General features: G+C 57.0%; 2 protein-coding genes and 1 non-coding gene across 3 annotated transcripts; 1 reads left to right on the top strand and 2 right to left on the bottom strand.

The window, feature by feature from the left end:
* Positions 1 to 6685: 6685 nt before the first annotated feature.
* Positions 6686 to 6816, top strand: LOC143380830 (small nucleolar RNA SNORA42/SNORA80 family). Its single transcript, XR_013088705.2, has one exon. It is a non-coding gene; the product is annotated as a small nucleolar RNA SNORA42/SNORA80 family (small nucleolar RNA).
* Positions 6817 to 37981: 31165 nt separating this feature from the next.
* Adra2b (adrenoceptor alpha 2B) lies at positions 37982 to 41540 on the bottom strand. Its single transcript, XM_076832921.2, has one exon. The coding sequence runs from the start codon at positions 41130 to 41132 to the stop codon at positions 39774 to 39776; it is 1359 nt and encodes a 452-aa protein (XP_076689036.1). The 5' UTR covers positions 41133 to 41540; the 3' UTR covers positions 37982 to 39773.
* Positions 41541 to 48558: 7018 nt separating this feature from the next.
* Positions 48559 to 60731, bottom strand: Astl (astacin like metalloendopeptidase). The gene is made up of 9 exons (XM_076832795.2): positions 60686 to 60731; positions 59932 to 60057; positions 58222 to 58283; positions 56818 to 56911; positions 56369 to 56486; positions 55551 to 55732; positions 53887 to 53968; positions 53645 to 53799; positions 48559 to 48971 (listed from the first exon to the last, which is right to left on the bottom strand). The coding sequence occupies exons 1-9, from the start codon at positions 60729 to 60731 to the stop codon at positions 48559 to 48561; spliced, it is 1278 nt and encodes a 425-aa protein (XP_076688910.2).
* Between the last annotated feature and the right edge of the window lie 3079 nt (positions 60732 to 63810).

Raw genomic sequence — 63810 nt, forward strand, 5'->3', positions numbered from 1 at the left:
TTTCTGCCAACCTGCGAGGTAGGGGCCAGAGAGTGACTGCTTCTGAGGGCTGGAGGTCTACCCTGCCCAGCAAGGCCAGATCTGCAGGGGGAGACATCCTACGGTGGGCTGGAGACAGAGGTGGCAGTGTGACTGCTGGCCCGCATCCTGCCCACTCCATGAGGTCCATAATACAAGAGGCAGCCACTGGGAAGCAGTGCCCTCCCCAGCTTGGTCCTGGCAGGAGGCTCTCTGGAGGCCCATCCATGGTCCCAGAGCCTAGAGGAGCATCCTGGGGAGGGGGACACAGAGGGAGCGTCCTGGGGTTGGGGCACTGCAGGAGGCCCCATGTGCAAATCCTGAGGAAGCCAGGCTGTGGCCAGTGCAGGGAGCAGGGAGGCGCTCTGCCCAGGTAGCTAAGAGACTCCCAGCTCCCGGCCGTGGGAGGCACCAGGCAAACACAGGAGCCGGGAGCTAAACAGCCATTAGCAGCGATGGAGAAGCCGATTATCTGCTCGGCTGTCAGGAGCATCTCCCACCCCCTCACCCCACAGCTGGGGGGGCCCAGCTCACATGCCTTCCCAAGAGTCACTGCCTGCCCAGGGACGCCCCAACCGGGAAAGGAAGCAACAGGCTGGACATCTGGGCTGCTCTGTCCAGCTTTAGCCTTGAGGACCTGGCTCTCCACCTAGGACAGGGACCCGGAGGCCTAGAGGCAAGGCCACCTCTGCACCTCCCCCGGCCCCCCGAGCTGGGGGTGAAAGTACAACCAGCATGCAGGGACATTGGAGGGGGTCCCATGAGGCAGTTTGTCTGAAAGCACTTGGCAAGTGATAAGGGAGGACGGGACACTGCAGTGAGGATCCTTCTGTCACAAATCCAGCCCTTGGGGACTTGGCTATCTTCTCCTCACACAGGAAGGCGGAGGGGCGGCTCAGGAGGTTCTGCCCACCTGACCCCGCACACAGCTGCCCACAGACGTGGTTCCCGCCGCAGGAGCCGGAAGGAAGGTCAGAGGGCCCCAGCTCTGCCGTGACAGGGGTCTCCAGGCCTGGGGACCGCACTGCAGACCAGCTCTGCGGCTCTGAAGGCTCACGCCCTGGCCGCTGGGGACCTGGTCCTGTCCCCGGCTGGGGCTGCTGTCCGAGCAGCCTGAGAAACGAAGGTCTCCAGGCAAAGTCGGCCTCTTCACCTCTGGGGGCTGCACCCCCTGGCGAGGAAATGGGGGGCCGTAGCCAGGTAACAGGGGTGTGCCTACGGAGGGGGAAGGCACGTGGCAGGCCACCCCTCCTGTTCTGTCCGAGGCCCTCGGAACCTGGCACCTCCCATCATGCTCTGAACTTGGCACCCACAGAGGTCACTGGGGAGGTGGGACAAAAATCACACCCCGTGGGGACCAGGGAGGCCACTCACAGGACAGTGAGGGAGAGGAAGCTTCTCTGGAGCTCCCTGGCAAAGTGAAGGACGGGTGCTGGTGACGCAGGGACAGTTGGGGAGGACATAGGGGAGGGAGCTCACCCCTTGAAGCCACCATGGTCTGCACCAGGCACGGTGCCTGAGGGGTGGCCTGCCACGGGCCTAGCTCTGGCTGCTGGGCTTCTCCTCTGCTACCGGGGTGGTGGAGAGGCACGGTCTCCCCTGCCACTGCCAGGCTGTGGCAAGCAGGGACACAGGACTGAGCAGCAGGATGCTGAGCCCAGAATCTCACTTCCAGCTCTGCAGAGAGGACAGAGAGGATGGGTGGCCCTCCTGCAGGGCGGGCCCAGCTCCCCGCAGGCTCCCGCTGGGGACTCGCTGAGGGGACCCAGGGCTGCCGTGAGCCACCCAACCTGCCACCCAGTGTGCAAAGCCCTGGCGGAGCAGGGGGAACAGCACAGCTCGAGCAGGGGACCTCTTTGCCCAAAGAGGGGTGGCATGGCTGCGCCTGTCCTCTGTTCCCCCGGCAACCTGCCCACCCCTGCAGCCTCCGCCCAGCCCTCTTCCCCCGACATCCATCCTGTCCATCACCAAGTCTCACCAGCTGCTGCTCCCGTCCCTCCTCCACTCACTGGCCCAAGAGAGGCTCTGGAGGCTCCATGGCGTCAGCTCCACAAGCAGAACTGCCGCTGGGCTTGTTCCCCATGGTCTGGCTGTCACAAAGCTGGGGCCATCTGGCTCTGAATGTCAAGTGAAAGGACAGGTCAATGCTTCACCTGGAGAAGGGCGCGCCCATCAGCCCCATGTCTACCACTGTCCCCACCCAGGCCACCGCCCTGGCCAAGCAGAGGCGGAGGCCCAGGTCCAGGGAAGGGCACTCTTGACCCTGGCCACCTAGTGAGGGAGGGGCAGGGCCAGGCCCCCTGCCTGGGGTCTTCTCCCCACTCACTACTGAGAGTCCAGAGGCCAGAGAGAAGCCAGGAGCCCAGCCAGTCTGCCCAGGGCCACACAGGAGCCCTGCCTTAGCAGGGTGTGGAGGTGACAGCATGAGGAGAAGGCAGGCCAGTGGCTTTCTAGGGAGTCATGGCCCTGGCCACAGGGCAGGACAGGCAGACTCTGCCCTTTAGTACATCATCTGCGCTGCTCTCCAAACCAGCCACGACCCCAGGCCCTCACAGCAGCCTCCTCCAGCCCTGGGACGTGCCCAGGAGCAAATTCCCACTCTGGCTCCAGCCAGCATGGTCGGGGAACCAGGCCAACCTCAGCTCTGATCTGGCTCCAGCCGGCTGTGTGACCTTCAGTAAGTCACTTTCCCTCTCTGTGTCAGGCTAGCTCTGGTCTTCAGAATCACCTGGGACTGAAGAAAACGCATGTTCTTGGCACGTCCGGAGCGGTTCTGGGTCGATGTGTGTGTTTACCAACGCCTGCTGCTCGCCCTCTGGGGACATGGCCATGAAGGATTGTGTGTGGCTGGAAGCACCCTGTGGGGTCCCTGGATGGACCATATCACTGCTCTGGACCTCGGTTTTCTTCCCTGTGAAGAACCCTCAGAGAGTCCCGTGGGCGTTGACAGGTCCCATGGGGTGACATGGTGACGGTGCCTGGTCACATGGCCAAGGACTCCAAAGGGACAGGGCTCAGGGGTTCAGCTCTGCCATGAGCAACAGCTGGACAAGACGGAGGTCCGCTTTCCCCTGGTCTGCCGGCGGGCAGCCTGGGGCACTGGGTGCCCTGCCCCTGGATATACGAAGGTATGCTGTTCAGTGCAGTGGCAGCCCTCTTGTGACCTTGAGGAGGCAAGCCTAAGGAAGAAATTGTTCTTGATCCTAACGTTAAGCTGCTAAATTACCTGGCAGCCCCCTGGCTCTGTTAATAACAGCATAAGACATTGTATGCCTTTGCACACTTTGGCTGGTTACTTACAGTCAAAGCATGCTAACTGACACAAAGGCGCAGCATTATTGGGCACTCACCTGCCTGGCCAGACTCACTTTTCCACCACTGCCCCTGCTGAAGCATCTCTGGGTGATGCTTTGCTTCCTCTTTGTTTGAACTGCTTCCTGCGAGGCCACCTTGGCCTCCTCTAATTGGGTGAACTCCTGTCCTGGGAACAGGTGCCCACAGATCCACATGACCCGGCTGTCCTCCACCCAGACACCGGAGAGGACGCCTGAGGCCCCCCGGCTGCTGGGGACAGAGCTGGGCTCGGCACCCCGCGGGGAAGCTGGGTGCACTCAGAGCCTTAGACAGCTGCCCAGATCGACATGACTGGAGGGAGGCAGGGAGGGGGCGGGAGGTGCCGCACAATGCCACCGCCAGCCACAGAGGAGGGGGTGGCGTAGGACCCCGCCCCCCATCACGAGGATCACCCCCGCACACGTCCCTCAGCCTGGGGACCTGGGGAGGTGAGGGGACGGGCAAGGGAGGGAGGTCTGGCCTCAGCCTGGGCAGAGGCGAGGCCCCTGGGGCTCAGGTTCACCCAGCTCCTGAGAGCCTCGTGACAATGGGGCTTGCTGGTTGGGGTGGGGGGTGGAGCCTGGGGTGGGGGCGTGCTTTGCCCGTGGGGGGCGGGATCAGGGTTGAGTAGAGATGGCTGGACTCTGGGTGCCCCTGGAGCCCGGCTGTCCTGGCTGCCACGTGGGCTTCCCTGGGCCCAGCGAGAGAGCTCTCTGCAGGATTCCTCCCGCTGCCCACGGGGCTTGTCTGCCCCAGGCCAGCGGAGCCCCAGGGAGGGGAGGGCAGGCAGGAGCCACAGCCACAGCTGCAGTCTGGTTTTTTATTTTATTTTATTTTATTTTATTTTTTAGTTGGTCCCCAATACCTTTATTTTATTGGTCCCCAATACCTTTATTTTGTTTATTTATTTTTATGTGGTGCTGAGGATCGAACCCACGTTTCGCATGTGAGAGGCCAGCGCTCTACCACTGAGCCACAACCCCAGCCCCCCCCGCCTTTTTTTTCCCCCAAAACTAGATTTTAAAGATTTTCTTTTAATTGCCCCAGAACGTCTCTTGTTACAATAAAAAAAAAAAAAATTCCAGACAATGCTAATGTATCTCTTACCTCCCCTCCCCAAAACAAATTTCTGTCCCCAAAGGTAACTCCTTCAGGTAGTATTTTTTAAATAAAGATGATACATGCCTCTCCAAATCTCCTACTCACACACACACACACACACACACACACACACACTTAGGCAATATCAAATGTCTAAGATGAAATGTTTCCTTCTCCCAAATCATCGATGATTTCTCGGCTCTCGCCCTGCATCTTTTGAACTTCCTATTCAGGCGTAGATATTGGCTGTTTCTGGGTCCCCGGATGTGTCATCCTGACTCTCGGGGTTCTTATGACTTCCCCAGCATGGACACCACTCCAGCCAGTCCTAACCAGGTGCCCATGGTGGGTTCAGTCTCCCCAAGAGGGCGGATGCCTGGGGTCTCTTCTATTTGGTTCTCAGCCAGGGGACAGTGCAGACCCTCAGCCTGGGGTGCACTGGGGTGTCTGCCCACTCCGTCACCCCGTCCACCCCGTGTGTTCAGCAGGGACTCTGCCCCAGGCTCCTCCTCTGGAACTGGGGGGTTGGACCTAGTCCTTCCGACCTCCCCGGGAATGGACCTCCCCGGGAATGCAGTCCTGGTGGCTGTCCTGGTGATGTCCGACCACTTGCCTTGCACCTTGTCCCATGTCCCTATTCCCTCCCAATACCCTGAGTCAGTCCCCAGGCAAAGACTCAGCCCAGGAAACCAAGCAGGAGAAAGCCTCCAGGTCCCACCCCTGTCCTGCTGCTGCTGCTGCTGGTGGTTCAAAAAACAAAAATAAACACCAAAATATAAAAAATAAAAGATAATAAAAAAATTAATATTTCTAGGATGCGAGTCTCCAAAGAGCAAATGGCAAGAAGCTGCTGAGGGAGCCAAGTTGGGCAGAGGCAGGGGTGGTTTTGTTCCTGGGAGGGGCCTCTAGTTCAAGCACATTCCCGGGGGGGGGGGGGGGGGGGGGGGGGGGGGGGGGGGGGGGGGACCGGGCTGGAGCTCCCTGGTGGAGCTGCCCAGCATGGAGGCCCTGGGTCCTGTCCCCAGCACATAAACACAATTCCCGGAACGCGACCCCATGTGCTTTGCTGGTAATTAAAGTGGCCGTTCATTAGTGTTTCCTCTGCCTGTTTCCCTTGTTTGTTGTTCACAGTGATTGGTGAGGTTTCTGAGTGACAGGATGTTACCACGGAGGTCGGGGAGCCTAGAGGGTCAACCAGCCAGGAAGCCAGATCCTCCCGGCTCCCGGGGCGATCTGCTGCTCAGATCCTATGGGTCAGTGTGGGGACACCAAAGGCATGATCAGATGTGCCTTCCTCTACTGGTCCTTACCCAGGTCACATGTAGAAACAGTATTCCACCCAAAAGAGAGGCGAGAGTCCACCCTTGCACCGTGCCCAGTCCTGTCACCAGGCGGTTTCATAAAAGCTGTCAGGGCTCCACATGCAGCTGTTAGGCTGAGGAACACCAGGGAGGAACTGGGTCAGAGAATGGGGGGACACTGAGTGGTCCCAAGGAGAGGAAAGAGCCTAGGGGTGAGGCCAGGATTCAGGTCTCTGTGTTGAGTGTGGTCAGGGTCTGTTGTGCAGGTTGGCCACTGCACTCTTTGCTTCTTGTCTCTGTCCCTCTTCTCCTGCTGCGCCAGTGGGAGGTCAGTCACCCCCTCTGGGAAGTAGAACCCTCACGTGGGGGTGGGAGAGGGCAGTTTCCCTAAATGCAGGCCCAGCCCTCCTGCAGTCCCTCCACTACACCTCCAGCTCAGCCCCCGTCCCCTCCTGCTCATGCATCCATCTTCTCTGCACCCCCCGACCCCAGGGTGTACATAACACTCCTGTTCAGTTCGACTCCATACCAGTGGCCACTACCATGCATGAGAGAGGCCGACAACCCTCCACACTCTTGAGCCTGCGATCCACCGGGAAAGACAATAGCAAAGAAAGAAAGAGGTATGGGCGCTTAGCTGTCCAGGGCGGCCAGGGCAGCAGGCACCCAGACTTGCACCATCTTGCAGAGAACTGAGGCCCCATGCCTGCCCCTGGCCGAGCTGCCTGCCCAAGGTCCCCGCCGCTCCTGAGTCCCTGCTTATTCCCCAATATGGAGGCTCGCTGCCGTGCTGGGGGTCAGGATCTGCCTGCAGCTTCCCCCCAGGTCACCCCCTTCCTGGGCTGCAGGGATGAACGGAACAGACCCGGCCAGGACTAGAGTCAGTCTCCACCCACAGCCCAAGGGAGCACTGTGTCAAGAAGGATCCTGATGCATGGGTTTGGATTTAGGGGGGTTCCTTTGGACCACTCATAGGGTCCCATACAGGAGCAAACTGTGGCCCTTAACCTTTGCCTGGCCTCTGTACCTGCAGGTTGCTGGCCCTGAAGTGGGTCATACAGTGGGAGAAACGGGGGGGGGGGGGGAGGGTTGGGGGGGTGTTATTCTAAGGCTGCCCTTGGGCTCTGGAAGGACAAAGGTGATCTGGACACATGGGGTCAAATGTGGCCAAAGATTGGCCTGACCAGGCCTTGATGGTCCTTTGCTGGCACATGTGAGCTCTTTGCTTCTGGACGGGACAGCAAACCCAGCATGCAGCCAGAGACCATTGGAGGCCGCTCGGACCAGGTGGGGCTCTGGAGGCCACAGAGCTCTGCTGTCAGCCTCTCTCCTGGGAAGCCTTTCCCAGGGGGAGCAACACAGCCCAGGGCCAGGAGAGAAGGTGGGTGCCTCCCAGGCGGGCCCTGCACCCCTCCCACCGGCTGGTCCTTTAGGGAGCTGTGTGTCCCCTGTGGCTTGCTGTCAGAGCCATGTCCTTCCTCCCAATGGGCTTTGTTCTATTTAATTTGGAAATAAAACCACTTGAAACCCCCCAAGCTGGAGAGGAGAGGGGGCTTGGGACTCTCACTGGGATGGCTGGAAAGCCAGGGTGAGGTTCTTCTAGGGCTCTCGGGACCCCAGCCTGCTGTCACTATGTCACTGGGCAACGTCCAGTGCTTCTGCAGTGAGGGGACAGTACAACAGGTCCACATGGCTGTGGGAAGTGGCCATGGTGCCCTGCTGGGTTCTCCTGCTTCTCCAGGCCCAGGCAACAATCATCACCCAACAACTGTGACCTCGGCACTGGGAGCCAGGCACTGCCAGGTGTGGGGTGCCGGGGAACCGACGGACTGGCCTGTTCTTTCTTTTCCCTTTTTTTTTTTTTTTTTTTGTGGAACTCCATGCTTACAGCATGTTAGGCAAGTGCTAACCACTGACCCATTATTCCTCTTGACAGTGGAAAAAGGAATGCTGAGTGTCTTGCGCAGGATCTCTCAGGTGAAGTAAGAGCATTAACAGTAAGAATAAGAGTTGCCAAGCCGGGCGTGGGTGGTGCCCACCTGTAATCCAGTGACTCGGGAGGCCGAGGCAGGAGGATTCCAAGTTCCAGCCCAGCCTCAGCCACTTAGCAAGGCCCTAAGCAACTCAGCGAGACCCTGTCTCTAAATTAATAAATAAAAATAAAAAGGGCTGGGGATGTGACTCAGTGGTTAAGCACCCCTAGGTTCAATCCCTGGTACCAAAAAAAGAAGACTCCTCATTAACTGAGCATTTTCCGTGTCTCGGGCTGTGTGTTCTAAACCTTCACATGCACAAACTCACTTACCTTGCTATGTAGCTCAAATGCCCAGGTCCCCACCTCCTATTGACCTGGGATCCTCTGCCTCTGTAACTTCTCAGCCCTCAAAATATGCACTAGAAGGTACTAGAAGGATCTAGGTGGAAAAGGGCTAGGACACTTAGCCTTTGTTTTAGAAGCAGCCCAGAGGTCAGATAATGATCCAAGATGAGCCAGTGAGTTAGGGCCACAGCAGGGCCCTCCTTCTCCCCTGGACCCTGCTCCCTCTAGTCTACCACCCGTTGCTCACCGTTGCCTGCCCTGGCCCACAAGTATGTCTCTTCAGCCTGCTGTGCGGAGACCTCACCGCTACAATGGCTTCTGGGTGGTAGATAATATGCAAGCCCTCTTAACCAGGATTTAAGTGAGTATCGGTCCCTCACACCTTAGTATGAATTAGCTCCCTCCGTTGCTTTCCTCAGGGCTAACAAGGCAAGGGCACTGGTGGGATGGGGATTTTTAAGAAAAGAGCAGAGAGTGATAGCTGTGGGATCTTCTAGCTTTGTCCAGGGAGGCAGAGGTCCAAGGCAATTGCCATGGTACAAGAAGGAAGCCTGATATCAAGTCTAGTTTCTGGAGTTCACTTGCTCTGAGCTCCAGGTCCCATTCCTGTGAAATGGCAGCAGAGAAGAGGCTGACTCGGGAGTCCCTTCCAGAAGGATGTTCTGGTTTTCCTCTCCACAGGACAGGGGTCCAGGAAGCCGGTGGACAGCCTGCCAGCACCCCAGCCCCAGACCCAGGACGGGAAGGCCTGGCTTCTGGGCCCCTCCTCTGACTTCTGCGTACAAGGCCATCCCTGCCTTGTCCCCAGGGCAGGAAAGGGGCTGGGCCTCAGCCCCACCCACCATCTCTTCTCCACCTCTGCCAGGAGGAGGACCCACCACTGGGTGGCCAGTGACAGGCGGGAATCTCTGCTCCACCTGTGAGCCCTGGATCTCCCACAGAGGTGGACTGAGTCCCTCTGTCCGTCACTGACAGGCGTAAGGCGACAACAGTCGACAAGTTGCACAGGTCTTAGGTACGAGCCTGATGGACTCCTACAGGTGTACAAACCCCACACTGCGGTTCGGATATAACTTGGGCGCCTCCCCCAGGACTTCATGTGTTCCAACTTAAACCCCTTTGGGCTGGGGATACAGCTCAGTTGGTAGAGTCTGGCCTCGTGTGCACCAGACAAGGCCTGGGTTCAATCCCCAGCTCCGCAGGAAAAACAAAAAAACCTTAAACCCCTGGGGTGAGTTAGACGGCGTACACTTGCCAGGTGTGGAGGCTCCCTGAAAGGAAAGTGACCACGACACTTGGAGTGACCAAGAGATCTTTATTGCAGCCGTGTCTGATTAACAGGGAAGGAAGAGAGAGAGAGAGAGGAAAAAGAGAAGGAAGAGAGAGGGAGAGAGCAAAGTGAGACAGAGAGAAAGAGAGAGAGAGAAAGTGAGAGAAGAAAGAGAGAGGGGCCCGGCAGGAGGGAGTTTTTATAGCCCAAATCTAACGGGGTCTCTGGGTCTGCAAGCTGCCTTGTTGGCGGACGGTGACTGGATCATACAGTAGTTGCTAAGGGTGTCATCTTGTGCCCCCAGGCAGACGGGGCAGGGGCTAGATTTGGGTTTCTGTTGCACCAGACAGGTGGGGTCGAGTGCCCAGTCTTGAGTGGGGTGGAGTGTTCAGACTTGAGGCAAACAAGCGATAAGGAACCAGAAGGGTGAGGGTGAGGGTGGAGTGTTCAGCCCACCCTGCAGCTAACATTGGTTCAGCCTGCTCCGCAACTAACACTCCCACCTATAATCCTGGCTGCTTGGGCAGCTGAGGCAGGAGGATCTCAAGGTCCAGGCCAGCCTGGGCAATTTAGCAAGACCCTGTCTCAAAACACAAATTTTAAAAAGAGGCTGGGGATATGAATATAACTAGCATATTCAAGGTCTTGAGTTCAAGTCCCAGTACTGGGGGCCCTGGGGGGGATGAAGTTTCAGAGCAATGAGTCAAAATAAATCTCTTTTCTTCATAACTCACTCAATCTGCAGCATTGTGTTTTAGCAACAGAAAATGGGTTAATACATCATAATCACCATTCACATCTAGATGATGTCTTACACCAGTATATTTTCATATAATTTTATCTCTGCCTTTGTCTAGTACCTCCATGTATTTCTATTATTTATGCCTAAACATTTTTAAGTAAAAAATAGAGTCTCCTATTTGTTCACATCTTTACAAAAATCTGGTCTTCTCTATTCCTTTCAGCACCATAGAAGACATTGTTGCATTCCACCTCCTCCTCCACGTGGGCTCAGCTGTCCCTGCAGCAGGGAGCTTCCTGTCCCTGGTTGGACATGAGTGAATGGGAGGGGATGTCCCTTGGGTGCCCTGTGACAGGTATGGACGGAATGCCAGACCAGAGTGAACAGGACAAGGCGGGGCTCCAGGTGCTGGCTCCCCAGGAGTCCCTTGGGGTCACCTGGAAAGGATGCTATGCTCTCTCTCACCGACACAAGTCTCTCTCAGAGTTGCCAACCAGGCTGCTACAGAACCAGGCTTCTCACAAGCATGTTTTTGGGGAGGGGCCACAAAGCCAGGGCCATTGCTAGTCATCCCTGTGACCTTGTGCAGGGGGCCTCCCTGCAGGCAGAGGTGCTGGTCCAGGCTGGCCTGTGTCTCTGTGACACCACTGACATCATGTTCCCACCCGGTGACTGATGTCTGCAGGGAGACTGGCAGCTCATTTGCTGCTGATTTGCTTCCCAGAGCTATCAGACCCAACTTGTCACAGTAATAACCCATCTCGTGAGGACATCCTCTGCAGTTTGCAAAATCCAAACTGACAGCCTACATCCTGGCCAGGGTGGGGACCAGGCTCAGATGCACACTCTCGCCCCAGGGGGCTACTGGCCTGAGAGGCATGACAAAGAGAGAGGGCCCAGGCTGCAGCCCAGACACCTGCCTGTCCCCTGGGACCTCTCTGCTTGCCCAGCTGAGGTCATCAGATCATTGGTTGGAAGCTCTTCCCTTACCTTCCAGTCCAGCAGCACTTTACAGTTTACAAAGGAAGCTTCTCCACTCCCAGCAGTGTGTCTGAGCTCAGAACTTCTTTAGGGAGGAGGGAAGCAGCCTGCCCAAGGCCACACCACTGGCAAGAGACAGGGATGGGGACCCACACCTTGTCTTTTGGAGCCAGTTCTTGGGCTGCCTGGAGTGGACAAGAAGCCTATTACCTCTGTCCCTAGCCTGGCAAGTACACCCACCCTGAGGTCAACACACCCAGTGACTCTGGCAGGCCCTGCACAGTGTCACTTTAATCAGGAGGCAAACAAGACATTCACAATGACCCCTCCCTTCTGTCCCTGAAGTCCCTCCTAGCCTCTGCTCAGTCTTCCGCAGAGCCTGGTCATCTATGGGCCTCCAGGAGCCCGGGGGAGGAGGGGGATGTCAGGCCTGGCACCAGGGCTGGCCAGTCAGAGGCCAGTGACCACAGAGCTGCTCACGTCTGCACATATTTGAGCATCCACATGCTCCAGGGCCAGAGCCCTCTGTCCCTCCACTGGAGGCCTTCTGTGCTCTGCCAGTAGTGACCCAAGAACTCTGGCTGGCCTACCCTTGCACCAGACCTCAGCAGAGAGGCATGCAGAAGCCCATGTCTCCCAAGCCTCCCAGGCCCTGCCCTGCCCCAGGCATGCGCAGGCAGAGGACACGCACACTCCAGACTTGACCTCTTGAGGCTGTTGCCCCGCCTGGGCTCCCTGCCACCCCTGCAGCCTGCAGGGCCTGAGCCCTGGACTCTTCCCCACACCCCTCCTCCGTCCTCTGTCCCGAGGAAGGCATGTGCCTCTGTTGTGGCCCAGTCTCACCTGCAGACCCTGTGAGATGCTCCATGAAGCTCCCCTGATGGAGGTTGCTAGGAGGAAATACCCAACAGTGGGATCCAGGCACAGGGTTATGCTTACTTAATGTGGCAGGGACTGTCCAGTTGTTCCCAGAGGGAGGGGACGGTCTTTACTTCGCTAAAGAGATTTTTGCGTCTCTCCACATCCTTAACAACCGCGGCTTCATCTATTCTAACGGGCAGAGGGACTTTAGTCAGTTTGACCCAGAGCCTCTCTTCCTAAATGCACCGTGGGGGGCTGTCACCACCCTCCTAGCCAGGAACTGCGGAATGGGACTGTATTTGGACATCGGGTTTTTAAAAGAAGCCTGGGTTAAAATGAGGTCATTTGGGGGGCCTCAAACCAACACCGCTCGGATGCGCATGAGAAGAGATGAGGATGCAGACTCCGAGGGAGACCCAACGCCCAGCCTCAGCCTTGCAGCCTCCAGAACCGTGAGAAATAAACGGGAAGCCACCAGCGGGGGAGCTTGGTTAGGAGAGCCCCAGACAGAGAACAGAGCTATTCACAATATTGACCTGGATGCTGACCAATCGGAAGACAGGGGCGGGGCTCCCTGTGATTATGCCGACCAATCAGAAGAGCTGGGGCGGAGCTACCCATGATTATGCCGACCAATCAGAAGAGTGGAGGCCTTGCTCCTGTAAGCCGGTCTCCACCCTCTAGCGGCCCAGCCCAGGAATTCTGAGAGATCCCGAGGCCTCTGTGGCTTCAGGGATGTAGCCATCTGCCATGGGTCTCCAGGAACAAGGGCCTGAGGCGAGGTGTAAGGCATAAACTGCACTTGGGGGCTGCAAGTCGTGAGAGAGAGAAGGGAAGACGCAGTGTGATGGGAAGGGAGGACAGTCTGTGGGTTACCGCTCTGAGGGAAAGCATCACACAGGTGCTCCCCAGGGGTGTGCACTCTGCTGAGGAGAGAGAGAATCCAGGCCCTAACTCCTCCACCCCATCCGATGGGCCACCTGGGTACTCGAGGGCCTCTGGGGTGGTATTTCACCAAGGTCCCAAAGTGTGGAAGGGTGCTGTCTTGGCCTATTTATCTGTTGCTATAACTGAATGCCACAGACTGGCTAATTTATTAGGAAAAGAGGTTCACTTGGTTCACAATTCTGAAGGCTGAGAAGCTCAAGATCTGGTGGCCACTTCTGGTTAGTTCTTCCTGAGAGTGGGGACTCTTTGTAGGCCACAGGGCACCACAAGGCAAGATAGACCGGCCAACCAGGTCTCTTCCCTTCTCATAAATGCACAATCCCATTGGGTCAGGGTCCCACCCAGGGACCCCTCTTAATGCCTCACAGTGCAGGTTGAATTCCAACATGAGCTCAGGTGAGGCTACTTAAACTGTAATAGGTGGAGCATTGACCACAACAGGTGCCAACCCACAGGGGAGAATTTCAGCATGGCCCCACCCAGACGGCCTATGCACCCTTTAGGTCTCTTCAACAAGTCTCCTGATTGTCCTGGGTTGAATAGCTTGCCCTTAAGTCCATGTCCTCCTGGGACCTCGGAATGTGGCCTTATCTGGCTAAAGACTCTTTGCAGGTAACATTGGTCAAGTTAAGAAGAGGTGGTACTGGCGGGGGTGGGGGGTGGCACCGGCCTGTTACCCTAGCAACTCAGGAGGCTGAGGCAGGAGAGTCTCAAGTTCAAGGCTAGCCTGGGCAACTTAGGGTGGGGATACAGTTAGTGGTAAAACGCACCTGGGTTCAATCCCTGGTACAGAAAAAAAAAAGAGGCTCCCCTGGATTGGGGTGCACCCTCATCTATGCCTGGTGTCCTTGTACAAAGAGAGTCAGACACAGACACCCAGGGAAGGCAGTTATGTGATAGCGGGGCAGAGTCTAGAGCATGTGGCCACAAGCCAAGGAATACCCGGGATTGCCAGGCACCAGCAGAAACTGGGAGAAAGGCCTGGAACAGATTCTCCTCACAGCCTCCAGAAGCACCAGCTCAGCCTCACCTTGACTTTAGATTCTGACATTCTCAGCTGGTGAAAGTCCCCAAGTGTGCATCCATTGCTGTGCTAACCTGTTCTGGCAGCCCTGGGAATCCGATCATCTCTTTTACTCATTTTTCTCCTGTGTGTCCTGTTGGTGTCCTTCTTTGACTTATAAGAGTTCCCACATGCTATGGTGTGGGGGTGGCCTGGGTGTCCCCCAAGGGTGGCTTGTGGCTAAAGGCCAGCTTGCCAGGGTGACACTATGGGGAGTGTGGGCCCTTTGGGAGGTGGGGCCCCATGGCAGGTCCTCAGGTCACTGGGGCCACAAGATAGTTCTTGTGCAAGCCCTTGAGCTCTCCCGGGAAGATGTTGTAGAAGGAGCAAGCCTGCCAGACACGGTGGTCACACCTGTCATCCCCAGCAACTCAGGAGGCTGAGGCAGGAGGATCTTGAGTTCAAGGCCAGCCTCAGCAACTTAGGGAGACCTTCAGCAATTTAGCAAGACCCGTCTCAAAACTGAAAGGACTGGGGTTGTAGCTCAGTGGTAAAGTGCCCCTGGGTGCCCAAGTACCAAAAATAAATACATAAATAAAAAGGAATAAGCCCAGCCCCACCTCTTTCTCCTTGCTCCTGGCATGGAACTGCTTACTCCTCCACATGCTCCCACCATGATGCACTGCCATCCACCACCCTCCCCAGGGGCCAAACAAGGGCTGCCTGATCTTTGACTTAGAGCTTCCCAAACTGTGTGCTAAATGAACCTTTTCTCTTTATAAAGTTAGCTGCTACTGGCATTTTAATATAGTCTCACAAAGCAGATGCACCAGGTATCACTGTCTTAACAGCTTTGGACAGGTCTCTTTCCAGCCTGTTTTCTAATGTTACCTTTGAGGGTCCTCAATTACTAGAAATGCTTACTTTTCACACAGTCATATCATCAATGTTTTGTCCATGATTCGTGCTTTGGGTTCTGACTTAAACATCTTCTGCTTTTGACATTGGTTTTGGAGATTCTCCCTTTACATTCACGTGCCTGGCCCAAGAGGGGCACAGTTTTCAAGAAAAGGGTGACTCCCTGGCTGCCCTGAAACTCTCCCCCCAAAGCCATGTCCCCCCTCAGTGCTGACCTGCAGAATCTCGTCACAGAGCATCCTGGACAGCCTGTCATGGTTATGCCAGCCCAGAGCCGAGGACCAGCCCAGCACAGCTTGGGTCAGAAGCGCTTGGGCAAATTCAGGCTCATTTTTAAGATACTTGCTCTGCGGAGCCTGGAGAGACCCTCCTCAGTACCTCAGATGCCCAGCGGCCTCCGTGGCTCCCGTGATGCTTTGTGGGAGGAAGGCCCTTGGGGGTCCACGGAGGGTGTGGTGTGGACCAGACACCTGTGCAGTGGCCAAGCTGCAGGGACCAGGGTCCTTGAGCTCCACCCCAGTAGTCCCAGGTCAGCCTCAGGCATCCACGAGCCAAGAGACGCAGGGCTCCTGGCCACTGCATCTAGGTCTGAGGGCCAGAAGGTGCCCCTGACATCCAGGTGAACCTGCCACAGGTGCGGGTGTTGTAGACGGTGTTGCCCAGATGTCACAGTGCCCACAGGGAGCACCAGTCCTCCACCCCTGGCTACCGGTGCCGTTTCTGAGTCCAGCTCTGTTGGGAAATAAGCCCAAGTCACGTCCCTAAGCAGGCTCCTGTGGTCACCCTCAAGCCATCTGTCCTGAGCCTGCAGGATGTCCCTGGTTCCATCCAGTTGTCCCATCCTGGCCTCTCTCTGTGGACGTTGCTCTGTGTGTGTGTGCGCGTGTGCGTTTGTGTGTGTGTGTGTGTGTGCATGCGTGTGCATGTGTGGACGTGTGTGTGCGTGTGCGTATGTGTGTGAGTGTGTGTGTGCACTTCTTCCCCACTTGGTGTGTACCTGGACAGGCCTCAGGTGCTTTCTGGAACCAGGTGGATTCTGATGAATTCCCTGAACCATTCCTGCCATGCACCTTCCTAGGGCCACCCCCTTTCCACTTGTCTAGATGCACCTGGGCCTCCCTCGATGACTGGAATGAAGAGCAAGGGAGGATGGACAGACCCTGAGAAGGGCTGGACCAGCCCCCTGCTGGAGCAGGCCCCTCCGGGCATTCCTGAGGAGTGGGCACCTCCTCCAGGCTGGGCCTGCTGCTCCCAGGGGAGCTTAAGCCACCTATTTCTTTAGCTCACTCAGCAAATCCTGAACAAGTCCCTGTTAGAGTCTATAAACAAGTCAAGATGGCGCCTGGCATTTTGCAGAGGGAGTGGTTTGTGAAGTAACGCCAGCGAGCCATTAAGTGTGGAGATTCCTTATTGGTTGACTGCTGTATCGAGTTTGTGTTAATTAGATAAGCTGTGTGGAATGTATATCTACTCCTCCTGTCCTACAATAAACGGCTCCCACTCCTGCTGTAAAAATGTACACAAGTTGCTCGTCACCACCACCACCACCACCCCCTGCCCCGGTTATTTTGCTGCAGCCGGACTGTGGCAAGTCCCAAAGATAGAGCACTGACCAGAGAGGACCCTGTCTAAAGGAGCTTCCTCTCTGGTTGACAGCTCCGCACTGACCAGCCAGAGGAGGGAGAGATCCTCTGAAATGAGTAAGAGCTCCTGGGGCATGAGGGACATGGAGGGGACTGGGAAGGGCAGGCATGGGTTTGACTGCGGGAGGTATGGATGGGGAGAGTCGGGGGAGAATGTTCCAGACAGGCCGTTGCATGCAAAGGCCCGCATTAGGGAAGCTCACGCACAATTCTAGTTTGAGGATGTCTGGGTATGAGAAGAAGAGGGTGGTGCTGAAGCTGAACAGATGGGGGGTCCTCAGAGGGCAGCGTGGGCCCCTAGCCAGGCTGGGCCAGCAGACCCTCGCTACCATGAGGCCACGTTTCTCTGGGGTAGCCAGGAAGAGGGCTGTGACGGCGCAGGTTGCTACAAGCCCCTGAGCTCAGGCGCCTGCAGGAGACTCTCCCAGGAGAGGAGGCTTCCCTGAGGCGTATCACTCAGGCCTGACCACACTGGAGGTCAGGGTTCTGGGTGTGGAGTGACAGCAGGAGCCCAGAAGAGGACTTGATTGGCCAGGGAGAGGGTCAGGTGGGCACAAGAGAGCATCCAAGGAGAGACCCCAGAACCCATCATTTCAGATGCAGATGGTGGGAGAGACAGACGCGATCAAGATTCGTCAACAGATGTATGAAAAAATGTTCAACCTCTCTAGCAATTAGAGAAATGTAAATCAAAACTACACTGAGATTCCATCTCACTTCAGTCAGAATGGCAATTATCAAGAATCCAGGTAACAATAAAATCTGGCAAAGATGTGGGGGAAATTACACTCATACATTGCTGGTGGGACTGCAAATTGGTGCAACCACTCTGGAAAGCAGTATGGAAACTCCTCAGAAAACTTGGAATGGAACCACCATTTGATCCAGTTATCCCACTCCTCGGCATATACCCAAAGGACTTAAAAATCAGCATACTACAGTGACGCAGCCACATCAATGTTTACAGCAGCTCAATTCACAATAGTAAAGCTATGGAACCAACCTAGGAGCCCTTCAATAGATGAATGGATAAAGAAAATGTGGTACATATACACAATGGAATACTACTCAGCCATAAAAAACAATGAAATTGTGGCATTTTCTGGCACATGGATGGAACTGGCGACTATGATACTAAGTCAAATAAGCCAGTCTCCCCAAACCAATGACTGAATGTCCTCTCTGATATGCGGATGCTAACACACAATGTGGGGAGGGATAGAAGTTCGGTGGATCAGACAAAGGGGAATGAAGGGAAGGGAGTGGGGTGGGAATAGGAAAGACAGTAGAATGAATCGGACTCCTAGTTCATGGATGCATCCACAACCAGTGTAACTCTACACCATGTACGATCCCGAGAATGGGAAGTTACACTCCATGTATGTGTCGGGTGTCAAGAGTCACTCCACTGTCATGCATGTCTAAAAAGTGGCCAAGAGGCAAGAGAAGGAGGCAGGGTGCCAAGTGGAGGTGGGAGCGGCATCTCCGAGGGGCTGCAGAGACGCCCAGGGGCCTCTTTCTGCAGGCCTTCCTCTCCCCTGGTCCTGGTTCACCTCCTCCTCTCACCTTCTCCCCAGGGCCCTTCTCTTCCAAAAGCTTCAAGGAAGTGCCAGGAACCTGCCCCTCGTGCCTCCATTTCCCTGTGTGGGGCGGAGGGAACTGGGCAAAAGTGACCTGGGGGAAGGAGCAGGACAGGTCTGGGGCTCAGCGGTAGGCCTAGGTCAGAGCTCCAAGAGCAGCTGCCCCAGTCCCCAAACCCAGGACAGGCACCGACCATTAGTAAGTCTGTGTACTCATCCGTCACTTGCCGGCTCCCCATCCCAAAGAACTTGCCCCGCATACTGGGCTCTGAGCTAGGATGGGGTCTTAGAGCTGCAGTCCGGCTGGGCTGGGCAGCCGGGGGTGAGCGACAAGGAACTTGTGAAGATTGATAGAGCGGGAGCCGCTTTATTGTAGGACAGCAAGGGTATATATACACGTAACTGAATACACAGCTTGTTTCAATTAACATCATCCAGATACATCAATCAGTCATCAAGGAATCCTCATCATCTTAATTACACACAGCTTAACTTAACATTATCTAGACACAGCAGCCAGTCATTAAGGAATCTCTATCATCTTAATGGCTCGCTGGCGTTACTTCTCAAACCACTCCTCTTGGCAAAGTGCCAGGCACCATCTTGACTTGTCTGTGGCTCTCAACAGGCACAGGTCTGCAGAGTGCCTCTGCTTGTGCTGGCAGGTGGGTGCTGCATAAGCTGCAGACCTCCTCTGCAGCCAGGAAGTGTTGCAGATCTTAATGGTGGACCGTGCCCTCCGGGGTTGCCCAAAACCTCAGCAGCTCTCTGCCCATGTCTTTCTTCTGGATTCTTATCTCCTGCATTCGAAAAACGAAATCTACAGAAGAGGATTTATTCGTATGTGAAGAATCCCCACAGGGCGAGAGAGGACCCCACAGGGTTGCCACCTGAGTGTGCTAATCCAGGGGTTTACAGTGCTCTTGGGTCAAGGCTGTGGTCCAAACTCACGCTAATCAGGGTTTGGAAAGCACTAATGCTATTGCACCAAGTGTAGGCTAATCAGGGTTTGGAAAAACACTAGTTATTGGTCCAAATGTCCACTAACAGGGTTTGGAAAAGTACTAGCTATTGATTAACCCTTGAGCGGAGCTTCCATTCAGGTCTGCCTTATTTCCGAGTTCTCCCAGCCTCCCGGGAGGTGGAGGTCAGTGAGTCTTGCATGCTCAGGGGTCTAAAGCTTCAGCGCTGCATGGAGCAGGTGTCTGTACCAGGCCTGGATATCACCGCGGTATGAGAATCAGATCACAGTAGGTGTTTGTTTTAGGAGACACTTGGGGAGCCACTTGCAGCAATAGCACAAGGCCCAGAGCCCCGTGGCACCATCTGCCCACAAAGTAACCAACCCTCTGGGCCACTGGAGCCCGTCACCCGCCCCCTCTGACCTCGGTCTCCTTCCCTGACATGTAACGACTCACACATTCAAGCCCTTGGAGCCGAAGGCCCAGGTCCGGAAGTCTGACCGGGAGCTGTCAGCGTGGAGGAGAAAGCACTGTTGGGTGCAGTGTTCACTGTCACGGTGGAAACAGAAGCCACCTGCGTTTTCAACAGCGACAGGAGGGCCGGGTAATGATGGGTCACAGCTGTGCTTTTTGAACAGGGTCTGTAAACGCAGACGACGCAGGATACACTGCTGCTGGGACGCTGGCTGAGGCAGGGCTGGGAACGGAGCAGGACAGTGGCTATGACCACGACCACATCACCGGCAAGCAAGGGTCGGACAGCTTGGGGCCAGTGGGACGGGGAAGTCGTGAGACTGCCAGGTCTCCCTCTGCCACCCAGCAGCCCGTCAATGTCACCCTAATGGCATAAGGGCCTTCATGTGCACCTACCTGTAGCTTGGAAATGGTGTGCGTGAGCTGTGGGGACAGGTGACCTGCGGGCCACAGCTGCCTGGGGGCAAGGAAGCCAGGAGCCTTGTGGCGGCTCCCCAAGCTGCACCTGAGGTGAGGTCCCCAGTGGGCAGAGCTCCCCAGGGGCAGCTTCCGTGGACCCTAGTGAGCCCCGGGAGCGAATCCTGCCCACATACAGGCTATTGAAAGGCACCAACGTGGATCAGCCCCCATTAAAGAAATGGGTCCTTTGAGGTGAATCACTGTCCCACAGATGGGAAAGGGTCCTCTTCACTCAGGCCAGGCCTGGCCCAGGGCCCACCTCCTCCTTCTCTCCAACCTTGTCCCTCTGGGGCAGCTCCCTCAGGTCCCCCACCCCCACACCACAGTTCTCAGGGACAAAGGAGGGGAAACCCCAGCTCCTGATCCCTCTGCACCTGGGAGGAAGTGGGAGGGGGAAGGGCTGCAGGAGGCTGAGGGCTGCAGGAGCCCCCAGGTCAGCTTGCACCCGGGCTCTGGTCGTGAGAGCCCCTGCTGTCCTGTGGCCTCCATTTGTCACATCCAGCTGTCCTCAGCTGTGTCTGGCCAGCAGTTCGCAGGGCCTGGAGAGCGACAGGCTGAGAAACAGGACAAGGCCTCACACCAAAGTGAGGGGTGAATCTCGCTCAGGGTCCCAGGCTCCGTTTGTCCTCTCGTCCAGGTCGCAGGCCGCACCTGAGTCCCACTCAGTGGCCTCTGCCTCAGCACCTGCTGTCCTTGGGCCTCCGAGACAGTGAGACAGGCCGAGCAGCTTCCGCAGAACCCATCCCTGAGGGTCTGTGCCTTCCTCCAACGTAGGTCCTCAATCCACCTCTCGCCACCAGTCCCCACCGGGGAGACGAACCTCATTGCCCAGACAAAAACGTCCCCTGTGGGTCCTGTGGGGTGAGGCTCTGCACCAGCGGTTGGTGGTTCCCAGTGTGGGAGAGACAGACAGATAGACAGACAGCTGAGAAGGGGCTGGGTGGAGTGGGTACCCAGGCCCAGGAGTGGAACCCCGGGGGCCAGCAAAGGCCTCTCAGAGCGAGGAGCCTGGAAGGGCCCAGCACAGACCAGGCAGGGAGGAAGGGCCCAGCAGGGGACCCGCAGGACTGGCTTCAAGTCCCAGGCCTGCTGGGCCCTGGCCCCTGCTTTCCCTTCAGTCTGTGAGGCCTGTGTGGTCATCTCAGTTCATGGATGAGAAAACCAAGTGTCCCCGACAGGGGTCCGTTCCCTGCAGCTGAGCTCGCTCCTTCCTGCGCACATCACAGTCCAGCTGAGTCCAGGGCGTGACTCGGGGACCAGGCTCCATCTGTCCTCTGGTGCCACGGTCTTTGCCCTGCGGCCTTCAAGGTGGCTGCAAAAGGGAAACTGAGGGGAGGTCACGCCTGGGAGACGTTCTGGGCCGGGTGGCAGTGGGGGTGACTCTCTTCCCCCCATTTCTACCAGCTGGCTCCCCCCGGTCCCAGGGGGCTGGGAATGGGGTCCAATAGGTGGTCCTGACCGAGACCCTGGGAATATCAGGGGCAGCTGGCTGGCCCATCCCTGGGCCTGTGGCCTCAGTCTGAGGCCACCGCCTGCCACACACCAGCTTGGGGACCTGGCAAGGAACGTTGGTGGCATCTGGGCTTTGTTCTGTGGGCAGCCAGGAGCCGCTAACCGGCCTTAATCAGGGAAGTGCCTCGGGCTAGTCTGGGCTACAGAGAGATAAGGCTGCCTCCCAGGGCACCAGGGGGAAGGCGGTGGGGGGCAGCCAAGAAAAACAGCCCCTGAGCTTGTCCCCGTGACTCAGAGCTGAGCCCTGGGCCCTCCAGGGCTGTCCCCCTCTGTCCCAGCCCATCATGAAAGCTCAGCCACCTGCACTGTCCCTGCAGGGACACTAGGCAGAACAGCCCACCTCACCCCAGGGGACAGCTGTGGGAGGCCACCCCGACTCTGGGCGGCGGTCTGCAGGCAGGGACAGGGGACCCACAACCCCAGCAGGCTTCTCGGGGCAGGGCCCTGCCTGGTAGAGCCATCTGGGAGGCCAGGAGGCCAGCGGCTTCTGAGAATCTGCCCAGGTGCCTGCAGGGTCCAGGCCCCGGAGCTGGGCCCTGACTCTCCACCTCCTCCTCAGGGGCCAGCATGGCAGGTGCCCAGGGGCGGGCCAGGAGCTGGGCAAGGGCAGCCCTTCCCCAGGGCAGAGCGTGGCGGGCAGGTGGGGATGAGGCCCTGGGTCTTGGCTCTTCCCTGGCTGGAGAGGACGGGCGTCCAGAGGCCCAGGAGCCCAGCTGCGCGGGCACCATGCTTCCTGGGTGCCTCCTGAGACGCTCCACGCTGCCTGGGGGTAACTCCCCCTCTCCGTCTCCTCCAGGCCCTTCCACGCTTGGCAAGGGCACCTGGGGGTTCCCCCACCCTCCTGACCCTGAAAGCTGCCGGCTCTCATCCTTGCTCCCCATCGAGGGCCCCCCAGGTAACTCCAGAGACTCCCATGACAGTGGCCCCCTTCCTGGTACGGGCTTCGGTGTCAGAGCTCACCTCGCTCCTTCCCCTCATTCTCATGAACCTGTGAGAACTGTGCCCACCCCAACCACAGAGGACGGACTGCTGCCCAGAGAGGGGAGGGAGCTTGCCTGAGGTCACACAGCAACTCCATGTAGGGTCAGACTACGGACTCATGGGTCTGCCAGGCAAGAATTTCTGCCTCTTCCCTCCCCCTTGCTCACCTCCTTTCCACCCCGAGACCCTACTCCCCCTCCTGCAGCTCCCCCCTCCCCCCTTACCTGGGCAGAAGAGCTCAGGCCCAATAAGTTGCCGTAAATATCATGATGGGGCTCCTTGGGGGACATGCGTGTTTGTGGACAGAGCTGCCCCTCTGGCCCTTGTCCAGGGGAAGGAGCCTAGGGTAGCTTCAAGGACACCACACTTCCATCTAGGGGGGCTGCCCCCCTGACCACACCCCACCACCCCTGCACACACCCTCCTGGCCCAGGCAGATGTGGCCAGAGACATCAGCAGGGGGCTGGGGGCCAGGTGGGCCCTGAGGGAATGGCATTCACAGGAAGATGGGCAGGGCTTTGACTGGAAGGAGGCCGGGCACAGAGGCGAAGGCCTATAATCTCAGCAGCCCAGGAGGATCGTGAGTTCAAAGCCAGCCTCAGCAACTTAGCAAAGCCCTGAGCAACTCAGTGAGACCCTGTCTCTACATGAAGTACAAAATAGGGCTGGGGATGTGGCTCGGTGGTCCAGTGCCCCTGAGTTCAATCCCTGGTACCAAAAAAAAAAAAAAAAAACAAACCCAACCAGGAGCAAGAAAGATGGGGGGGCTGCTGGGAGGCCCGGGGAGCCTTAGAGAGACTCTGCTCACGTCGGGCACTTGGTCTAGGGAGGGCACTGCCACAAGCCTGTGCCTAGGTGAAGATTGCAAGTGTGTTATCCCTTGTTTTGTGTGTGCCAGTGGCGCAGCAGGGGACGGAGTGACTGAGGATTGAAGTCAGTGCTCTACCCCAGGCTACATCCCCAGCCCTTCTTATTTTAACACAGGGCCTCACTAAGTTGCCGAGGCTGGCCTCAATTTTGCCATCCTCCTGCCTCAGGCTCCCAAGCCACTGGGAATCCAGGCACGCGCCACTGCACCTGGTCATATTTTATTCCTTCACAGACAGCTTCCGTCCCTCTCTCTGGGTGTCATCTAGGGGCAGAGGATCAGGCAGTTCTCTGGCAGAAATGGCCCCCGTGGACTAGTCCTGCGAGGGACAGTCCAGGGGAGGGGCAGGCAGCCTGTGGAGTCAGGGACCGGGATGTGCGTCCTGCCCTCTAGAGCTGTGTGTCCCTGAGCCAGTGTCCCTCCTCTCTCAGCTTCCATCTGTAAAGGGGTGGCCCGGGCAGCCTTGTGGGCTGGTTGAGGGTGCCACGCATACAGCACACGCCTCCCCTGGGCGCTTGGCAACTTGGCACTCCCTTGCGCCTGCAGAGCCCGAGCGCCTCACGGGCATCTCCGCCTTCTACTTGCCATGGCCTCTCAGTCACTTTGGAAAGATGGGACTCGTTGTCTTGGTTTCTACAGCGGATCCTCGATTAACCGCCACTTTTTTTTTTTTTTTTTTTTTTAATGGTGCTGGGGAATCTTGCACCTGCTGAGCGTGAACCTCACCACCCAGCCCCACCCAGGCCCCAAACGTCCACATTTCTTTTTTTTTTTTATACCAACTCTTTATTAGCAAAGAAATAGAATAAACTTCTTGACTTTATGCCCCCCCAAAAGTAGTTTTCCCATAAGAAAGGGGGAATATATAAAATGTGCAAAGACAATCGAGAATCAGAACAAAATTACAACGAACAAAGGCTCGTTTTCCATTGGCCTGTCAATCACAGAACACTTACACAATTATATAAAAACTAAACCTGCCTACAGTTAGAAATACATCTTACCTTGCCATGGGGCCAAAGCACTTGAAAATGGATCAAGAAAAAATGTCACTAATTGACTTAAGAAAAGAAACACCACCTATGAAACTCAGGCGCTATTGCTTAACGAGTTCAGTCACCGCTCTGCATAATAACGTCTCAGTCAACAATGGACCGGACACAATGGTGATCTCATAACATTGTAAAGGAGTTAAAAATTCCTGTCACGTAATAATCGCATAACTGAAGAAGAGGCAAGAGAGAAGAAATTGCAGAAGGAAAAGGAGAAAACTCGGTGAAACGTTTAGCGGAAATTTTTGCAGACCTCAACGAGCTCCATGCGAGGCCCTGGGTTCGATCCTCAGCATCACATAAAAATAAATAAATAAAGATATTGTGTCCAACTAAAACATAAATATTAAAGGGCTGGGGATGTGGTCGGTGTCATGGAGACGGCACTGCCCCGTGTGGTGCAGGCTGATGTGTGTTCGCATCTTGGTCTTTAATAGGTGAAAGGAAGAGCGAGCAGAGAGAGAAAACACTCTCACCGAGGTGTGAATTTCCAGAATTCCGTGTTTTTATAGAGGAGTACAGCATTCAGATTCTTACATCTCTAAACCAGAGCCCATCCCCAGAGGCCGAGGCTGAACAGCTGTGAAGTCATCTTTCTTCTTTGGCTTTGGGGATTGAACCCAGGGACGCACGTGATCACTGACCCACATACCAGCCCTCTTTAGTTTTTATTTTGAAACAGGATCTGGCTAAGTTGCTTGGGGCCTAAGTTGCTGAGGCTGGCCTTGAATTTGCCATCCTCCTGCCTCAGCCTCCCCAGCCTCCCTGGCCTGTGAAGTCACCACCCAGCTCTGGCAAGTCCCTTACCCAGAGTCGCCTTCACCCCATCCTCCCTGTGCTCAGGGTCAGGAGCAGAGCCTGCCCATGGCCAGCGTCCACTCTGTGGGAGCCACAGGGCACAGGGTGGGGTTCCTGCCCTCAGAGAGCTTCCACTCAAACACAAGAGGCTGACTTGGGGGACCCTCACCATGACAGGGGAGAGGACAGCCTCACTGCCACCAAGGGAGCACGGGAGGGGCCAGGGGGGAGTGACGTTGGCTGGGGACCATCGAGTCCCAGTGGAAGGGAAGAAGGAGATGGCAAGCTGGAGTTCCATTCCGCGGCCTCCCGAGTCCCTCGGGCCATAGCTGGGACACTGTGCCCTCCTGGTTCACAAGCTCAAACCTGGTAAGTGACGTGGAGGCGAGGAGCCCGGCCCTGGGGTGGACAGGGGCAGGGAGAAGCCCGTCAGGGAGACGCTTCCAGAAGACGTCAGTGATAAGAGGGTCCACGTGACGCTGAAGGGACAAGCGTCCCAGGCACAGGGAACAGCAAGGGCAGGGAAGGAGGCCAGGCTTCTCCCGGGGAGGAAACGCACAGTCAGCCCAAAGCAGGCCGAGTGGACAGGAGGACAGACACACGGGCCCGGGAGGGAGTCCAGGGTCGAGAGAGACCCACATTGGAGTCATCGATTTCCCACACTCCGTTGGGGGCCCGGTGACCCAGGCCCAGGGAGGAGGGACGGTGCTGTGACCCGTGGCTGCAGAGCTGGGCGGCAGCAGGTCCCGGGCCTCCCCACCCAGGCCCTGATGGGAGGTGACCGTGTCCTTTCAAAGTCCTAAAAGGACATCCTGCCTGGGGACCCAGGAGGGCAGGAGAGGTCCACCTGAGGCCTACGGGGAGTGGGCAAGAGGGTTGGGAAGGACGCAGGTCACACGCTCAGCTCGGTGGCACCTGAGGAAGCAGGGACCTGTTGGGGGACACACTATCACCAGGATACGGGGTCCAGTTCAGGTGGAGGAGGGTCTTGGAGAATGAGCTGCTTCCCTCAGAAGGAGCAGAAAGATCCAGAAGGAGAGGGGTCCAGAGGGGGCAGCCGGACAGAGCAGGTCCTGGCAGTCCTGTGTGGCCACGAGCCTGATCAGCCCCCAGACTGGCAGCTGCTAACGGGGGGACAGGGCTCACCTCCCAGACCCCTCCTGGGGGTCTCCGCCTGTCACCAAGCCTGCAGGGCCCTCAGGAACCAGAGAAGGAAGAGGGAGGGCCAGGGAGCGTGGCAGGACCTGGTGCTGTGGTCCCCACCCTCCTTGTCCCCGTGGTCCCTTCCCCTGGCCTGAAGAGGCTTCTGTCCATGAGTCTGAGTTGTTAAAAATAACCCGCCTCTTCATCATCCCGACAGCCACGCTCTGGGACAGTGTGTTCCAGGCCCGAGCCAGTCTCTGGGGACTGAGCAGTGGGGCCAGAAGGGCTGCAGATGCGCCTGCCCCTGCAGAGCTCCGCGCCACACCTCGGTCCTGCTGCCCCTGAGAGCCTGGGAGCTGAAGCCAGGCACAAGCAATACCAATTCCTGGGGGCTGTGGTGACCTGGAGGCTCCTGCCATAGAGTCCATGGGCCTTTCCTGGTGGCCTGGCACTCAAGAGGACACTGTGGCTACCCAGGGCCACACGGTTTCCTCCTCTGATCCCCAAAAGTATCTCTGGCTGAGACTGCAGGGAGTTTTACAGGGAGTCAGAGAGGAGAAGGAGGGTCTTGGGTACACACAGAGCCTGTGTCCTTGTCCACTCTTGTCCCCTGCACATAGGAGAGAAAGAGGGTAGTGGCAGTTCTCAGGGAGGCAGAAAGACCTGGGTCCAAATCCTGGCACAGCCCTACTACAGTGTGACCTTGAGAAAGTTACTTAACCTCTCTGGACCCTCATTCTCTCATTGATAAAAATAAATAGATGCTCAGGGCCCAATCTTGTAAGGTCGCAGTGTGGCCTAAATGAATTTAAGATGTTCCTAAATGCAGTGTCTGAGGCAGAGTGAGAACTCAATAAATAGTAGTATCATTATTTATAGCACCATGGCTGTGAGCCTTGGCTGTGGGGTGAGATTTCGGTTTCCCTGCCTCTCCTGGCCTTGAGCAGCTGCCCGGCTTCTGACCCCTGATTTCCTGGACTGGAAAATGGATGGTGGCCACTCACCTCCTGGAGCTGTGGCAAGGCCCCTTGCGGTGGGTGCCCGCGGGAGGTGCAGGGTGGTGGGAGGGGAGGGAGGGCAGGCTGGAAGGGGCAGGGCCAGGGGAGGCCACCCTGGGGGCTGGGGGCTGCAGGAGGCCCAGCCTGGGCTGCAGGAGGCTCTACCCAGCCCACGGTCCACCAGCAGGCCCTGCTTTCCCTCGGCCGTCCCGCTGTCCCCAGGGCGAGGGAGGACGGAGGCAGGGCCAGACAGTGACATGGGGAATCCAGAAAGGGGAGGCTGGGGACCCAGAGAGAAGGACAAAGGGACAGGGACAGGGACAGGGAGGGTGAGGGAGGAGGAGGGGCCCAGGGACGCCGAGCGGGGACAGGAGAGAGAGCCGAAGTGACAGCATCTCTGAGAAAGGCAGAGGGTGCAGAGACCGCGCCAGGAGACCCGAGTGGACAGGAGGCAAGAAGGAGGGGCCAGCTGGGGAGCCCGGGGGTCAGGAGCTCCATGGAGCCTGGGAGCTGGAGATGCCCGTCCCCACTGCACACGGGGCTTTTATCTAAGGATGGGTGATAATGTCGTCATGGCAACGAGGGAGCAGGGAAGAAGAGGGAAGAGGCGGAGGCCTCGGTGGGGCTGCGCCCGGGGCGGGGTCTTGGGAGCCTCCCACCCCAGAGCCAGCCTCAGCCTCAGCCTAGCTGGGGCCCCAGGGCTGACCTTGGGATCCACAGCCATGTCCCCAGGTCTGCCTCCCTCCGTCTTAACACCCCCAAGGCCCAGGGCTGGCAGCACCCCCAGGCACGACCAACAGCTCAAGGTACCCCTCCGCACGACCATCAGAGCGAGGTACAGCAGCGGCCTCTTTTGACAGATGGTAATACAGGAGTCAGAGAAGTCAAGTAACTTCCCTGAGGTAACATAGCAAATCAGCCAGGATCTTCGTGCTGTTCTCTGCTCTGCACAGGCCCTCCCCAGGTGATTCCCAGGACCAGGTGATTCCCAGGCTCTTCTCGAAAACCTCACCCTCCAGCAGCGGCTGAAAAGGGTCAGAGAACACAATTGTGGATGAGAGGAAAATGGGAGGCCCTGGCTCTGCAGACATCGCGGATGCTCTGGCCATTTGGTCCCATTCTTTCTATTGTGGATTCCTGGATGCCCCTCCCCCACATCTTGGGAGTCGGGGTGCTCGTCTGCACAGTCGTGGGGCCCACACTCGGTTGGTCAGGGTCTCCTGAGTCTGGGGATCGAGGAAGCCAGAGGCCAAGCCTCTGATCCAGCCCCCTCCACCTGGACAAGCCCCAGCCACAAGCCAGGGGCGGTCACAGCTCTCCTCTGTGCCATCGGCCTCAGACCCTCAGAGCCTCTCGGACACTGGCCTCAGGGTGGACAGGCCAAGGAGGCAGTGGGACCTCCCAGCTCTCAAGAGCACTCAGGCCAGGGGGACAGTGGCCTGGCCTCCCCCACAGAGTGCGGGCAGCCAGGAAGTGCCGGCCTCAGCAGGAGGGGTGCTCCTTAGCGGATCGGGTCTCTGGGAGGACAAGGCTCTGGCCTTTCACAGGCTGTGGGGCCCAGCCCTGAGCCCAGAGGCCTGGCTGGCTGGCATCAGGCCGATGGGGGCCTCTTAACACCCCCGAGGCCCATTCCAAGGGAACTTGAGAAGGATGGGACCCAGACCCCTGGGCCTCCCTGAAATAACCCCAGGACTGCAGAAGCCCGGCGGGGTGGCCCTGCTGGAGAGGACAGAACCCAGGGCTGGGGCTTCCGGAGCTGCCAGGAGCAGGGCTGCTCAGGGAGGCTGAGGGAGGAGGCTGAGAGGGAGATTCCTGCAAAATCCAACTGTAGCCGGTAAGGCCAGGCCGAGGACTTTGAGCCCTTCTAGAACATTGAACAAGAGGAGAGTTATAAAACAGGAAGAGGAGCCGGGGGCCTGAGGGCCTCGCAGACTGGGCCCCTCAGCCCTGGACCTGAGAGTTGCCCCTCAGCCCCAGACCCCCTCAAGGGACCCCCTGGACCAGGCCTATCCCTGAAACTATGGTGGTGTGGAGGGGCTGACCCACCCCTGGGTGCTCTACACTCTCCTGCTGCCCAGGCCAAGAGTGATCAGAGGGCCCGCAGGGGCAGGCACCCAGAGGATAGGGCGCCAGTGGACAATGATGTCCAGGTGGTCAGGGCTCACCTGACAGAGGCTCTTTGGAGTAAGGACTGAGAGAAGGACAGGAGGGAGGGAGGGAGAGCGGTCGCTGGTCTTAGGTGTTCCTGAGCTGGGCCTGGGGCCAGGAGTGCTCAGGTGAGGCCAGAGGCCTAGGCTAGAGTACCTGGCACCTCCTGCGGCCCCCAGGCCAGGGTCAGCCCAGGGGGGCCATCTGCCTCCTCGGTGTGCTCCTCACAGGCCTGTCCCAGGGCCCGGGGCAGCCACTCAGGCCTGCCAGGTGAGCCCTGAGCCATGTCGGGAAGCCTGGTGGCCGCCTCCTGGCACCCCCACCCCCACCTCAGGCCTGTAACCACCGCACACCACCTTCCCTTCAAGGCCCTGTGGGCTGAGATGCTGCCATGTCTGACGTCACCAAGGCCCCAGCCATGGGACCCAAGACAAGTCCCTAAACTGCCCAAGACAAGTCCCGGGCCGCCTTCCGCATCTGCATGATGATTAGAAGGGCCAGAGGTGACCTCGGACACAGAAGGTTATTCTTATGCTCCAAAGCAGGCCTCTGACACCTGGTCCCTGTGCCTTCACCCACAGAACCCGGGTCTCCCCTACCAGCATCTCTGAGGGGTCCCCAGGAACTGGGCACGTAGGGAAGCTCCTGGACACCAGGGGCCGCGGGGCCAGACCCAGGGAGCAGCAGCCCGAGAGATGTCAGCCGAGAGAAGAAAATAAACAAACAGGTTTTTTGGACGCCTTCAGCTGTGATTTTGTCCCCTCCCCTACGCCTCCGCCCCGCCTGTCCTCCTCCTCCGTCCAGGCTGGCTTCGGACACTCAGCCCTCCTCCCTACTTCCTGGAGCAAAGGGACCCTGACATCCCAACTTATTTTTAGTCATCCACCTCTGGAGCTCCCCCGCCTCCTTGGCAGCCTCATTCTACCCTGTCCTCTGTCCCTAGGGGGCAGCCTGGAGCCAGAAGGCCGCTCAGGACCAGCTGGTCCCTATATCCCACCCCCCAGCCTGGACGGTATGCCCCAGCCCCCACCACGGTGGCCCTGTCCTGCCTGGGACACCTCCAGCCTCTGCAGGGCACCCCCAGCAGCGCCTTCTTCCTGCCTGGCCCAGGCCCACCCCGTCAGTGCCTGCCGGGCCACCTCCCCAGTTGCCCCCCTCAGGGCTCTATAACCTCAGTGCTGCTGGTCTGTCCTCACCGCTGGACGCCTGGCTCCTGCTGGGCCTATGGAGCCAGCCACCAAGCTCAGCCACCGGAGACCTGGGGCAGGAAGGGACCCAGGAGTTCAGGTAGGTTCAACATGGAGCCCTCCAGATTGCTCCTCCTGGACCTACTGTCCACCTGTGTCAGGCAAGAGGAGTTCAGGGGCAGAGGACACCGGACCCCTCCAGGGTCCCCAGCTATGCCCCTCCAGCCCCAAATCTGCACCCCCACTCAGCCACAAGGGAGCTGCGCTGTGCAACTCAGCTGCTTGTCCCCCTCAGGGTGGCTCAGGAAATGCGTGACATCTGTTCTCCCTCACATCGGGACTGGAGCTTCAGTGGGTCCCCTCCCTGGGGACAGTTGGAGATGTGGCTTTCTGCACCTCGCCACACTTCCTGGGAACATCCTGGTCCCCGCAGAGACACGTTCACCACCTGCCAGGTGCTGTCAGATGGGGACACACTGAGAAGGAGACACACGGACACCTGGACGCCCACTGTGGGGACTCAAGAATGGGCTACAAGTGTCACTCCTGGAACCTGGGGAGTGACAAGGTCCACCCTCAGCCAGGGGACGGAGGCACAAGCCGCAGAGGCTGGTCCACATGTGGGTCGGGTGACTCTGAACCACCCTTCCCTCCAAGCTGTCCCCACCCTTGATCCCTACCCTCCTGCCCATCTCTGGCCAGGGTCAAGGCAAGCCAGCCCGAGGAGCCCCCACCCATACCTGCCATGATGCCAGCCTGGGCCTGGCCCAAACCTCTGCTCGTCAGCTGTGCCCAGATGCGGGGCTCTCCCCAGACTCCCAACACAGCCGTGCAAGAATCCTGGAGTCAACAGGTGACCCTCTTTACTGCCCCCAATGGCTTTGCTCACATCACACCACAATGGACAGCCCTGTCCCCTACCCACCAGACAGGGCTGGGACTCTGCCCAGAACCGAGGGGCAAGGTGGTCTCACCTCAGGCCAGCAGCCATTTACAAAGGCCTGCCTGAGCTGGCTGCAGCCCCCCTCTGCTCATGGAGAGCGCTCTGGGATCCATTGTTGATGTCTGTCATGGGCACAGCGATAGGAGGATACGGGGAGGCAGCAATCTGACACATTCGCCTAAGAACCTTCCTGCCCAGCTGAACAGGAAGAGAACCTGCTGCAGCTCCTCAGAGGCTTCGAGCCCAGAGAAGTATGGAGCTCGGGAAGGCGGGTAGAGTAGGCTCAATATTCAGAACAGAGCCATCTTCCAGGCCACCAAGTCCACCCTCCTCCTATCAGGCCACTGAACAGGGGACATCTAGAACCAGAGACTGAGTCAGCTCACCTTAGAAAGAACCAGAGGCTCCAGAGTAGTCACAACGGCGTTGCCATGCACAGATGCCAATCTCTCACACTCCTGGGGACATCTTATCTGTCATCGCTACTTTCCAACCCTGTCCAGTCTTAAAGTGACCAATGTTATCCCACTTTAAATGTCCAGGAAATGGAGCTCAGAAAGGTTGAGCAGTTGGTGTGAGGCTACACAGCCAATAAGCAGAGGCTGGGTAGACTGGCCCAACTCCTGAGCCAGGGTTCTTTTCCTGCTACCACCAGTATGACCCCAATTATGCCCTTTCTCTTCCTGTCACCTCTGTCCAGCCCCATCTCTACCTGCACTCTCAGGGCTGGACCCTCCCACCCCTCCATGTTCTGTGCTTCCCTTGGATCTGTGGGATGGTTCCCCAGTTTCTAACTCAGTCAAGACCAGATGGAATCTCCCAGCAGAATTTCTCTAGGAAACTACAGAGAAAACAAAACAAAACAGAAAATGCAAAACCCCCATCAGAGCATGTCCCCAGAGCCCATGGTCCCCAGCCTTGGGTGACTAATGCCAAGCCTGTCCCCACGTTGCTGGAAAACTCACCGATCCAATATGGCCCATGGGGCGAGGCTGCCACGTCCCTGCTGGCTTGGGCTACCCTCTCTGGGGAGGCCCATGGGCACACGTCACGGCCCTGCCCTACTGGCCCCTCTGTGGCCAAGGCTGGGGTAGCACAGGTCGTTCCAAGCCAGGGCGCCGGGGGAGCATGGCTTCCGGGAGCCCACCTCCCCTCCCTGCCCTCCAGGGTCTCACTTCCTCCTCTCTGTCCCCCAGCTTCCCAGACTCGCTTTAGACACAATATCAAGCCCAGGAAGGTGGCCTCTCCTTGTCCCTCCAGTTCCCACCGGCCCTGGTGACACCCTCCAGGATAGCCCTTTTGCAGCCCGGCCACCTAGGGACACGTGTGCCCAAGGCAGGACCGGGAGGTGACTGAAGCATGTTCCTGGGGTCTGGAAGCTGAGTGGGCACAGGGAGGGCAGGGGAGGGGGCCTGGAGGGTGGGGCGGCCGAGTGGACAGGGCAGGGGACCTCAGTTACCCCTCCCTCCTCCTGCTCGGTGGCTCCTGGGCTGGCAACCAGGACATTATTTGAAGCCAGTCCCACGGCGTCACCTGACCTTGAAAATGTTGAAGCCCAGAGAGGTGAAGGGATTCGCCCCGGGTTACCCAGAAATTTGGTGGCCCCGCTGGGACGGCCACCAGAGCTTGTGATCCAGCTAAGGGATCCTTCACAGGCTGCTAGCTGGGTGCCCACTCTGATGCCAGCTGCCAGGCCAGCAGAGGAAAGGGGGCCACAGCCTGGACCTGCAGCTGGAGCCGCTGTACCGAGACGACCTGACTCTGTGGTCACCCTGGGAGAGAACCCTGGGCTTCACCCTTGCCTCCCCTCCCCCCCAGTGTCCAGGGACTCCAGGCCGCAGCCCAGCAGCCTCTCACGCTCCCTCCCGCACAGCTGCAGCTGGGTCGGGTGGGAAAGGGACACCTGGGTCCCCCCAGGCCACAGCCCAGCCCTTTCCCCTCTTGAAGTGGCCCTGGGGAGTGGAGCAGTGGGCGGGGTGGGGGAGCTCCTGCCATGGACAATGGAAGCTCTGAGATGGAGGGACCCAGCCTTCAGCTCCAAAAGGGAAGTCAAGGTCAGGACCCTCACACCCGGGGCCTGGCCCGGCACCTCCCCCACCTGCCCTGCCCAGAGCTGCCCCCCCCCCCTCCCCCAGGGCTGCACCAAGGACAGAAATAGCCCGACTTTCCAGGAGGAAGGCTCTTTTTCCATCTCCAGCCTGTTCCGGTCCCCTCACAGCCACCACTAGGCCACGAGCCTCAGGGGCCCGTGAAGATCCAAGCTCTGGGTGGGACCGAAGCCAGAGGGTCCACAGGAGGCAGTGGGGGACTCAGAGGAGGGGGAGCAGTCACCAAGGACGGAAGTGGGAAGGGCCAGGAGGAGGGAAGAGGGGGAGCCGCCCAGGAGCAGGAGCCCGGAAGGGGGCAGCTGGAGCCCAGGGTGAGGGGCTGCCACAGGGGCCTCGGTGGAAGTCACCGCTCATCAGTGGAGGGCTCCAAGGCCAAGCCAAGGGCAGGAGCCCCAGCCAGGGCCAGGCCAGGGTGGGAAAAAATCAGAGCCCACAGGGAGGGAGCTGGGACTCCAGGCTCCTTCATCTCCGGCCTCCGGACAGCAGCCTCCCCAGGCCGGATGGAAGGCCGGAGGGTTGTGGAGCACCCAAGAATCCCGTGATCTAATTTTAGCCAGGCAGCACCCCCACCCCCGCCTCCCCTGCTGGCGGCGCAGAGCTGGAGGAAGAAGGCTGGAGCCTGGCGTCCCCAGCCTGGGCATCAGCCCACAGGGAGCTCTCCCAGGACCACACAGGGCCTCCACAGGAAAGACCCGGCAGCACCCACAGAGGCAGGGGGGGTCCTGAGCCACCCAGCTGGGATGAGGTTGGGCTGGGTGCACGGCTGGATTCAATGACCCCGGCTTGTTTCCTGGCCCCAAACGGAACGACAGTCACACCACTAGGCCCTAAGACCCCAGAGCTGACCTTCTTCTCTCCCCACTGCATGTCTCAGAAGGCCCCAAATAGACGGGTCACTCCCGACTTGGTGCCCAATTCTGCACCGAGGTACAGCTCTGTCCTGCCCAAGAACCTGACTCTGAGGACGGCTGACTAGCTCCAGGAACCTCCATGTCGGTAGGGACTCTATAGGGACGGGGGACAGTGGGAAGAGGAGAGAGGGAGTCCATGCTGGGGTCCCCAGCGGACCACAGGACGATCTTCCATGGGTAGTCAAGGACACTGAGGCCCAGGGAGGGGCCAAGCCCTAACCAGGGCCAGCCCAACAGATGTGGCAGAGGCAGGACCTGAACCCTGGGGTCCCCACCTACTGTGATTCTTATGGGCAGAGCAGTCACGGCCAGCTCTGCCACCTACAGTCACCAGGCCCCGAGAGCAGAATGGCCGGGGGCCCGAAACCAGAGGTGGCTGGTGCCAACTGCAGCTGGGCGGACGCCTCTTCCCCAGCCACGAGGAGCCCTGTTCACAGGTGGAGCTGGGTAGGCAGGGTCCCAATCCAGGTCCAGCACCGGCGATGCACGCATGTACGCACACGCACACGCACACGCACACGCACACGCACAGGCACACGAGATCATGCTGAGGAACAGGAGCAGGCAGGAGCTTGGCTACCCAGCTGTCCTCCACGTCGGGTCTCTGGAGCAGGCTCTCCTGTGTCCAGTACTTCTGAGTGGACGGTCAAGAGCTCCTCACACCACATGCTCCAAAGAGAAATTCTCAGAGGTCCCCAATTTCTCAGTAGCTGTCTTGAAGCAGGGACTGAAGGGTATCCTTTGTGAACTGTGATTCTCCCAGAGCAGGGGTGGCTGGAGGGTCTCTACTCCCTCCCTGTTTTCTTTTTTTTTTTTAATGTGTGTGTGTGTGTGTGTGCGTGTGTGTGTAATTGAATATAGGGACACCTTGCATTGAAATACATCACCAGCCCCTTTAAAAAAAAATGAGACCTTGTCTTACTAAGTTGCTTAGGGTATCACTAAGTTGCTGAGGCTGGCCCTGAACTTGTGATCCTCCTGCCTCAGCCTCCCGATTCACTGAGATTATAGGCATGCTCCTCCACATCCCTCAGGGACAGCTTATTAAGAAAGGGATCTACAGAAGGTCAATGTGCCAACCAAGACATCTCACTGCCATCTGGTGAACTACCAAGGCTCCCTGCTCTCATCTCTTCGGTGTTTGGCAGGATTGGTCCCTAGGAAGAAAGGGCTGCCCCCACCCCACTTCCCCATCTCTGTCACTCTGGGCCCACTTTATCAATCCAGTCACCTTCAGATGGGCTGAGGGTGGAATCAAGAGCAGGTCTTACTAACAGAGAATTGCAGGAATGCAGCATGAGAGGAGGGAAAGCCACACTGGGAACCCAGGTTCCTTGATCTAGCTTCACCTGCAACCGTTATTAGCTGTGTGACTCTGGACAAGTCTCTGGGATTCTGCCCCCCACCTTTCTCATCTGAGAACTGAATAAAGCAGCAAAATGAGAATAAGACTAGACCAGGACCTGACATAAGCAGGCTGCCAGCAGAAGTTTGCTGAATGCAGGAATATTACTGCTTGACTCTGGGTGCAATTCATTTCCTTCAGTAAGAAGGTGCAGTATGCTGGGCCACCAGGATACTAAATCCAGTCCTGCCACCATGTGCCTGTGTGAGGCCACCTGAGGCACATCATTTGTCTCTGGGATCCATCTCTTCTTCAATGAAATTCATGGATTGCGCTTAGCTTTCAGAAATGGAAAACCTGAGACACACATACCATAGCTTACACCGTCTGTGGCCAGCACAGACATGAGCAATTGATCACAGCACTGCTGCCTACTGACCCCAGCCTAACAGAGTCTCAGTACCTCCAGACAGAAGATGTCACTGAATGAGAGCTACTCAAGAGATGGAACCACAATTTTTCTGTACCTGAACTTTACAGTTTTATGGTTCCATGACCCATCTGGGTGACCCTGAACCTCAGCTTCTTCTTTTGTAAAACTGACCACTCCAGCAAGGTTTTGAGGATTCAATGAGACAGTGTATTCAGAATGGGCTTCACACCGTTCCAGCAAGGCTGACCTGCTGCTCCTGTCCAGAGTGGGGCAGGGAGCCTACTCCCAAGCCCCAGGACCTACCCCTTCAGCCAAGGCACAGCAGAGGAGCCTGGGCTGACCTAAGACAGACTGAGACGTTCTGCTGTATGCAGCCTCAGGCCTCGGCACAGGGCGCCCTGGCCACTGGAAGGAGCTGGAAGCAGGGCAGGGCAGGTCTTTATTGTTAGACCTCAGCAAAGCCTATATCCACCAAGGGTGGCGGGCACATTGGGACCCCCACTGGTCATTCCTAGCAGAGGCGTGGCCCCTACACCTCAGACGCTGGCCTCACGGCCCACCCCCTGGTCTCCCTCCCCGGGGTCTGCCAGGGGCGACCCCTGCCCATGTGTCCTTGTAGCAGCTTGCCGTCACCTCCCCTGCTCATGGAGCCAGACCAGCCTGGTTGGGGCCCTGAGGCTGCCCTCCCTAAGGCCTGGAGGACTGACTCGTACTCCCACTCACGGGACAGCATGAGGACCTCATATGTCCGACAGGGAATGACCTCAGCCGGCCTTCCAGCTCCGAGGGTGGGGCTGAGTCTTAGCAGGGGACAGCGGAAGGGAAGCAGCTCCATTCCCCGCTCCTACCCCTTGCTGCAGAGAGCGGCTTAATGCCATTCCGCAAAAAATGGCCTTCCTGGCCAGGCGCCGGGGCACACACCTGTCCTCCCAGCGGCTCTGGAGGCTGAGGCAGGAGGATTGCGAGTTCAAAGCCAGCCTCAGCAACTTAGCGAGGCCCTAAGTAACTCAGCAAGACCCTGTCTCTATAAAGGGCTGGGGAGGGGCTGGGGCTGGGGCTCAGTGGTAGAGCACCTGCCCAGCATGTGTGAGGCACTGGGTTCAGTCCTCAGCACTGCACATAAATAAATTTTAAAAAGGTCCATCAAAAACTGAAAAAAAAAAAAAAAAAAAAAAAGGCTGTGTAAGCGTCCCTGGGTTCAGTCCCGGGGGGAGTGGATGGCCTTCCTCTCTCCCTCCCTCTGTTCCTCCTACCCATGTGGTGGTGTCCAACCACCATATCTGGGCCCTGACCAGCTTGGGGCTGTCTCTCAAACCCTGTCACTCACTTAGCCAACTCCACACTTCCTACCTTGCCTCTTGGTGGACTCCTGCTCCTCGCCCAGGACCCAACCTACAGGCCCCCTCTTCCAGGGAGCCTCCTTTCTCTCCCTTCCAGGCAGCCACAGTCACGCCATTGCTTGTGAGGAGGAGGAAGGCTGCTGACAGGCAGGTGCTGAAGGGCGGGCGGGGGAGGAGAGGATGGTGGCCCTGGAAGAGAGCCCCAGCTCATGGGCTAACACCCGGAGTGTGACGTCCCTGGGACAATGATGACACTGCTTGCTTATTACAAAATATCCTTTATTGATAAAATAGCTCAGACTTTTTAAAAATGCCTGCATGTCACAAGAGGACCACAGGCCACATTACCAGGGGTCCCATGCAGCACACAAAAGATGGGCCAGCAGATGGTCACATGTCAATCCCTCCCCTGGGCCCAGCCCACCAGCCACACCCCAAGCCAATGTCCTGGCCTCACAGCTGCAACTGGCCAAAGACCAAGCTGGGATCTTTTTGGTCCCCTCCATTCTCCCCCAAAAACCTCTGCGGCACCTTCCGGATCCGGCAGGTTCATCAGAGTGCCAACAACCTGTGCCACTCAGCCCACCCCAACCCCCACACTGGCAGGCCACACACCAAGCAGCCCTTGGGGAAGACGGGGCACTGCGCTTTAGAGACTCTTCTGGGCACCAGGATCTCGGGTGGAGGAGAGGACCAAGAGGGACAGGCCCTCAGCCCAGGGCAGCGTTGTTGCCCGGTTCTCCATCAATAAGGCATGGGGTGAGCTACGCGCCACAGGAACCCAGCTGGAGGTCAGAAACCTGTCCACGCACGGCAGCTTGGGGCTCCCCCAGCGGTCCTCAGGGCTCGCTGCCTGCTCCGGCCTCTGTACCCACTGGGGGCTCTCAGCTCAGACTGCTTCCATGGTGTGGGTATTTTTAGCCATCTTTGGGGGGAAATTTGCCTGTTTGATGACAAAAGACTTACTCCCTCCTGGGGTGGGAGCCAAGCCATGCAAATCCTCTTGGTGTTGCAGGTGACACATCAAGAAGCTGTCACCGGCATAATAACTCAAACCTTTGTGGGCACAAGAACACATTCTCAAAGAAATCCTGTGACTTCAAATAGCAGTACTGTGAGCTGCTCTCTGCTTCCAGTTTGGGGTAGGAATTCACACACCCCAGGGACAGAACAAAAGTCTACAGGAACTCGGGTGGCGGTAAGCACAGAGGAAAGGGGCTTTTACATCACCGGATAATCACATTTGACGGTTCTCTAGCATGTTCCCCGTGGAGCACAGAGCTTTCTGCAAAGCCTTTCATCTCCGGCAGCAAGTGGGCGGCAAGTTATTGTCACCCTGCGTTTTGCAGGGGTGAGTGCCAGTGATCGGGGATCTCCCATGAGGCAGAGGCCAGGCCTCCAAGCCTCCCCACACAGGCATCCACGTGCCTACCTGCCTCCCAAAGGAGGGTCGGGTGGGGAAGCCAATGCACGGGTCTGGCCTTTAAAGGAGCCACAGATCCAAAAGCAGAGGCCAGGGGGAGAGATGGGCCCAGAGAATGCCATCCCATAACCCCATCCCAGCACCAGGGAGGACCATGGTGCCCATGTGGGTGAGCAGACTTCACTTCTTCATCAGCCTCAGCATCAGGCCCTCCTGGGGGAAGTGGAAGGTGGACTTCCTGCTCTTTGGAGGGATCGGGGGATCAGGGGGTGCGAAAGAAACAAAAACACCCCAAGTGAATGACCTGCCAAGGCACCCAGGGTCCTCAAGAAAGGGAAGCCCATCCATCAGCCTGCAGGGGCCTGGCACAGAGGTGCTCTATTCTGACCTGTTCTCTGCCACATTCAGGAAGGTCCGAGCTTCACCCATCTGCCTGTGCCCGGGCAGGGGATGGAGAAGAGGTCCCCCCAGCAAAGCCAGCCAGGGGATGCTTCAGATGGACCCTGTCAACAGCACCTCTGCCCCTCCCCCCCCCTCCAAGGGGACTCCTAGGATGAAACCTGTAGGAACTGCGCAAGGACCAGAGAGCCCCAGGGAGACAGCCACATAAAGCAGGACAAGAGACAGGGTGGCGCTGGCACCAACCCCACACGGGCAGTGGCAGGCAGCTCACCAGGCCGTCTGGGTCCACTGGCGGCAAAGGATCCTTCGGAAGGCACGACGAAAGTCCTGGTTGAAGATGGTGTAGATGACAGGGTTCAGGGAGCTGTTACAGTAGCCAATCCAGAAGAAGAACTGGAAGAGGCCATGGGGCACCTTGCAGTGCTGTGGGCAGATGGCACCCAGGCTGTAGCTGAAGAAGAAGGGGAACCAGCAGAGCACGAAGACCCCGATGACCACGGCCAGCACGAACGTGAACCGCTTCTCCCGGGTCAGCTGCGCCCGCCGACGCCACCACTGCCCACCCACAGCACCTGCACCCCTGCCCAGGAGCACCTGTCCACGTAGGGTGGCCAGCACCCGGGAACCCTGTGGCTTCTGCAAGGGGGGACTGCAAACGGAGGCAGAAGATGCTGGCACTGACTGAGGGTCACACTCTTCCTCCTCTTCCTCCTCTTCAGCGTCCTCCTCTGGAGATGCCCCACAAAGGTCCCTCTTCTGGCTCTGGTCTGCCTTGGGGAGGGCAGTCCAGCTGGGGGGCAAGGCCCTGCTCCCAGGCTCTTCAGGGGCCTCTCCTTCCTCTTTCTCCCCAGTGGGCTTGGGGTGTCCATTGGCCTCTCCAGTAGAAGAAAGAGGAGAGGCCAGGGTTGGCACCTTGGCTGAGGCTGAAGTGCCCCCAGGGACAGGACGCGACTGCTTCGCCTCACCAGGGCCTGGCCCGCCTTTGGCCCCTGGCCCTCTGCGGTGGCTGCGTTTGGCAATCAGGTAGATGCGTAGGTAGACAAGTATCATGATGAGGCAGGGCGCAAAGAAAGAGCCGATGCTGGAGGCTAAGATGTACCAGGCCTCTTGGTTGAGCTTGCACTGGGGGCGCCCTTGGGGCTGGGGGCCCTGGTCGCCCTTGTAGATGAGGGGCGGCAGCGAGATGACGGCTGCAATGAGCCACACGGTGAGGATAATGCACTTGATGCGGCGCGGTGTGCGCTTCGAGTTGTACTCCAGCGCGCGGCTCACCGCCCAGTAGCGGTCCAGGCTGATGGCGCACAGGTGCACGATGGACGAGGTACAGAAGAGCACGTCGAGCGCCAGGTACACCTCGCACCATGTGCGCCGAAAGTACCAGTAGCCCAGCAGCTCGTTGGCCAGCGAGAAAGGGATGATGAGCGTGGCCACGAGGATGTCAGCGGCAGCCAGCGACACCAAGAACAGGTTTTGCGGTGCGCGAAGCGAGCGGCTGGTCAACACAGCCAGGATGACCAGCGCGTTGCCGAAGATGGTGAAGAGGATGAGGAAGGTGATGGCTGCCGCGATGGCAGCTGTAGCCTGCACAGAGTAGGGCTCCTGGTGGTCCATGGTGGGGCCGGACATGGCCAGTGGCACCGCTGCTCGCCAGGCGGACGCACGGCGGGAGAGAGCACCACCCCGGCTCGGTTAGGCGAAGGGATGGTCCCCCCGGCGATGCTGAAGGCGCTGGAGCCCCATGGCCCGGACGAACGGAGGTCCGGGGACACCCGGGGCCAGCCACCGCCTTCCTACATCCTCTTCCACCAGCGCCCAGAGTCCCTGCCGTCTGCCCCAGAGAAGTTTTCCAAGTTGTCCCGCGGTCGTCCCCGTCCCGCCCGAGACTGCAGGAAAGTAGCGCTGTCGCACCGCAGGGTGGCCGGATGCACCGCCGGCGGGGAGCCGGGAAGACCCGACTGGGTGCGCTCGGCGGTCCTGGGAGGAGGCGAAGAGCGCGGAGCTCGCTCCGCTGCCGGCTCTCGCCCGGAGCCGCGCCTGCAGGCACCCGCCGCGGCCGGGAGGTGGGGAGGAGGGCGGGAGCCGCGGGAGGAGGAGACTGGAGGCGGGAGCCGGAGGAGGGGCGGGGGCGGTCGGTCGGAGGAGGGTGGGTGGAAGATGCGCTTTGCAAGGGGCGCGGACGCGTCCTGCGCTGCCTCCCCGCACCCTGGCCTCCGCCTGGCGCCCCTACCTCTTTTCCTCCCGGCCGCCACGCGGAGGGAGGTCAGAGGGACCCAGCGTCTGGGACCTTCGGGACTCTGGGAAGGATGAGTGCCGACGAGGAAGGGTCGGGTCTGCGGGGACCCAGGAGGCCGAGCTGCTCGTCAGCGGGCACTGAGAAGGAGCCTGCGAGGCTGGGACCCGAGCAGCCAGATCAAGGGCGGAGGGGGCGAGCTGGCCTCCCCTGCTGTCGCCCAATAAGCCCGAAGGAGAGCGTGGGGGAGTGTTGGGGCGCTGGAGCATAACTAACCACACCCTAGCCGTGAGGCAACCCAGGAGAGAGCGGGTGGGAGCGGGGAGACTGTCCCGAATCCCTCGCTCCACCCTGACTGGACTCCAGGGACCTGCAGAGTGAGGCGAGCGTCTCCGGGTTGCGAGCGTCCCCTGCTGCCGCCCGCGCGCTGGGACAGTCCGCGCTCCCGGAGGCGCTGAAAAGGCCCAGCCCAAGTGGGAAGCGGCTGTTCAGCCTAGGGTTTTCCTGTTGCTGCTTCACTTTGCTCCATTGCGGGCAAAGGTGGTAAGAAGGAAACTGGCGTGGACTCGAAGCAGCAGCTGAGACAGGCTAAGGTTTGCATGGGGACGTGACGATCGCCAGCATTTTAACCAATGGGAAGAGGAGGTCGCTGCCCTGGTGCACAGCGGGGAGATCCAGTGCCCATGAGGGATGGGGTCTTTTTCTGGCAGTTCAGAAAAAGCCGGTCTCAGGGGCAGCCATGAAGGAAGGAGCTTCCCTGCTCCCCCACCCCGTACCCTTGGGTTGGCCGTGGACAGAGGAGTGGGTGAGAAGAAATTGCACACTAAGCCCCCGACCCACGCCTGCCCTTAAAGAGCTGTTGAGCTACTGTCTGGCTCAGGTACCCTCCTCCCCCGGCACTGTCCCTGCAACACCAGCACCAGCCTGGGCAGCTCAGAGCGCTTGCTTTTTTGTGGCCCCGGAAGCCATAAACCCGGGCTGGACATAGTGATGCGCAGCTCATGGCCCTGCAGAGCATCGTCTGTGTGGGTAGGCATCAATCCATCTCTGAAAGTGGGGTCTCCCCCAAGCCCCCAACATGAGCCAGCCTACCCACCAGAGCTCCACCCTTGGCCTGCCCACTTCCATGGGAACAAGATGTGTGGCCTCTGGGTGCCCACATAGTCTTGCCCCTACCCAGGTTCAGACAGAGAGCAGCCCAGACCAGTCACCTGGCCACGTGCTGCCAGGAGGTTTCTCCTTGATCTCCCGCTGACCCACCCTCCTGTCCTGCTACCCTGCAGACTGCGCTGCTGCCTTGCCCCTGCCCACTCCAGGTCTCACCAGAGAGGTTTTAGGGGTGGACTTCCCACTGTACGGACCTGGGAGGGCCTGCACCCACTATCACCAGGGATGGAGATACCCCAGTCGCCCCTTCACTAAGGAAGGGTGAAGGTGGCGGTGAGGGACTGGAAACAGCCACTAAAGCAATTTCCTGCCTGTCCCCATTGCTCCTGCAGAATCGGGCACCCTCAAGGAGTAGCTTTTCACCACCCCCAACATGCACACCTGGTCTTTCCTTGAAGAGGCAACTCCAGTTCTACCAAGTGCCAGGCCATGCTGGGCACCCTTGTTGGGCACCAGCCCAGGTGGGCACAGCCTGGAGGAAAGTCTGCAGATAGGCAGAACTGGGAGATGCTCACCTGAAGCTGGAAGGGTGCCCCAGGCTCTGTGAGCTCTGTTGCCATCACTGTCACCTCCTCCCAACCCCCCAATGAGTGCTGTTTTGGGGACCTCCAACTGTTCAAGATGGTGGGTGCTACTGCTACAGCTGCTCCTGCCTACGGCTTTCCATCTCCCCCGTACAACAGGGCTGCAGGTGCCCCAACAGGGCTGCAGGTGCCCCAGCAAGTCTTCCATTCTTCCCAAACTGGATCTGACTTCCACTGTCATCCTGTTCCACCAGCAGAGGCAGAGTTCAGCATCTGCATGGGAAAGGGGACAATCAGGACCCTGCTTCACCAGCTGCTGTTGCCCGTTTGTTCTGAGACCCCTCCTGATGCGCCCTACCCACTCTTCAAGGTCGACTCACCTGTCACCACCCTCCCAGGCAGGGGAAGGGCCCCTCTTCTCCAGGTTTCTGGATGCCATGCACACAACACCGTTTTCATATGAGCACACCGTATCTAGACAGGGTGCCACGGGCTCACTGCCTCGGCCCCCTCCGTTAGAGCAAACGTCACTTCCCTGTCCTCGCATCTGGCCCAAGGTTGTTGGGTGGTGCAGGACAGTGGCAGCAGGTATGATATTACATGGACACTGACAGGTCATCCCCAAGGGATGTGCCCAAGGGAGTCCTTGGAGAGAGGAGCCCTAGGGAAAAGGTGACCTAGCACATAAGCAATTGCACTTTTTTCAAAGGATGATGAGACAGTTGTCCCTGCCCTGGGTGGCACAGCCTACAGAGATGCGGGGCATCTTAGGTAAAAGCCCTTCTCCAGGCCTGGGAGGCGAGGTGGTGGCCCAGATCTCCCGGGGGGACCCCAGTGGCTCCCAGGACTGACCCCCGTGGGGCTGCACACCCTGCTTCCCCAGATGCCCCAGCCTCTCCAGTCCCTGGGACCCTCTTCCCAGAATGCCCTGCGTGACCTTCCCCTTCCCAGCCCCTAGAGTCATCCTCTCCCTGTCATTAGTCACCTGGCGAAACCCCAGCCCCCTCCGTCCGACCTCAGTCATCCTCCCGCATCCTGCTGTTGACCAGCATCTGCTTTTTCCGGAGTGAAACACACACGGCATCGACCGGCTTGGCTTGGAATCCACCACCAGCGTCTCTGGACTCCCCCAGGACGCTGCCCGCCCCCTCTAACCTCCCAGCCTCTCTCCACCCCCAAGGCATGCACAACCCCACTCCCTGCACCCACCTGCCCTGAGCTCAGACTCTTGCCTCTGTTAGAGGGGCAGGTCCTTTGGGGGTCTCAGTCGCCCCCTCTCCTCTGTCACTGCCTCCCGTTCACAGGCCGGTTCACAGGCCGGTCCTCCCGCCCCTGTGCCTCCAGGCTCGGTCCCTAATCCTCCTGCTCTCTCCAGAGCCCCCAGGGAGAAGCCCCTGCAGCTGGCCCTCCACATCCACTCCCGCTGGGTCACCACAGGCCAGGCCTGTTTCTGGCTTCTCTTGGTTTCTCAGCAGGACGGGATGCAGGGGACCACTCCCTTTTCTTGGAACACTCAGGGTTTTTTTTTTCTATTTGTTCTTTCTAGATATACTCCATATGTCAAAACACACTCTGTCATGTATAACTTATCCTAATTAGGATAACATTCCTGTGGTTGTGCATGATGTGCAGTTACACTGGTCACGTATTCACAGATGCACATGGCATAGTATGTCCAGTTCATTCTACTGTCTTTCCTAGTCCTGTTCCCCTCCCTTCCCTTCATTCCCCTTAGTCTAATCAACTGAACTTCTATTTTTCCCTCCCAACTCCCTGACTGTGAGTTAGTATCCACCTATCAGAGAGAACATTCAGTCTTTTTTTTTTTTTTCCCCCGGGGGACCTGGCTTATTTCACTTAGCATGATATTCTCCAGATCCATCCACTTACCTGCAAAAATCAGAAAGATCTTCTTTATGGCTAATATTCCATTGTGTATATGTACCACATTTTCTTTTTCCATCGATTGAAGGGCATCTTGGTTGGTTCTATAGTTTCGCTACTGTGAATTGTGCTGCGGTAAACACAGGTGTGTCTGCATCACTATAGTATGCTGATTTTAAGTCCCTTGGGTATGTGCTGAGGAGTAGGACCCTGGGTCAAATGGTGGCTCCATTTCTAGTTTTCTGGGAATTCTCATGGTTCTACATCTTCCTCAGAGCCCACTGCTTCTCAGCTCCCTCTCAGTGGTTCTGGGAATGACATTCCCGTCTCCCCACAGGGACATTTGGCAACACCTGGAGATGCCTTTGACTGTCCCAACTCCCTGGCGCAGGGAGGTGACCACTGGCTTCCAGCCAGTAGAAGCCAAAGACGTAGCTAAACATCCAGGGTGTAGTGGACAGCCCTACGACAGGACCCTCGAGTGGTTTGTCCAGCCCCATGACTCCGTGACTCCGATTTGCTGGAGGCTGACCACACTGCAGCCTGCTCTCCTGCATGGCCTCCAGCCCAGCCTGCCCTCTGGGCCCACCTGCTCCCCACCCATCCAGGGAGGTCTTGCAGCCGACTCAGACCTAAGCATATCCGCTTCCCTATCCCTGCCCTCCCTATGGCTCACAGGGCTGTGGCACTGCTGTCCCCGCTGGCTCACGCCCTCACCCACTGCACACAGTTGCAAGTGCTTCTGCCTCCACCCCCAAACCCACCAGCGCAGGGCTTCTGTCCATCTCTGCAGCCCACGACACTTATTTGCATGACTGCACTGGTTTCCAAGGAGTATCTGGAAGGACTTTGAAACCTCCTGCAGCGCCCCCTGCTGCTCTTGGAATAAAACCCTCCTCAGCTCCACCTGACCTGTCCTGTTCGCTCTCCGCCCCAGTACACCTTGCATCTTCCTGCCCCAGGGCCTTTGTACCCGCAGCTCTCTCCTGAACCTTCACAGATAGCCTCCTCCTGTCGTTCAGGTAACAGCTGAAATGTCACATCCTCAGAGGGGCTCTTCCTGACCAACAACCTAAGGGAGGGGTCCTCTCCTGTCACTTGTCAATAGCAGATGCCTTACTTGCCAGATTATTCCCGCAACCCTCTCTTCACCCCTGATGAGCTTCCTGAGAATATTAACACTTCCTTGTTAACATGGAACCCACGAGAGCCTGCCTGGCCCCTAACACTCAGCGTTTGCTGAATGAGTGAATGGACTGAGGAGTCCACTAGCTCCATGGCTGGGGACTGTGGGAGGGGAAGCTAGCCCCTGGGCTCCGTTAACCCCCCCGGGGCCTCTCATCACCCAGGCTGGGGCCTGTAGAATAGGACTGGGCCCAGAGCTGGCCGGGGCTCTGCAGTGGCAGGTGGCTTCCTGGAGGAGGGCATAATGGCAGCTTTTCCATGACTACCTCGGAAGAGGGAAACCTCCAGCCCCCCCAGCCCCATCTTGTGGAGAATCCAGATGGAGACCAAGAGCCCCTTCCTACGGGGTCTCCCACCAGGCAGCCTGAGAGCTAGAGCAGGGAGTGGGGGGCGGGGCAGGGCTGGACATGGTACAAAGCACACCAACTCCCCTGAGCCAGCGGCTCCCAGAGAGTCCAGCCCCGTCTAGGGGCCTAGCGTGGCCACTCAGAGGCTAATAGGTCGCTAGGCAGTCACGCTTATTTCTGATCACTGGGGTGCTACTGCACTGCCTGAATCCTAGGATGGCCCAGGGCCTCTGCCTGGGGTCTCCTAGGGTGCTGCCACCTTCTAGGAGCACCCATTCTGATATCAACACTGACCCCTCACCCCAAGTCCAGAGACCTGAAAAGGGGCACCCCTCCCCCCCACACACGGTGACCTTCCCTGAAGCTAATGCCCAAGACTGGGCCCCTGTTCCATTTTAGGGAACTCTAGACTGAAACCCCCAAGATAGACTGGGGACAGAGGCTGCAAAGGTCCATGAGCATGGCCCTATGTCCCCCGGTACAGCCTCAGCACTGACCACTCCAGGAGTCTGGCCACATCCAAGTTCTCCCCAGAACTGGAGGCCAAGCCTCATCCTCCAGATGCTTCCTCTGTGCGCCTCCCTGAGCAGGTCCACAGCCTTGGGAAGATTCTTTCCTCCTCTGGAAAGTGGGTCGACCCCACCACCACCACCACCACCCCATCCCTCCCAGGGCAGCCAGGAGGGTTGACGGTTCCCACACGTGGGGTGATCAGCACAGCACGGCTTTTGCAGCAAGCACCCAACTTTATTTCTGTTTTCCCCCCAAATAGCTGAGGGTCCCGATATCACTGGCCCCTGCTCCCCTCCCACCCCAACACGGGGCTTCTTTGACCTGACAGGCTCCAGAATGGCGCCCCTGGGGACTGGGGGCTCCTGGCCCAGACCCACCCACTGGCACACAAGACTTCCTCTGCTCCTGACGCAGACTTCCTTGGGAAGGCCCGGAATTGGGGGAGGAGAGGGAAGTGTGGCTGGAGGTCCAGCAGCCCACAGCCACCAGGGCCTCCTCTGGCCCAGCCCGTTAAGGGCGAGGCTCCTGGAAACTATGATCTGGGTGATAAGCATGCAATCCCCTCGGGTCTGGGTTCTAGCTGGGGTTCCCACTGTGTGGCCCTGGTGGGGCCTCACCTCTTCCTGGTCTTCCCACTGGTGGGGCCCCAAGGTCACCGTCCTCCTGCCCTGCAGGGGAGAGACCTGGGCTCTTCCTGGAGAGCAGAGCTGGAGACCAGGGCTACATCCTCAGCCTCTGGACATCAGGGACGGGAGGCTGCTCCAGGGGCAGAGCCAGAGGACTCCCCGCTGAGGCCTGACCAAGGCAGAGGGAGGGCAGCGCCATCTATCCATGAGGGGGGTGCTGGGGCTCAGCTACGGGAGGCTCCAGGGGTCTTCAGGGCTGGAACTTCCTCACCCCCCTCAGGATCCCGGCCCTGGAGAATGTCGCCTCCCATTCTCTGCATCCTCCAGGGCCAGAGCAAAAGTCAAGGACAAGCAGAGCTAGGCCTGCCTTCCCCTCTGACAGAACCTGAGGGTCACTCTATCCCTAGGCCCTTGGGGAACACAATGGAGAGAGGACAGAGGGAGTGGCCTGGCCTCAGAGAGAGTGGCCAGGTGGAGGATAGAGGACAGGCATGCTGCCCAGAGGGACAGAAGGTTGGTGAATCCGCTCTTCCAGGCAGAACATGTGCTCCCCATTTGGGGACAGAGGCCACAAGATCAATCTCTGGACATTCCTCTGAAGGGACTTCTGGGGACACAGTCCCCTGGCAGAGCTGGGCTCCCCAGAGCAGGCGCTGGCTGGTCTCCGGCCTCTGGGAGTGGGTGTACGGTGGCCTCTGGGGCCCGCCAAGGCTGCTCTAGAGCAATGCCAGGTGCTCCTGCTGCGGGGCCTGGGGAAGCAGCCAGGGTCTGAGGGGGTCTCGCCAAGGCCTCCACACGGAGCTGCCTCCAGGCAGGGAGCTGCCCACCGTGTGGGCTCTCCACAGACCTGGCAGCTACACGCTGTCCTCCAGGCCTCGGGCCGCGGGGGTCAGGGCTCCTGGGTTCCACCAACAGTGCTTCCAGAAGTCTTTGCAGGTGTGGCCTGGAGTCGGGGGTGGGACTCCGACCATCGCCGTCCTCCTGGAACCCTGCAGAGGAGGGACAGGAGGTCAGGCCCAAGAATCAGAGCGAGAAAGTAGATGTCCAGCTTCAAAGAGCCAGAGGTGGCTCCAGCATGCTCCAGGGTGCCCAGGCCAGCTCACAGGGGTGATGACCAGCCAGTTCTGCTGAGCCGCTGCCCGATACCCTCAAGACCCACTCCTGCAGTCCCAGGGACCAGGACAACAGAGCCACCCCTCCCTCCCTACATGGTCCCTGAAATTGCCACCAGGAGACCCCACTGTTCAGATCCGTGACCTCCCCATTGTGCCCCAGGCGGCCTCACCGTTAGCCCATCTGAACTATCACTAGAGCCTTCACCTTCCAGGCCCTTCCTTGGGCTGCTCCGTACAACCACCCCTGACCTCTTCCATCTGAAGACGCCATTATTGTAGCCATGGCCAAGCCCCAGGAGGACACCAGGAGGACATGGCCGCCGAGTGCCCTCAGGTCTGGTCTGCACCAGGAGAGGGTCAGGTCCTCCTTGCTGCCCCGTCCAGCCAAGACCAGCTCCAGCCACTTGCTTCTGTTGGAGCTCTTCCCCACTCTAGGCCCTAGTGATGTGGCCTGTTCCTAGGCTTCTCTCCACCCTGTCACTCCTGCCCACACAAAGGCTCCCAGTCAGCCCACCCTGCCATCCGTCCGTCAGCAATGGCCAATCCACACACACCAGCCACCCCTCCCACCCAGTCCTATTGTCCTCACAGCCCACACTGTCCCTCTGGACCTGGACCAGCATCTGAATCCACTACCACCTCCAGGGCCCCCACTCCACAGCAGCCCCCACGTCCAGACCTCAAATGTCACAGGGCCTCGGCCCCCAAGTCCACCAGGGGATCCTGTCTTTCTCTGCAGCCTCCGCACTTCCAGATCCCTCCCCTCCCCTGGCTCGGTCTGGTGCTCACTCCCTTGGAGGCAGAGGACGCCTTTCCTCCGTCACACAGCCAAACCCCAGGCCTGGAGGTGGGGCAGCCTCCCGTCCCCAGCACCAGCCTCTGACCTGCCACAGGTCTCTACCAGGTTTTGACTCCGCTCTTTAGTCAGCCACTGTGTGCCTCTTCCTTCTCGTCCCTCCCCTCATCCCCTCAGCTGGCTGTCCAACGGGACCCTGTGATTCCTCATCTCCAGGTCCCCATGAGGGCCCAGGTCCTCGCCCGTCTTCCTTTCCATTAAGTACAGGGACGCTCCTTGGCTCCCACCAAGGATAGCTCCTCCGAACATTCTGGATGATCTTCCCTCTTCCTCCTGTATCCACCCTGTCTCCTTCTCAACACCCAAACACGCCCACACGGCCGCCATCTTGATACAACTTCCCCTGGCAAGGCCTTCCAGCACCTCCCAATCCTTTGCTCCTCATGGAAGTCTAACCTCCAGAATCACCTACAACGCCCTTATTGTTATTCTGGGGGATGCTGAGGGTTGAACTTAGGGCCTCATGCATGCTAGGCAACTGAGCTACATCCCTAGGCCTGTGCCCTTTAATTTTTTTAAAAGAAAGTTATATAATATTTGATACTGTAAAATGTTATGTAGGGGGAAATGATCTAAGAAATGGTGCTGCAACATCTAGATAGCTACATGAAGGATTAAGGATGGACCCCTTCCTCACACCGTACACAACCCAAAAGGATCACAGACCTCAATGTAAGACCTAAAACTAATGCTCTCAGAAGAAAACAGGCATAAATCTTCACAGCCCTGGGTTAAACAAAACCTTAGACATGATACCAAGAGCACAGTGATGAAAAAGTTGATAAGCTGGACCTCAAAGTTAAGTCTTGGTGTTCAAAGATCACCATTTAGAAAGTGAAATCAGAAAGAACCATTCATGTGGCTGGATACAGAAACACACACACGTAATCCCAGTGACTCAGGAGGCTGAGACAGGAAGATGGTGAATTCCAAACCAGCCTCAGCAATTTATCAAAGCGCTGTCTCTAAATAAAATATAAAAAAGGGCTGAGGATGTGTCTCAGTGGTTAAACACCCTGGGTTCAATCCCTGGTACCAAAAAAAAAAAAAAAGAAAAGAAAAAACACCTACCCGTAGAATTTGGGAAAACATTTCCAAACGATAGAACCGATAAGACACATGTATCCAGAATATACATTTTTCAAAAAAAAAAAAACAACTTAGAATTCATCAAAGAAAATACATCCCAACTGAAAAATAGGGAAAAGTCTGGATAGAAATTTCTACCCCCGCAAAAAAGATATATAAATGACAAATACATAAATACATTCAACATCATTAATCAGAGAAATGCAAATCAGAACACAATGAGATACTTTCGCCCCCATTAGGATGGTTATATTGAAAGATCACAATTGTTAGCAAGGATATGAAAAATTGATTCCCTCCTAAATTGCTGCTGGGAATGATAAATGGTGCAGTTGCTTTGAAAACCAGTTAGTAGTTCAGTATAAAGTCAGCCTAGGGCCCAGCAATTCTGTCCCTAAGTACATATCAAAAAGAAAGAGACATAAGTTCACACAAAATCTTGCACGTGAATGGCCACAGAAGTACTATCCATAGTAGACAAAAAGTAGAAACCCAAATGTTCATCAAGTGATCACTGAATCAGTAAAATGAGAATGTCACTCAGCAATGAAAAGGAATGGTAAATGCTACAACATGGTGCTCCCTAAACATTATGCTAAGGAAAATAAGCCAGACAGAGGGAGTGATGTACACCCCCATAGGTAGGGTGTAAACATTACCCGTGGTTCCACATCCTGACCAGACTCTGGTATTAGTGGGATTCTAGACTTCTGCCAATTCAGGGAGGGGAAATGGTATTGTGTCTTCATTTGCTCTTTCTCAGTTACTAATGAGGCTGAGAATTGTGTATTTTTTCCCTTACTTGATTTCTTCCGAGATGTCTGTTAAACATCTTGTCCATTTTTCTATTTGTTGGTTTGTCTTTTTCTTATTATAGTTCTTTGTGCATTCTGTATACAACCACTTATGTGTTGCTCATAATCTCTTCCAGTTTGTAATCTGTATATTTGCTTTATTTAATGGTGTCTCTTGATAAATAGCAGCTATTATGGTTAATGTAGTTGAGATTATGAATCCTCCTAGTTTTAGGAGTAGGATTGTCTATCTTATTTAAGAAATCCTTCCGTATCCCACAGGGAAGACATTTTCCTAGGTTTTCTTCTAGAAGTTTTTGTGTCTCCACTTACATGGAAGTCTTTCTTGTACATAATGAAATTTGTACATGATACAAGTTAGGAATTGATTTCTTTAGGTAGAAACCTAGCTGTCCCAGAGCCATCTAATGACCAATATGTTATTTCCCTTGTGATCATCAATGCCCCTTATGGAGGTCCCGCTTGAGTCAAAGCCATTTCTGACCTTTCCATTCTGTTCCATGGGCAATTGTCTATCCTGGGTCTCCATTTAAAGATACTTTATATGCTACGTATTTTATAACACATTTGGAAGCATATATATTTAAACGTTTTGTATACTTTATATAGATACTTCATAAACTATGACAACATGTGTTAAGGCAAATTCCTCTGCTTATTTTTCTTCAGGACTGTCTTGACTATTACTGGCCTTCCATATTTCTATATAAATTTTAGAATCATCCTGTCAATATCATCAAAATTTGTTGGAATTTTGAATGGGAATTTATTGAGTCTATAGAGCTACTTGAAGAGATGTGAATTTTTGAAACATTTTCTTGGGCTGGGGATGTAGCTCAGTACTAGAGTTCTTCCTTGGCATGTGAAAGCCCTGGGTTCAATTCCCAGGAACACCAAAAAAAAAAAAAGTCTGCTTATTAATAACTGATACATACCTAAATTTGGGGGATTTTGTTTGTTTTGGTACTGGGAATTGAACACGGGGGTACTCTACCACTGAGCTACATTCCCAGCCTTTTTTATCTTGAGATAGAAGGTCCTAAGCAATTTAGCAAGACCCTAAGTTGCTGAGGTTGACCTCAAACTTTCAACCTTCCCAACTCAGTCTCCCAAATTGCTGGGATTACAAGTGTGCACCATCAAACCAGTTTCTATGTATTTAAGTATTTTTAAAATAAGTGTTTTCCTCCATTAGAAGTTTTATATAGCCTGTGTCACTTTTATTCCTCAGGGCCTTGTTTTTATTATTAGTATCAATGTTATCTTTCTCAAAAGTTATATTTTCTGAGGGTAAATAGAAGTATAATTGATTCAGATGTAATGATTACATTCACCTTTTTAAATTACCATAGTAACCAATGTAGATTTTTCTGTTTTTAATATAATTAGGATTAGTGACAATTTTTATTTCCCTTATAGTCCTCAAACTTCTTTTTCTTGCCATATTGCAATGGCTAAGACCGCCACTACAATGTTTAGTAGATGGGACAATAGTGGGAAATTTTGTCTTGGTCCTGTCCTAGTTTAATGTTTTAACATTAAAGATGATTTTGCTCTAGGTTTTTGGTAGACTGCATTAAGTAGAACGTTTCTTCTATTTCCAGTTGCTAAGAGGTTTTAATCACAAGTGAGTGTTAACTTTTCCAAATGCTTTCCCTACATCAATCGTGATCGTCCCCTCGTCACCTCATCTTCTCCCTTCTGCAACCTCATCTTCTTTACCCTCCCTGACCCCACTTCAGGACCAGAGTCTTCTCCCGCCCAAGTCACCCTCCTGTGTCACTCACCTCTCCCTTGGGACTCAGGGACACTTGGGCTGCAGTCATAGAGCCTGCGGACTCGTGTGATATCTGAGGCACTGAGGTTCCATCGCTGGCCAATGTGGACACTGGGGGCCCAGAGTGGTGTGATGGTCGGCTGCCCACGCCGGCTGAAGGCAAGCCTGGAACCCAGGGGTGGGGCAAAGCCAAGTCACACTGGGGCTGGGAGGACGGGGCAGGGGAAGGAGGTTCAGAAGAGGGATGCTCACCTCCCGTAGTGCAGCACCGAGGAGTAGTCATAGGGCGCCAGCATGTTGCTGCTCCGAGATTTGATGAAGTTGATTTCAAAGCCTTATTAAAAAAAAAAAAAAAATGCAGTCTGGAGATGTATAAAAAGAACCAGCGGCAGGCACTGACAACCCACTTAGCTGTGGTTTCAGACTTTCAGCTTAAGTGTGTAATTTCCTGCACTGGTTCTGGCCTTCTGTACCCCCTTCCTGCTCACCCCCAGCCCTGGAAGGGATCCAAATCTATACCAGGTGATGCAGAAACAAGGGACATGTGGCTGTCAAGGGACATGCACCTACCAGTTCTCCCTACCTCTCCTTCTTCTCAAAGTCACCTTGTATGGGCTGAATCTTTGCAGACCCCCTGCTTCTATGAAGTCACATGCTGATGAGTGTCCTGGATGCCCTGCTCCATCTACTCCTTGACCCAGCGTTAAAGGTCTGCTATCCCACCCAGGTGTGGTCATGAAGCCCCACCCCAGCAGCAGCTCCACCTTGACCTCTGCCTCAGGTCACACACCCCTCACACCTACTGGGCAAGTGCTCTACCGCTGAGCTATGCCCAGCTCCTCTCTATTTTTATGAATATGTTCACATACATCTACACATTTTCCCCAAGGTCGCCTGAGCCACAAACCTTTTAAAGGTTTCTATAATTTTGTTTTTGAGAATCCCTGCAGTTTAACTCCAGAGCCAAAAGGAAGACATTAAATGAAATACAACAACAACAACAAACCAAAGTGGGAGATGTTTCTGACTTTGATCTGCTATTGGTTTCTATTTTTTGGTCATGACCGGAACCTTGTCTTAACAGCCTTTTCAAATGTGGAGTTTCTCAGGGCAAATGTTCACGAGTATTCCAGGAGCACGTGAAGGATGTGGTCTCAGATGGCTGGGTACAGAGTCATCCGTCACTGCCACCCCCCTACAGTGTCACTCAATCCTGGTCCCGTTGTAAGGTATTACCCATGTGCTCCTGTCTTGGACCTCAGGTACCTTCCCTGAGCCAACACCACAGTCCCAAGGGAGCTCCCACTTCTGGTCAGAGCCCTCTGCCTTCAGGAAGCCCCCCCGACTCCTTCTGTACCTCCTTGGTACCCTTCTCACATCAGTCAGTTGACCTTCATCCTACCTCCAGAATCAGGCCACTAAGCCACAAGAGCAGGGATCCCCCATCCCTGGAACCAGATGCCCAGCACGCAGCTGCTGCTCACGGGCAGAGCTGGGGCCCACTCCAACACCCGCCTCCTAGGTCCCCTGGGCTCCTGATGCACATCCCTGTCAACATCCACCTGCAGTGCTGCCCTGGGCCCCCTCATCTGGCACATGCACCCTGCCATCTCCCAGCTCCTCTCTTGCTCAATTCACCCAGATGCCATGCTCTGACGGTGACTGACGGTGCCAGTGAGGAGATGAAAAAGATGGTGACACTCCTGCTCAGGCATGATTAGGGGGCAGGCGAAGGCTCAGAGCCCAGGGCAAAGGCAGCTGGACTACTCCTCAGGTATTAGAAGCGGGAACCCCATAGGGTCAGGCAGGTGGTGGGGAGACGGACAACCTCCCCCACAGGAGGTGAACGATGCCCTGACCTGAGCTGCTGCCCTCCTCCCCCGGCGCCCCAGACCTCCAGGCCCAGCCTGCCTTACCTGGCAGGATCTCGTTCCAGTTGACGCGGATGTAGTTATCCCGGTCTGCCCGCGAGTGCTCATGCCAGAAGCCCAGCACGTGCATGAGCTCATGCAGGACGATCCCCCGGCCCCTCCGGAGACAGGCCGGCGCCAGGGACACCACCTGCATCCCTCCACTGCGCCCCACGCCGGAGAAGCACCTGCAAGACCAGAGAGCCGGCTGCTGGGGCAGCCCCGACAGGGCCAGGGCAGGTCGGGCCCTCCCTCACACCCAGGTCTAGGGACAGATGAGCAGATGGCCCCCATCCTGGACCAGCCCCAGGTTTGCTGTCCCACTCCAGTCCCTTGACTGCCTGGCCTTCTGTGAAATGGACACAATGAAGTCTCCTTAACAGCCCAGCTGCCAGTAAGAGATGGGCACTGACGTCATCATGGAGAACACAGGCTGCACCCAGAGCCAGTGGACCCAAATCCAGGCTTCCACATGCACCAAGGCCTGGTGAGCTAGGACACTGGGTATCTGACACCCCCATCTCAGAGGCTCAGAAGTTAGGGGACTCGGTCCACCTGGATGCCCACAGCCCATGTACCCCCGAGAAAGGACCCGAGACCTGCCCAGACTCACACCAGAGCCTCCGGCAGATGCGGGCTCTGCAGATGAGGGCTCAGCACCCACCCTGTCGCCAGCCTCAGCCCTATGGGCCCAGCACCCCTGGGGTGGACAGGGGGAGTCTGAGCCCAGGAAGAGGAGCCTGGAAATGGGCTGTCAACCCCACCCAGGTCCTACTGGGCTGGCCACAAAAGAAAGCCGAGAGTCACAACCCTGGAGCACTCACCCCGACATGGGAATGATGGAGATGAAGTCTCTTTGGCCCTGGTAGGTGACAAACCTGATGCAGGTGACACGTTCGAACTCCTCCAGCGCCTCCAGGATGACCTGGCGGCTGGGCTCATCTGGGGGAGACACGGCCTGGCTGAAGCCCCAGCTGAGATCCAGAGCCCTCCAGCCTGGGGAAGTCCACATGGGGGCTGGGAGTGGTGCTGTCAGACAGCAGCATCAGGGAAGAAGGCGGAGCTCCAGACAGACCCTAGCTGTATGACCATGTGGACCCTCTCCATCTCTCCCAGCTCAGGAGACCCTGGGAACAAAAGGACCCTCATAGAAGGGCCCTTTGGGGAGGAGAGAGGATGTGGCCACCCAAGGAAGTTGGGGGAGCCCAGGCAGGAGCCCGGCGCACGAGGAAGGGGCTGGGCCAGCAAGGAGCCCTGCACCCCACCTACTCACCATACTTGCTGGAGAGCAGGAAGGGGACCTCCACAGCACCGCTGGCACTCTTGGGCCACTTGTTGCTGGTCACTGACAATAGTCGAAAGGGACTCTGAGGAGAGAGGACATCTCAGAGATGTCTAGGAACACAAGCCACTCAAGTTTTGTGCCCCAAGGGTACCTGAACCCAGGCCACCAGAACCCTAAAGATGTGATAGGTGGGTCATGGTGTGTGGATAGAGAGGCCATTGGAAGAGGGACAGAAGCAAAGGAAGTGAATGGCCCAGCCATGTGGATTGTTTTTTGTTTTTTTTTTAAGGGATTGAACCTGGAGCGCTTTACCACTGAGCCGCATACCCAGTCCTTTTTATTTTTTGAGACAGGGTCTTGCCAAGTTGCTGAGACTGGCCTTGAACTTGCCATCCTCCTGCCTCAGCCTCCCTAGCTGCCGAGATGACGGGTGCCACCACCCACCTGGCACTAGCCATGTGAATTGTGATGCTCAACACCCAACCCTCGGTCCAGGATGTCACAAAACTTGTGACTCATTCTATTAAGTAGATAAAAAGAAGATTGGTGCCCGAGATTGGCCAGGCGTCCCGGGGCTGTGAGCTCCAGCCAGCAGCCCCACCCTGGCACCCCAGCAGAGCACTCCGCCCTCAGAGCAGCCCTGACTGTGGAAAGCAGATGGGGACAGGGACATTCAGGGTAATGCTAAGACAACACCCAGGCCCTTGCCGTTCCCTCGTTTTCCCACCAACCAGAACTCTTGCAAGTGTAGGCTCCACAGCTCCCAGCAGTCCTGCCCCAAAGGCCAAAGGGGGCTGCTTGATTTTGCTCGGGGTGGAGTGGGGTCACATGACCAGCTCCCTGTCCCTGGGCTTCACGTACCCGTGCTCTCCAGCGCAGACACCAGGTGGGCTTGCTTCCCACCCCACACTGCCCCACTCAGGAGCCTCCTGCTGAGTGGCTTAGAATACAGTGTTGCTCTCCTGAGCACCGTCCCCTCTCCCCTAGCAGGCCAGCCCAGTTCCCCCAGCCTTTTCCCTTCTCACTTGGCCCCTCGTCCTGGCTGCCCCTCGTCCTGGCTGCCCCTCGCCCGAATCACCATGGCCACCCAGCTCCCCCCCACCCCAGCCTCTCAGCCTGTGCCCCGTCTCCTCCAGTGCTTCCCAAGTACCCACTCCCTACCCTGCGCGGGGTACTGAGCAGGGCCCGAGAGCTCCAGCCTCCTCCAGGAAGCCCCCTTGGGCTGAGGCTAGTGCCACTTCAGCTGTCACCTTCCCTCAGTTCAGGCTGCTTGTTCCCAATAGAACAGTTACCCTGACCTTGGCAAAAAAGAGGTGTCTATCCAAGTTTGAGAAATAAAGATGTCAAGCCCCCTGGACACCTCGGGCGCTGTCCTCACGTGGACACACTCACCGGCCGGATGATGTCCCCCTCCACAAGGAAGCTGCTGTCTGGGGTCTCCTCCGGGATGAGCCCTGGGAGGAAGGGAGAGAAGGATGTGCGTTGGCCCAGGCCACTCGGGACAGGCTCCGGCAGAGGCCTCCTGCAGCTTTGGAGCCAGAGTGTCTCCAAGTGCTGAGACTGTGTGACCTCAGATAGATCACACGGCCCCTGTGAGTCTCAGTCTCCAGTCACATGTGTTGCCTCTTAGCCCGAGGCGTCCATCCCCTGCCCAAACACAACCCACAGCTCCCACAGTCCTGCGGGTCCAGACCCAACGCCAGGTCCTTTGCTGTTAAGAGGTGGCCTCCCAGCTGTCTCCCCTCCCCCACTCCTGCCCAAGTCCCTCTCCTGAAGACCTGCTCCTCCGTCTCCTGCTCACCTCATCTTCCATCCGACCCCTACCCACCTGTCACACTCAGGCCCCCAGGTGACAGGAGAGGGAAATCCCATTCACACCACCATGGAGTGGGGACAAGCGCCAGCTCCCATACGCCCCTCCCCACCGTGACTGTCTCTGTTCTTCCTTTCTGTAAGCCATGGTGGCTTCTGCAAGTGACCTAAGGAGGGAGCGGTCTCCAGGGGACCACGAAAGAAGCAGGAAAGGGCGGAGAAGAACACAGGTGGCTGGTCCCACGGCAGCGCTGGGCCCCAGACGGCACCCCAGCCTTGTCCCAAGGTGGCTCCCTTTGGCCAAACTTATCCTCAGGAAACAGGGACAGCTGGGCGGCTCCGGTGGCCATAACTCGCAGGTGCTGTCAGTAAGGGGCGCTGGCCAGGGCGTGGGCAGCCATTAGCGAGGTGGCAGGTTCTCAGCTGTAGGGCCACCAGCTCAGGAGAGTTCTCTCCACGGCCTCTGCTGGTCAACGCCAAGAAAGACGCTTGGTGATGGTACCTCCAGACCACCCATGATGACCAGAGCAGGAAAAGGTGCCAGGGCTCCTAGTTGGCTCCAAGATGGCGCCCACAGCCATCAGACACCCACCCCAGGGCCAGGTCACTTGTGCCTCCCCAATGCTTCAGCCCCCCGACAGCTGTGACATCGGAACTCCCGTCTTCTTTTGTACCAGTTTTGTCCCAGGCTGCCTGTGTGTACTCAGTTTCAGCAGAGATCTCCAAATGGGGGTACTGAGCCTTGGTACTCCCAGCCTGGTTACACCTGCAGCCTGTCCCTCACAGGGTGCTTGAGGCATTTTCCAACACGTGCTGATGATAAAGCCCAGGTCAGAGAGCCCAGTAACCTATACTTCCCTCAGGCCAATTTTTAGAAAGGCCTGTGGTACTTACAACCCATTGGAAAAGACATAGGAAAAGTCCACGTAAGAATTTGCCTCGAGCCAGGGGCAGTGGCACCCGCCTGTAGTCCCAGCAGCTCAGGAGGCTGAGGCAGGAGGATCTCAAGTTCAAAGTCAGCCCCAGCAATTTAGCAAGGCCTGAAGCAGTTCAGTGAGACCCTGTCTCTAAATAAATTAAAAAGGGCTGGGGATGTGGCTCAGTGATTGGGTACCCCTGGGTTCATTCCTCAGTACCAAAAAAGTACCAGAACCTCTACCTACTTAGAGCCCACTCAGCCAGATTCTGCCTCTCGGCTCTTTCTGCAGATCCAAGTGTTTGGATCCAGGTGTTTTTACATCACATGAACAATGTCATGCCCCTCCAGGCCAGGGAGGACAGTGTCCTTACCTTGGTTAATCGCAGGAATGTCCTTGTCCCAGGACACCTGGGTCCCTTTAGAGGTGAGGCCTTCTGGGACCCCGGTGTCACAAGCTCCTGGACATCTGGAGGCTGAGGATGCTCCAAGGATCCAACCTGGTCCAGATGGAGGAATGCAACTACTTAGCTGCCCAGAGTGCAGAAGGGGTGACACAGGGTGACTATGGGGTGCCAAACTGTAAGACCCAGCCCTTCGTGAAGGATAGATCCCTTGTAGGAGTCGAGTATCACCTGGCCTCCCCACTTGGACCAATGGTGACAAGGTCTAGCCAACTTCACAGAGGGAGGTCCCTTCCAGGACCAACACTTGGCTTAAAAATGCATGAGCTGCTATGTGGCAGAAGATGGCGGCAGGAGTGGGGCAGAACCGGGGCTCAGCTGCTAAGGACAGCGGCCAGGGCAGGGCTAGCCTCAGACCTGCTCTTGGGCTCCTTTTGTCAGCCCAGGCTTTTGGAAAATGGGCTCAGCATGGGTGACTCTTGCCCTGGCCAGGCTAGAGTGGGGACCCCCACCCCAAAACAAGTAGGTCTGTCTGCTGCCAGGTAGGGACTCAGTTCCCAAGACTTTCAGGAGGTCCCCACCACAGCCCCGAGGGGCTGACTTCCAGGAACACCCTGAAAGGTGCCATTAAGCTCAGTTAAGATCTCTGCAGCCGCCCTTACCCAGCCTCCCCATGGAGCCCTACAGGCTGGGCCCGGCAGGAGGGGGCAGGCAGCCAGCTTACCCGGCAAGGCCAGCAGAGCCAGCCCCCAAAGCCAGAGGCCTGCCATGCTCCTGGTGGGGGGTTCCTGCAGCCCCCACAGGCACAAGGACTAACCCTCGTGGGATGAAACAGCCTTCTGGCAGGTCTTGGCCCACCGTCCCCATTAAATAGCTTTTCCAGCTCCCACCTGCAGCCCCTCCTCCATCTAGGGCCCCGCCTAGGCACCTCCAGCTGCAGCCCCTCCAGCTACAGCCACCTTCACCTGTGGCCCTCCCAATAGCTTCCCCCTGCAGCCCCTCCCCTCCCTACCTGTGGCCCCCACCACCAGCCCAGGCCTGAGCCTCTGGACCCTGGCCCAACCCCTGATGGCTGAAGGGGATGAAGAGGCCTGGACATAGACCTGGTGGACTTGGGAGAGTGGCTCCCCCGAGATCCTCTGCCGCCAGCAGAGGGCAGAGAAATGCTGTGGGAAGGAGCTCCCTTGAGCACAGTGGAGGATCCAGTGCTGGAAGGTCCTCCTCCTGCAGCTCCCGGGCCCCTTTCCTGTCCCACCCTGGGCTCAGACATGGAAAAGCCACCTGAGTCCCCAAGGTACCCTAGTGTATCTATGAATAGAGGGAAAGGCCTCAGAGGCTTTATAAGGTTTTTTTTTTTTTTTTTTAATCATGAATGTAGAAAAGTGCACCATTCTAAGTGCGGGCTCTATGGACCAGCACCCAGAGAAGCCTGCATGTGGGAGGAAGGAAACTTCTAGGTACTCAGACCCTCATATGGACCCACAGCAGCCCTGCACAACTAGCCAATGTTCCTATGTCACAGATTCAGAAAGTTCCTTACCTATCTTCCTCCTCGTCATCACTAGCCAGGTCACCCAGGGACCCCGCCTGGATTATATCCTGCAACAAGTCAGTCTTGATCAGGAACGGGTGGCACTCAGAACCACACTGATGCCCCACGAAGGAAGTGACAGGCCTGAGGACCCCGGCTTGGTCCACTAGGGCTTCTCACATTCCCATTCTACTTGGAGTCCAGCGATTCTCAAGATAGAATGGGGATCCCAAGGAAGAGGAGAGAAGGCACCGCCCTGCTGCCCGGCAGGGAGCTGACAGGTGCCTACGCCGCCCGGGATGGGTATGCTGACCGGTTTGTTGTGATCATCATTCACACTGAATCCATGTGGCAAAGCCCCGTGTTGTACACCTATAACAAATGTCGTCAATTACACCTCAATACTATTGGGGGGAAATAACATTAAAAAAAATGCATGGAGCTGACCGCTTCACCTGAGTGCTCAGAAAAAGAAAAGAAGAATCACCCTGTTCGGGCAGAGAAACAGATTCTTGTAAGAAATGCAGCTCACCTGCAGGACAGTCTGACAAATGAACTAAGCCAGTCACAACAAAACTGCAAGATCCACTTATTGATGGACCTAGAGTTGTCAAATCCATAGGCAGGAGTTGAAGAAGGGCCACCTGGGGCTGGGGTTGGGGACTTAGTGTGCAATCGGCAGATTTTCCATTTTGCAAGATGGGAAGTTCTAGAGGGCTGCACACGACACTGCCTGCACCCAACAACTACTCAACTCTTAAAAGGGTAATAATCGGTGGGATGACATGGACGTCATTACCCTAAGTACACGTATGAAAACATGAGTGGTGTAACTCTACTTTGTGTTCAATCAGAGACATGAAAAATTGTGTAATATGAATTGAATTGCATTCTGCTGTCATATATTGCTAATTAGAATAAATAAAATAAAGGTTAAAAATGGTAATAATGGTACACTGTTGTTTTTATCACCAATATTAAAAATAAGCCAGGTGCTGCGGCACTCGCCTGTAATTTCAGCATCTCAGGAGGCTGAGGCAAGAGGATCGCAAGTTCAAAGCCAGCCTCAGCAACTTAACAAGGCCCTAAACAACTCAACAAGACCCCGGGTCTAAATAAAATACCAAAAAGGGCTGGGGATGTGGCTCAGTGGTTAAGTAGCCCTGAATTCAGCACAAAAAAATAAGAATAAAAAACTGGGTCCCTAACTATTGAACACAATGCCCCCCCCCAAAAAAAAAAAAAAAAAAAACAGGCACTCAGAATGATGGAAGACAGTTTGGGGGGAAAGGGGCAGAGAGGTTGAGTGAGTCCGGGAGGACAAAATGGAGTGGGCTGAGTGACACTTTGAGAGGCTTGAAGTGTCATGGTGAGGCTCCAGCATGGCCACCCCCTTGGGCTCAGAACTCCTGCTCCCTGGCAGATCACAGCACCGGCCCCAGCCTCAGCACGTAACCCTCTGCTTCTGGCTTGGGATGGTTCCCTGTTTCAGGCGTCCACAGACGCTATGTCCTGTGCTGGGCACTCACCTGATGTTCAGTGAGGACACGCTAGTGGGGTGGGTATGAAAGCTACTAATCCCTAGTGATATGTCCCCTCATCACACACGGGGCCACATCTCTTCTGGGGACAAGGAATGGCTCTGAAACAGGAGTTCCTATGAACCCCGGCCCGGGTGAGGCCTGTGGGCACGAGCCCAGCCTGGACAAGCCCAGGTGAGGCCTGGGCCTGGCCAGAGCGGGGGAGTGCGGTGAGAGTTGAGAGACTGCAGCTTCCTTCCAAGCCTTCCCCAAGAATGAACTTGAGACCAGACACTTGGGGAGTTTTTTGTTTTTTTTTTTTTTTTTTTTTAAAAAAACAATATTTTATTGACACGTCCACAATGTTCTGTATAAATATAAAGTGCTAAGTTTCCAACCCCCGCCCACAGGGCTGGGAGGAAGTGGGGGAGGGAGCCTTAAATGTCAGTTGAACACAAATAATTTTCCAGCACCAACATGGGCGGGCAAGAAACGCTCACGTCTGCGTAAGCAAGGGGTCAGCGGTCCGGAACATGACACTCGCCTCACTTTCCAAGTTCCGAGCTCCCCCAGGAGCTTGGCTCGGACTCCAGGCCCCAGAGTGGACACCCCTAGACAGGGCTCCCTGTTGTCACAGCTTGTTCCTTAGGGCTCTCGGGCTGCCAAGGGTTTCAACATGGTGAAGGGACCAAAGAGTCCATGAAGGTAGAGTCCAGTCATTTCTACCACAGGAGTGGAGGGGAGAGCAGATGTGCCTCTGCTCTGTCCCCTCCTAAGGGCCAGCCCTTGAACTCCCAG

The sequence above is a fragment of the Callospermophilus lateralis genome, chromosome 14 (genome assembly GCF_048772815.1).
Source record: "Callospermophilus lateralis isolate mCalLat2 chromosome 14, mCalLat2.hap1, whole genome shotgun sequence".
Lineage (NCBI taxonomy): Eukaryota > Metazoa > Chordata > Mammalia > Rodentia > Sciuridae > Callospermophilus > Callospermophilus lateralis.

What these genes read in the sequence shown, in the direction of transcription:
- Astl (XM_076832795.2), bottom strand. Translation starts at nt 60,731, where the DNA reads ATGGCAGGCCTCTGGCTTTGGGGGCTGGCTCTGCTGGCCTTGCCGG. An exon ending in TCCATCATTCCCATGTCGGG is followed by an intron (nt 55,733 to 56,368) that starts GTGAGTGCTCCA and finishes CTGGTCTTGCAG; the next exon opens with GTGCTTCTCCGGCGTGGGGC. An exon ending in TCGGTGCTGCACTACGGGAG is followed by an intron (nt 53,800 to 53,886) that starts GTGAGCATCCCT and finishes CCTGGGTTCCAG; the next exon opens with GCTTGCCTTCAGCCGGCGTG.
- Adra2b (XM_076832921.2), bottom strand. Translation starts at nt 41,132, where the DNA reads ATGTCCGGCCCCACCATGGACCACCAGGAGCCCTACTCTGTGCAGGCT.